Below are 72,089 nucleotides of genomic sequence, written 5' to 3'. Positions count from 1 at the left end.
GGTCAACATCTAGTATATGGCTGGAAACGCTAGAGGGCTTTTAATTTGAAACAATGCATATAGGAAGTGGTGACACTCAAGTGACACTTGGACTATAGGTGACTATAATCATCACTACTCATGGCTATTAAAATGACATGATTACCCCTCAGTCTTTCGGTCATTCACGGACTTTCACATGTATAGTGCTCTGTAGGTCCCTGCAGTACTCAAGTTCAAAGTTAATGAAAAATGTGCAATATTTAACACTAATATACAGATTCCTTTTTTAAATTAAAAAAACAAAATAAAAGTCATAATATTGCTGGAGGTGAACATTTTAATTAATAACATGAGTCATTGATTGATTCATGACAGGGTTAATTTCTTTAATTGAGGGTTAAATTGCCTCACCCTTATCGTATTTGTATTTATAAAGTTTTAAGTGTTTTTTGCATTAAAGGTCACACTGAAAGAACAATAAGGCCAGAATAAATGCCCAAACAGGCACTGGTACATTCTTGTAACCCGGTGTCATCCTCTCCCAGGATCCTTTATAAGCTAATTACGTATCAACATTGACTGACATGCTTAAATGTCATGTGAAGCATAGTCAAAGGTCATTTGTCATGAAATTGAATTTAGAAGACAAAGGACATGAAAGAGATGATGAACAGGTCAATGCAAATCATTTTTTACATGCTTGAGCATGCGTCTGTGTGTGTGTGCGCGCGTGCGTGCGTGCGTGTGTGTGTGTGTGTCTGTGTGTGTGTCTGTGTGTGTGCGTAGGTGTGGGTAGATTGGATCCACCTTTAAGCCGAAAATATTCATGACTAAGGAGAACATTTTTCTTCTTTCAATTCATTTAAATAGAAAAAGAACATAAACAGCAATTTAAATGTTCTTCAATCATTGTATTGCATGTATTCTTTTTTGAGTGTGTGTGTGTGTGTGTGTGTGTGTGTGTGTGTGTGTGTGTGTGTGTGTGTGTGTGTGTGTATGTGTGTGTGTGTGTGTGTGTGTGTGTGTGTGTGTGTGTGTGTGTGTATTTTCATTAACACGTCTGCATAGTTTGGGAGATGAGGGGCGAGGTTAAGCGGAAAACTTGTTCTGTTGCTGGTCAACTTTTCCTCGCACGTACTTGCTGTTTGTCGGTTTTCCATCTCTCAAGTGCATACACACACACACACACACACACACACACACACACACACGCTCACACGTGCAGTCACAGGCAAATAAGCCTAATGGCAGCCATTTTGTCTGTCACATGAGGCCTATGAACCGACATGGGATGCTGCTTGGTTGAACCACTGATGCCTCTTGTTTCAGCAGTATAAACGCTCGAAGTTTCTATCACATTTTTTATTAGCTTCTTTGGAATTTAATAACAACCCACAACATTTTCCAATGAATAAAAGTCTAATTTACTACGCTCCATTGACATCAGACAATAGTGATTCAACTTCTATTCAGCTGATGAAAGCTTCGATAATTGCTGCTCTTAACACCCGCAGTCTGCAGGAAAGAAGAAAAAAAAAAAGCCATGCTGATCAGGGCAGATAAAGATATAGATATTGCACCTTTATTTATGTCAATCTTCTATTCCATCTGTAGAGTAACGATCCTCTAGAATAGTTATCACATTTCTATATGTTCGTGTGAGCTGGCCAGTAGGAAGATTGTTTTACAACTTTAGTGGCTTAGAGGCTTATGGTTGGTTCCTCTGATAGTCTCTCACTGTTTCCTCATTTCCTGAGCATCTTTCATGAATTACAGAAATAGCTGGATACCTGACGAGAGGTCAGTTTATTTAAAATACTGCAAATTGCCACAGTAGTTTATGCAAGCCCTACAGCTCAACAAAGGACGTTTTCAGACCGCGTGGCAAACTCCTTATTTATGCCATTTATGCCGTTATTTAACCTCGACTAATCATAGAAACATAATGAACTTGTCCATTTGAACTAGTTTATTTAAGTTTAAAAAAGATAAATGCTTTATAATGGACTTGTCCATTTAGCTTATTTAAGGGTTTTTAAAAAGGCCTTCATTTTAAATATTTACAACCTATAGTTTATAGGATTTATAAGCTATGGTGTATTTCTTTTCATATATTATAAATAATAATATTAAATCAATAAATGTATAATTAAATTAAGTGGTAGCTTAACCACACTGAAAGGCACTAGAGTCAAAAGCTGAAATTGCAGCTAGCTGTTAAGCTTCTTAGCTTTAGCAGTATTTTAGCTGTTTTTTTCTCTACCATGACTGGATTTAGCCTCTGCCTGATTTAGTTATGTGGACTAACAAACTGAATCATTATAAAGTCAGTTGATTAAAACTGCTATTTTTCTTTCAAAGATAAATAACACCGAGGGACCAAATGTTGTTTTAGCTTGAGCAAATGCTAACCATGACTATCTCAGAAGCTAGCTTTAGCTTGATGTAGCTGTTTTTTTCTAGTCGGCTGTTTCTGCTGTTTTGGGTTTTAGTTGTAGTTACTGCGAATTTAAAACAATGTTTTTACAGAAACCATACATGTGATATAATAATTTTGTTCTTTGGTAACAGAAGTCAAAAAGTCAGATTCAGTTCTCAATTTTGACCAAATATGTTATTAGGTATTGCATTTTGCAATGCTCCTTTTTTCAGTTTCAGAGATGCATTATGCTAGGAAGGTGAACATATAGGTTTGAGTAGTGAGCAGGTGTGCCATTGGGAGAAAGTTTGTTTGGGTATTACACATTTGAAATATGATATACATGTGTGTGTGTGTGTGTGTGTGTGTGTGTGTAGTTTACTGAGCAGACATAAGCAGTTGATGTCATCAGATGTAATGTCTTAATCCTGTATGAATTAACCACTGTTTACACTGGGAGTAAAAGAGGATCCATCCGTTTGCCTTTGTCTTTTGTAGTAGGGAAAGTGGCTTTGAATGTGGTCTGCTGCAAGTCATACATGCATGAATGATTACCTTAGGAGTACATTGTTTTTTGTTGGTTTTCACTATTTTTTAATTTGTGTTTTCTTTGAGGTGTTTTGGATCAGGGAGAGACTACTTTGACTGATTGCATTACAGTTATTCAACTCATACTAGGAGCAATTAAAGGATATCTGACTGTAGTTTGAGGAATGCAGACGCATGTTTTTTGTGGATTTGGGATTAGGTGCTTTTTTTCGTGAATGATAAATTTGCCAGAGACATTACGGTAAAAGTGAGACCTTTTTTAAATGTAGCGAGACTAATTTAAATGAGGACACCCAAGTAGATATTCCTTAAGGCCCACCCAGTCACCCCTTTTTCAGAAAGGGGGTGAATGGGGGTCACAGCCCGCCTGCAAAGAAATGTTTTGGTTTAACAAGAAACAATGGAGTTTTGAGTTTTAACAGTAGATAGATTTTGTTTGCTTTGGCCCTTTCCAGGCTAGCTGTTTCGCCCTGTTTCTAGTCGTTATGCTAAGCTAAGCTAACTTGCTGCTGGCGGTAGCTACTACTGTACAAACATGACATCATCTATCATCTATCAACCTTCTCATGTAACTCAACAATAAAGGGAATAACTATCAAACTATGACTTTACCATCCAATTGTGCAAATAGCTTCAACAGCCATAGAGGCATTAAGTTTTTGGGTGGTTCGTCAACACGGTTCTCACGGGCAAGATAGCTCAAAAACACCTTAAGGGAAGTTCTTCAAATTTGGCACAAATGTTCAACTGGACTCAAGGATGAACTGATTAGATTTTGGTGATAAAAGATCAAGGTCAATGTGACTTGTTAACACATTTATTGCCATAACTCAAGAATGTATAATTTAGACAAGGTTTCACACAGATATTTTATATCCAAAAGGTCAACTTCACTGTGACATCATAAAGTTCTAAAAAAAAAAAACACTTTTCCAGCCATTATTCAATACCATGCCTCCAGAACAGAAGGAGTGATTATGACCATATTTCACATGGTCTGATACTGAATTGGTGACACTAATCTTGGGTGTCCACCTTGAAACTGTGGTGACTGTTTAGATCTTCTGTCCTGCTGGGTAGAAGATGTGTGTGAATCAGCTTTATTGGCCAAACATGTGAACATATACAAGGAAAGTACACTCGATACCTTTCATTAAAGTCCCTCAAAGTCTTCTCTACAAATATTACATGAGTCTGTACAGACAGTGGTTGGCGGAGTTCTAACCCTAACCCTAACCCTAACTGCAAGGTGCTATTTCTAGTTTTTAATGTTTGTAAAGTCACAATTCAGGAATTTTTCATCTTCTGAATACTGCTGTTAAAAATATTCCTTCTGTTGGCACCTATTGTGCGCAAACTGTATTAGCCTTTCTCTGGAATAATTATAATTTCATATTTTTCTATATTTGAAGAACATTAGCCTATATTTTTGTTTAGCTACTCATTAAATACTCTATTAGACATTGTTGTAGTAAATACAGACAGTTTGTGGAAAAAATGTATAGCCTATTACATTTGAAATATAATACATATATACATGTGTTTTGCAGGCTTGTGTTCTCTCTAGTAAATAGATTGAGACACAGTTTGTATTAAGACATGCAGTAATGTTGCTCTTACTCAGCTGTAATTAGCCTAATGTGTGCATATGTACTGTATGTCACATATACTATCTACTGTGCACACATTCCTCACATGCATGGGTGCTCTTTTGCCTTGCACACACACGCACGCACACACACACACACAGCCCCATACATTAAACATATGTAGCTTGTGTGCATTGTCATACACAGATGGAAACATAAACACACACACACACTTGAAGATAGTGATCATACACCACATCTCTGTGCTGCCTCCAAATGCCATTAGGCTGCCAGCCAGCCTCTGACCACTTTCTCGCTAATTCTCCTCTGTTCCCAGACGCAGCTGAGAAACGGCACGTAGCACGACGTTTTTCCTCCAAACTCTTACTAACTTTATCTTTATCCATCTCCCTTTCTATCTCCTTCTCTCTCACACACACACACACACACACACACGCACACACAAGCTTAACCCACCCTCCAAATGGAAGACTTTTCTTACTGGGAAAAAAAAAAAACACAGTGCAACACAGTTCAACTTTTTCATCCATACATTCAAGAATATGCAGTTTAATATGTTACACATACACATACACACACACACACACACACACACACACACACACACACACACACACACAGACACACACACACACACACACTTAGAGGCACCTGGCCTGCCTCTCAGCCAACCTCCTCCCTTAATGTTGGTGTCATTAGCCGCACTCTCAGGGAAGCTGTCAGCTCTGTGTTGCTGCTGGAATATGAAACCAATAATTACAGTAGAAATCCTCTCACTGAGGCTGCATTAACTTAACGTGCTGTTGATTGACTCCTGGGTTCATAAGCTGCGCTCCACATATTCACTGTAGGTAATTGTTGTACTGCAGGCACAGTGGTTTGGTGGCTGTAATTTGTATTACATAAGTATCGATCATTACAAAGAGGGGCTTAAAATTTGGTCTTAAGCATGGCTGTAACAACTGTAATAACAGCTGAGTTCTTCAGTTTTCAAATATGATTTTGTTTTTTAGGTATTAGTAGAATTTACTCAATAAAAAATTGCAGAAATTTGGATAATAGAGTTGTGCAGCTACAAGATAATTTCTGAATTACAGCTTTATGGGCTGTAATTATAATAGTCTTGCATATTTATAGAGTGATACTTTCATTTTATATATTTGCCACCATCCATACTAACTCCTAACAGGCTGTGATTGACGTCAGAGAGTATACTGAAACAATAGAGATCAAATTAAAAGTCAAATTTCGCTTTGCATGACTTCTTGAGAGCTGGGTGTGAAAGCTGGTTGCCTTTTTGATTATCGGGTAAAAGAATCATTTTTTCCACATATTTAGAGTCAATTAGAGCAGGCTGACTTCAATTTTTATAGAATAGAATATCTTCCATAAACCACTTCAACCATCTTCATAAATACCCATTTAAATCCCAGAGTAATAATTCCCAGGACTGTCAGTGCGGAGGAGAAAACAATTTTAGTGCCAAGAGTGTTTTCTCTTCTTTTAGTCGGTTCTTTTATCTTTCTCTCCTCCGTTGCTGGCCAGACCTTTTTTTTGCTCCAAGCTGCACCAGTCCTTTAGGCGTTCATTTTCCTTTACGGCGCAGTTAAAACCTGTTTCACACTAAAGTATCCTTCACCGACTGTGTGTAATTATTTATGATTCATTTGTTCCTGCTAAGCTGACAGGTTGCCCGAGAGACATATTCGTGTAATTTGATGCTCAATTTGCAAGCACGCTGGAAACAAAGGACATGCCAATTATATCAGTAACAACACAACTGAAACATCTCCTAACCACAAAAAAATGATTGAAATGATATTCAGTTCAGTTCAAATTAGTCTTTATTATCCCAGGTGGGCAACTTGACTTGTAGACAGGGACATGAGATGAAACAAACTGTACAAAAAGTACAAAAGCATATGTAAATGTTTTCCCCCTGTACATACAATATATAGAACACAATAATACAATAAAACAATCTCTAAAATGTTAAATTACATGTGCAGATTAAGCAGGGTTTTTGCACAGGGAGCAAAGGAGTTTTTACCGCGATACTCTGAATCTATAGCCTGAGGGAAGAGTTTCAAATTCAAAGTGAACGGGGTGGTCTGTGCAGTCTAATATACAGTACACTTGGAAGAACATGCTGGTCAAAGATAGCCACGAGGGTGGTCTATAGGACAACTGCCACCTGACCAGCCACCTTCACAATATAGCTCAGGTTGTAGAACCAAACAATCATAGAAAAGGTAAGAACAGATTTTATAAATGACTTCAATAAAACAAAGAAATCATTTGTCTATCTACATTAAAAGCATTGAAAATCCTAAGGAAGTACGGATGTTCCCTCTGAGAGACTGTACCACAATTTGCATCAAATTTAAGGTTATTATCAATGACTGTTCCAAGATATATTGAAACAGTTATATTATGTGTTATACAAATTCAATGCCGATTCATTTAATGATAGTCTTCGCATTGAATGTGTGAAACATTCTAAATATCTTGGAACAGTCATCGAGAGTAAGCTGAAATTTGAAGAAAAAAATGTGATTCAGCTCAATGTTGGTGCTATTCTTATAATATTATGTCTTATTCATACATAACATTGTGATTATGGGGCTTGTAATTGTTTGCTGCTATAAACCTATAGAGCCAAACCATGTGTCTGTAAGTATCACAATAACCTTATGATACTGTATGTGATGATATTTGTATCTCTCATATCTCCCTTATCACTATATTACTAAAGTGATGTTGTTGCAGGCACACCTGATGGAATTTCGCAGTGTTACTGCAAGCTTGTGAGGCTTTAATGTTTGACAATCACTTATTCATCTATGCAGCTCATTATTACCAAATTTTATGCTACTTTATCACATTGTCATCGCAGTTTGTGGTTGGTGTACAATAGTACATATATAATATAATAGTACAATATAATACTATCATACAACCGTATCATAATTTATGTATGTGTAGTACCATTTGAAAGTTTGGACACTCAAATGCAAATGAATGCAAATGAATCGAAAGGTGTGTCTAAACACTTGACTGGTGCTGATTGTATCCTATAGTCTTACTACCCATTACATTCATTTAGGTCGTGAGAGGTTCATACAGCTTTAATTGGACACAATAATCTGAACTCAAAGTCCACCTTTTCATGAGCTGTCCAACCACATCTCATGGATAACAACTGAGTCATCTCCATGTTAACTGAGCAAACGCCATCCGAGGATGAAGACCATAAGATGTGATTGAAGGCTGCAGAAAAAAGCAATTAAGTGGACGTTGGGTTAAGATTGTTTTGATAAATCACTGTTTTCATGGTCAGACCTTCTCATTATCCTTAAAACTTAATGTGAAACCATCTTGAAGTTGGTGTACCACATTCAGACCGATACAGTAACATGAGTCAAACCCATGTTAAGGGGTCTAGCAGTATAGGTGAAGTTAAGATGTCCCAGTCAATGGTTTGAACAAAGTCAGATGCTGCCAGACTACACTATGTTACCAGGAATGGGAATTAATGAAATGATGATGACACTTAAAATCATTTAATTTCCAAAGAGAGTCACAGATGTTTTGCCAGATGTGGTTATGCTCTATTTTTAGATTGTGAGTCTTCTAAGACTTACTCCTGGTTCACAAAGGCATTAAAGTATATAGTATATGACACTCTAACTACTTGGGATCTCCCTGCCCACGGGCTTCCATCTATTATGTCATCCATTGATTCAGTGTCAGAAGATGCCATCTGCGAAGTTATTAGCAGGATGAACTCTTCCACTTGTGCCTTACCGTGCAAACCATGCTGTTTAAATCCTGTTTCCAAAGCCTCTCCCAAGTAACAGCAAGTATAATTAACTCCTCTCTTAATTTAGGCATCTTTGCCACAGCTTTCAAGACTTCAATCGTAAAACCTCTCCTCAAGAAATTCAATCTAGATTACTCAGAGCTGAATTACAGACCCATTTCTACCTCTCCTTGGTAAACTTTGAGAGAGAATAGTTTTAATTCACTACTTGTTCATCTTACCAACAATGGCATTTTAGAAACTCTACTCAACAATCTGGTTATCGAGTAAACCGCAGCATGGAGCCAGCCCTACTGAAAGTTGTAAATTACTTCAGATTTATTGTGAATTCAAACAACGTGGCTTTACTTCTTTTCTTAGACCTCAGTGCAGTATATGATACAACCGACCACGATTGTCTGATTTTGTTTTTGCTTGGTTTCAGTCTTATTTATGGACAGTTTTTTGTCTGTCTGGATGGTGATGTATCAGAGACTCAACCCAATTTTGTTTTCATTACATTTGCTCCCACTTGGAAACATTATTAACCATCACCACATCAATTATCATTTTTATGCCGACGATACACAATTGTACATCTCTTTATTGCCAAATGACCCCAATGCACTGCATGCTGTTATTGACTTGAATGTATGAATGAGAAAAACTTCAAAATAGATTGAAGAAAAAACTGAAATACTTTTAATAGGACCCAAGCAACAAGAGAAAAACTGCAATCAGTGCTTGGTGGTCTTAGCAAGCAGATTAAAACATAAATCACCCTCTTTGGAGTGGTTTTAGACTAACATTTTAATTATCTTATTTTGATAAGATATCCTTTTTCCATCTCAGAAATATAACCAAAGACCTTTTTTTAACTCAGAGAGAGGCTGAAATGTTCATTGACGCTTTTATTAGTACCCGTTTAGACTATTGCAATTCCCTCTTTACTGGATTACCTAAAACTACACCTGGTTCAAAATGCTACAGCTAGAGTCTTAAGACTGCTTAAGACACTGCACTAGCTACCTGTATCTTTTAGAAATGATTTTATTTTTATTGTAGTGACTGATTTATTGTTTCTGGGTGTTTGTGTTCCTCTTTTTTTATTTATCTTATTTTACTTGTTTATAAAGCTTTACTCCTCCCAACATCAGAGATTTTCTTTCATTTTATGTTCCAGCCAGATCATTAAGGTCCTCCACCGCTTTTCTTTTAAATTTTCCTTATGTGTCCTATAAAAGTAGCGGTGAGGCTGCCTTCAGATTTTATGGAGCATACTGCCTCTGGATATTAGAATGGAAAGCTCCCACTTTGTATTTTTTTAAAGGAAATTAAAGACCTATGTTTTTAATCTGGCTTTTTAATTTTAATTTGGAGGAATGCTATAACTTCAGCTTTAGTTTTTAAGTTGTAATCATTGGGTTCATTATTTTTATCCCTGGTGTGTATTTTATTTTTATTTTATTGGCTTTTATTTACCTATTTTAAACATTTTATTGCTTTATTGTTGTAATTTTTAGTCTTGCAAAATTTTATATATACTGCAGTCTGTTTTGCTCTTTTGTCTGTATTGTTGTAATCCTGCTGTGAAATACTTTTGGCTCCATGTTTGTATGAAACGTGGAATATACTTTTTTTTTTTTTTTTTTTTGGGTCTTTATTAAACAAGGACCATGCACAAAAACATTATTCTCAAAATGAGAAGAGATGATTTATGCCAGATTTAGCTTTTATCTCATTTCCATCTGTGGTCCCTTGGCAGGTACACACAGACCAATCACAGAACAATATACAGACCAATCTAAAAATACACATCAACATATAAAGTTGAGTTGAATACATATCTTTTAGTGGGGAAGCATGATGTTGTGTGAATCAACTTTTAATTTGTATCTTTCTCTCTCCTTGAACTTCAGGTGAAAATTTGGTTCCAAAACAAACGATCCAAATACAAGAAGATCATGAAGAACGGACCCTGTGGACCTGAGGGAGACCACCTGGCCCCCCCACCGCCGTCCTCCTCCTCTCCGTGCTCCCTGTGGGACATCAGCATGGCTGCCAAAGGCGCGCCGGTGCACTCTGGAGGATACATGAACAATTTTGGACACTGGTACCCCGGACACCAGCAGGAGTCCATGCCGAGGACTCAGATGATGTGACAGACATGAGGACACAGCACTTCCAGGACAAATTGTGGATTTATACCACCAAGCTGACTGGAGCTGTTTGGGACATGGACGTTGTTTAGAGTCTGAGCTGCTCTGGAGGCAAAAATGATGTAACTGGCAGAATTAAACTGCAGAGGACAGAGCTAATCTGAGGAATTTCAGTTTAACAAATATACAATAAAGTACAGACAGCTACCAAGAACATGAACCAATACTGCTTTGAATTTCTACTTTTAGCATTCAGAAAATAGGTCATCGGGACTGTAACCATAGAAATGGCATAGAACTGGCTACATGTTAGCACCAATGCACCTATAACATCATAAATAACCCCTTTAATACTGCAAACTAGCTGTTAGCTGATGTTAGCTGATGCTAATTTCTAGCCTTGGAAACGATTTAATTTGCCAAGTCATTAGCTAGATATGAAAAATGCTAAATGCTTGATTTGAATTGGTCAATGGTTGCACTATGAGGACTGAATGCTCAGATCTGATTGGCTGCAGCACTGAGAACTGAGCATTTTGCGCCCCACAAAGCCTAGCTGACCTTCCTAATTCACATTGCCAGTTAGCTAGTAAAGACTTGTGAAATAGTTGACAGCTCAAGTTATTTAACTGGCAATTATTTCTGCCTCCAGAGCAGCTCTGCCTGCCAAGAAATTGTTGATAAAGCTAGAAACTCCAAGCTAATGCTAGCGCTGCATCTCTGATTCTGGACAATTCAGGGTTGTTTTTTTTTGTCTTTTCAATAGGTTACAGTGGGGCAGGTATACATGTAAAAAGAAAGGTTTCTTCACGGGTTCTTTGTAGTTTTTCTTTATGGAGCTGTAGGGCCTACTGGTTCAAAGGATGCTCTGGTTTGCTTAAGTTCAAAAACAGATCAGATGAAAGAACTAGAGAAAAGTTCTTTGAATTCTGACTATTTTGAGTATTTTATAAATTCTGACAGAATTGTGTGAAACACTAGGTTCTATGTAGCATATAGACCTATGAAGAGCCATTATAAAACAGATACAGCACTAACATGGGTTCTGATAAGGTGTAAGAACAAACAACCATTTTATGGTACTTTATAAAAACCTTTTTTAAGTATATGGGAAATAGGCACTGAATGGACATGGCTACTCTATTGTATGAGTCCAATTTTAGTAGTTTTTTTTTTAAAGCTAATTTTAATAAAAGATCTATAGTAGTTCAAACCAAAAATGAAATACCAGAAATGTATTTGAAAGACAGTAATGTGTAAAAAAAAAAAAAAAAGAAAAAAAAAAAAAAGTTACTAGGTCATTAATGACTATTGCTCTGAATTTGTCTGTTCTTAAAATTTATCGGGTTGACTAAATTAAAATAATTGGGCCTGTCACTCCAGATACTTGTTGTTTGTTTATGTCCCCAGAAATTGAATATTAATGTGTTTGGACATTTGGTGTTAAAATAATGGAGTGTTAGTTGCAGGGACTTTGCCTTGCTACATACCATTTAATTAATAGAAGTTTTACATTTCTAATTGTGACCAACATTTCCTTTTTTTTCTTTTTTATCCACCAATGGATTTTAATGATGGTCTCTGTCAGTCTTTCATCACAACACTTTGTTTTACTCTGCTTCCCTCCAAACACATTATGAACTTCAGTTTTTTGACTCCTGAAGTTTACATTTTTATATACAGTATAAGCCATGATCTGTGGACTGGATTTGTTTCAACAACCTCTTACAATACTGAATTTAATATTTTGACAATAATATATTGTCTATGGGTCAAAGAAAGGCTTTGTTATTTGAAATAAATCAAACCCAGTGATCATTGCCACCTTATTTGATGTTGTTTATTGAACTTACATCCAACAGTGGAAATCATTTGTTTTTGCATCAACAGCCTCTATAACAGATAATATCAAATTCAGGAGAAAAATAACATATTCGGTGTCAATGTACCTCACCACCCCGGAGGCATTTTCTCTAAAGTTGTAAATCATGTTCGGCGCGCACCCCTCAAACATCTGGAAAAGCAAAAGGAGTCGTCAAACATCGTCAATGATTTTATAAAATGACCACGTCAATTATAGGTAATTTAGGACACAGCTTGTTAAATAAAGCTTTCACTCTGACGCTGTAATTATCTGTAATTGTCAGTCAAGGGAATATCCTTCTGCTTCAGGCTCTTTAAAAAGAGCTAGGAAGTAGTGGATTACACCAAACTGCATTACTGAGGGCTAATCCTTCCACAAAAAATATATGAATCTTTTGGATTATGTAACATACAGAACAGGACTTTCCTGTTCATTTTCTTAATTTTGGCAAAAAGGGAAAGAAGTTAGAATACATTCCAATACTAAGTTAGAGTAATTTAATGTTCAGGTCCGATAGACTTAAAGGAACAAAAGAACATTGGCAAATTACCTTTTAATGCAGTTTAATATGAGAACAAAACACCACGATAATATAAGGTGTGTGTCAGAGACAATGTGTGCGTGTTGGTGTCTGAAAAGATGATAAAATAACTTTTGTTGCACTGTTAAAAATGATGTGTGCTTCATTCATTACCACACCCAGAGGTGCTGTAGTGTCACACTACATTACAGCAGAGCCATTGTCATATAATCATCCCGGGGTGCTGAAGGTTTAGAGCAAAAGTTTGGTTGGTAACACACATCGATGGAATCAGTGCAGCTGGCAAAATAAAGATGAAAAGATGGGCTTAATTAAAAATAATGAACTGTGTAGGTGGTCTGTGTATTAGCTATAGGCTCAAACTCTCTGTCTTGGATAAACATGTTAGTCAAAATCAGTAACATCTCCGTGCAGCCTCCTCAAGATCCGAAACACATTTGTACCTGAAGTGACTGAAGTGGCTTAATTGTCGTGAACGCACATGGAAAAATGTCTTCCTCTTTCTCTTCAATCTTGTGAAGACAGTCGACTGCTGTCTTTTTAAAAGGGAAACACATGTTGGGGAACCTGAACATTTTGCTACAAAATCAGGGCACTTCAGTAATGTAAATGACATTACTTTATTCACATTTGTTTGTTGTAGAGATTTGTATAAAATGTATGCAAGCAACCCATCAGCAAAAATGTATTTCTCACTTTTCTAAGTCATTTTAATGGTGATGTATTATTCGTAATTACTAAGGCTGCTCAACAGCAAGTATGTTTTATTTTGGAACCCTGCTGCTAACTCAGCGGGTGTCCAATCAGGTGAAACACAATGTTAAAGGAAAGAATCGCAATTTTTACAACAATATTCAGGTGCCCAAATTAATATTTACAGATATTTTTCTTCTTGTAATCATTCCTCATGTTAATATCGACCATTACAGAATCCATTATAATGTAAGTGGTAGGGGAAAGAATCCACAAGCATCTTCCACGTGTACAGTACACGTGGAAGATTCAGATACCCTTTTATTTATTTATTTATTTATTTATTTATTTTCTCAAAAAAAAGGACTGTGCATTTCATCCCCCATCACTTACACAGCACATTCTGAAAGGATCTTCTATTAGTCAGGATGAACAGTTATGACGTGTGCGGTTTTATACAAGATGCGAGCACCTTTTATACATTTTATTGACTAAATAGTAAAATATCAATCAGAAAATACAATGCTAAGTCTGATCAGGTGCAACTGGAGAAATGACAATCAATAAGTATTTATTGGAATAATGTATATGTATTAGCATGTATATATGAATGTATAAAAAAATACATATAATTAGGATTACAATTAATTACAGAATGAATTTTCTATAAATCTCATTAACCTACATGTGGTTCTTAAATATGATTATAACAATGTTGCATTATTGGTTTATTAAATGAACTGGCGTGATTGTCGGGAAAAGATTTGCGTGTAACAGTCAGCCTCGTGAGAAACTTTCTTCCTCTTAAACCTGGTGTTGACAGCTGACTGCTGTCTTCTTTAAAGGGAAACACATGTTGGGGAACCTGAGCATTATACCATGAAATCCACGCACCTTTGATATTAAACGATGTAATTTATTTTAGCCTTCATTTACTGGGGAATCACAGTGCAGGTTGGGAAAAATTATAATTCACGGACTCATCATATTTTTCTTTTTGGATTCTTTGTTTTATAAGTTACAAGTTCTTCTGTCTCTCACAGCCCTCATAATCTTTTTTTTTATTTTTTTTAACTTGTTTTCTTTTCTTCCGAGGATCAAACATCCCTTTCATAAAGGCCACGCACTGGAATTTTTTAGAAGGCCCCGACTTATTTAATCGGCTACTGTGAGCAGCATCCTGTTGCCTCTGGCGGAGTTCACACCATAGAGTTTTATGGAAGAGTTTGCTTCACAGACTTCAGACACGTCGTACTGTCCTAATGAAGTGATGGAAGCCTGTCGGGAGCTGAGGGAACATGGCAACACACAGCAATCTGCTGAAAACAGGGAAGAGAACCCGGGGGAAAAAAGAGAAAGATAAAGCAGAGGGCCACCCACCCACCTACCCACACACACCAAGCAGCATATCACATTTACTTACATTTACTACACGTTTTTGTACAAAGTGAGGACTGTAGATTTCCACTCTTTCTTATATTGTTGTGGCGCTAAGAGGACATCTCTTTACAGTCAGCATGAAGAGGAGGAACGGTTACGGTGTCCAGTAAATCTTTCAGTCTGTAATCCAAAAGTAAATAAAAGAGTATCTCAAAAACACAAAACACAAGACTGAACCCTTCATTAAGTTGACTGACAGACCTTTGCATACAGGGTCTGATACGGAAGTCGAGAGCGGCCAAGATTGTATTTTATTCCATTAAACTCTATTAAGAAAATAAAGATTGTTCTTTCAACACAAATAGATACTGTTGATCATGAGTGCGTTTGAATGTGAAGTAAAATGTGAAGTAAAATAGTGCTCATATTGTTAATTAAAACAAACAATTAGAGATCTGCAGATTATCTTGATCAGGGTCATGATACTTGTGCAGAAATGTGAAGCGGATGTGGCAGCAAGTTTTTGTAGCCACTGCATATATACACACACACACACGGATACAGTGTGGGATTGGGGGGAAAACTGATAATTTTGTATATTATCAATGGGTGTGACAATCAACCATGTTTATCGCAGCTGTTACTGGCACTTAAAGCGTAATCAGGCCAACGGAAACAATCTCAAATTAGCTTTATGCACACCAGATTCACTGTGGTTACCTTGATTCTGTCTCGCGCAATCACTGCCAGGCTCCTGCAAAATAACATGAGTTATCTCGGCCAACAGCTGCTCCATCATCTCCTTTTTTCTAAATTGTGTGGCCTTCTTATTAGTTAGTCTACCTGGTAGATCTCTGGCTACATATCCAATTGACAAAATCATGAGACAATGGCACATTTACCTTGTTATCTAAAGAAGAACTAAAGAACTGTTCACGTTCTTGATGTTCATAAATATTGTTTGTTATAAGCAGCAGTGTATCTTCAATCATCCAAGCTTTCTAATATAGAAACTTACAGATCAAGTTGAGAGGAGACGTCAGAAATACAACGTTTCACTGTAGACTGCTGATAATATTACTGTTGTTGTCAAAAAAGCAACACTAAGCAAGTGGAAGACACATAAGAAACAAAATTCCGGAGCTTGCGTGAGGACAAAAATGTAAAAACTATAAAACTGAAGACTTCACAACTTGCTACTGGGCAGATGACAGCATGTAACCCCCCCAGAGAGTAGAAAGCAGCCGGAGAGGGAGATTTGTAGAATGAGACATATTCTGAAAGAAGACAGAGACACGGGGAAAAAAACACATTAATTAAAACAAGTCTTAAACAGCAGGGGTCACTTTATATTTGCTTGTTAAACTTGACCCATGTGGTGCAGAAAGACATACACTCTTGGTTTTAAGTGCAACTGACATACTGCAGACGTTGGCCTGCGTGTGTGTGTGTGTGTGTGTGTGTGTGTGTGTATATATGTGTGTTTGCGTGTGTGCATGCACATGTGGGGGTTTGTGTAATGCACTATGCATCAGTTCGACCGATATATTCGGCTGATATCAGTCATGTTGTTAATATTTGTATGCATGAAAAGTGAACCTGTGAGAATGGCTTGGTTGCTGATTTATATGCTGAAAATTCATTCAATATTTGAAATAATAATTAATAAAACAAAGAAAGTTTTGAATCTGGATCAAAGGACCCGACAGTTGCGGGGTGTTGGGCACTACTCCAGTCCAGGGTCTGGATCAAAGGACCTGACGGTTGTGTGGCATTGGGTACTACTCCAGTCCAGAAGGTGGTGGTAATGCACCTTGAATCTGTTTGGTAACTGCCAAAAACACAACAAGAAGAAGAATTTATGCACTATAGCTAGATGGCCAACAACCATTCATAAACTAAGCTGCTAAATTGTTATAACTAATACAAACACATTGTCAGATAAACAGGAAAGACACTGGACAACAGAACAGGCCATGGCATTCAGATGAAGCGGCCTATCCAGCCATGTGGTCCAGCCACTCTCTATCTGCTCTGTTCTTGGGTAAGGGTAGAATTCAAGGTTGCAGTGGGTCAGAGAATGCTGTGGAAACATATCTGATACAACTCGTTGCAACTGGTAAGACTAGTGGAGCTAGATAAGCAGGGACCATGAGCAGATCATGACATTCAGATTAAACATGCTATCAAGGCAGTGGGGCCCACCAATAAATACAGATACAATGTTGATTTAAGGCTTGGTCAAGGCTATCTCTGTTTGCTTAGGTGAGACAACAATTCAGGCAGTTTTATGGTATGTTAGGTCAATGCTAGAGAATGGTATTATATGGTATGATACCCACTGTTGGACATAATGATCATAACATCATTTCTTTGTATTTGTTCCTTCATCGTTGTTGTTCCTTTTCTTTATGTTGTTCTTGGTCTACACTTGTTCTGTGTTATTATCAGCTTGTCAATCAAGTGTAAAGCACATTGAACTACATCAACCTGTATGAAAGGTGCTATATAAATAAAGTTTTATTGAGTTTTGATTGATACTATTATGCTGGGCTTCCATAGGCATGTTTCTCACTTTTTCAACTTGTGTATTGATAATTATGAATGAAATAAAATATTTATTGTTTACACAGGCTCTCATTGATTTCATCCATGGTGTGTCCTCTGTATGGTTTTATGTGTTTTATCTCTGGATCTGCTTTATTGACACTGATAGATTCACTTATTTCAGTGGCATAGTTACACTTGGGAGAGGTAAACATTACATATGCATATATACCCTTTCCACATCTGGCTAGAATGCATCTCAATCCAATTCCAGAGGTACATTTCCACCATGGAAATCATGCAGTATTAGCTACCAACAATTCCAGTTTGCAATTTAACAATGAATGTATAATTCTTTTATACTGAAAATACAAAAGGTTTTAGCTAAATGGAAAATGTGCTTACTGTAAAAATAAATCTAAACAGGTATCAGCTTTAGTATCGGCTTCCAAGAACACGTATCAGTCCAACCCTGGTGTGCAGATCATGGCCCGAGGCAGGGAAAGGAAAGTCACGTCAGCTCCATATCTTTCAGGACACTGTTATAAACTTTCCTTCCGCTGCTGAGTTTTCCTCTCCGCTCAAGCTCGGCGGCAGCTGATGTCATCACCTCGTCTCACCCTCTCCAGCCTTTTCCCGCCCGTGAATACCAAAGAACAGAGATGTAAGAGTGTCACCGCAGCTCACCTTTCAAACGTTTCATCCAGCTTCTCGTTGTGATATAAATAATCAGTTTATTTACTCCACATGCATGAGTACAAAGAGCGGAAACACTTTGGACAGTCCACTAGTCTACTGCAGACCCAACATAGATTCACTGAAATCTTAACCATGAGCACAAAATCTAAACCTGGCATGTCACGTAGCTGTAATCTTCAGATATATAAGATAGTGGTTGTTGGTTAAAACCATAATCTGGTAGCCAGAACCCTCAGTGGCTGAGGGTTGGTGAAAACCGTTTTTCTATGGTGCACCAGTCACAGGTCGCTACAAGCCCCTGTTGGCCCTCTCTGTCTGTCTCCTTGTAGTGTTCAGACACATTCTTCTCTGACACCTGGAAGCTGAAGGCTCAGCACAGGAAGGTAAGAGCCTAAACAAACACGGAAGCTGTCCTGCAAGATCTGTGGTTCGGGTCCACACCCTGCACGTTTGTGGGTTCAGTTAAACATGATATGATAATGTGGATGTCCCTTACCTACTATAAGTCATATACTTTACTCACTAGACTAGTATGGTGGTCGTGAACTGTCAATGCACTGTAACTTAAGAAAACACATGCAACATATTTTTCTAAACTGAGAAAACACAAATTAATACAAAAACACTTGATATCATAATGTGCTTCAGCTTTTATTTAATATGGTTAATACAAGATTATATTGTATTATGCATTGCTTAAAGGCGGGGCCCCAGACAAACCTATATTTCGTAACACAGTTCTATTGGTTTGTGAAAATTTTTAATGTTTTCTCACTATGATTTTTCCCCTTAATGTTGTCAAATTGATGAAGATTTTGTTAATTTATATGTTTTCTGTGTTTTTGGATGTGTATACTCAAATGGGCTTGTTGGATAGCTTTGGGAATCCCCTCCCCAAACACCTTTCTGACGTTGGATCAGGGGAGGTGTGTACAATATGACATTCACACCTACTTAACACAGTGATTGGCCAGCTGTGTGTAGGTGAGAAAGTATCTTTCTGGCCACCATTTGATATTCCTGACATAAACATTTCTGCTATTTTTAATGTTAAAAGCTGCGTAAGGCACCATGGATGCCTATCAGACCAGAGTGTCTAAAAATATACATATTTAAACTGGCTTCCAACATGGTGGACAACACATCGTTTAAACCAGTTCTGTTAAGTTGAAGTATGTTGAGCTTTCAAGGCCACCGTAGGAAAGGGAAACGTGTGCGTTTGTATGAACAAATACAGTATATCTAAAAAACAAAACATAAAAACATCAAGGTTTTATAGGAGTTATGTGCCAGACTATTTCTTGGTTGGGCCCAGTAACTTCCTGGAGTGTGCTGGTTTTCTGGCAACCTTTCTGGAACTAGAAGACTCCAGGAAGTTGCTGAACCAGACCAAGAAACAGTCTGGCACATATTGTAACCACAGCCATTTACTCTTTGGTTTTTGTACAGATTAAAGGGTAACTACCGTACATCATACACACCCGGGGCTTTATTCCGTGTATTAGCTGTTGCTTAGCTAAAGTATAAAGACCTGAACACTGGCTAACTGTAGCCTCAGCTTGTGCTATAGCAGAATTTCAGTGTGTAGTTACCCTTTAAACAAACAAGATAAAACATGTTAGTTAGCGATTATGATTGCTACATTTGGACAGAGTCAGGCTAGCTTTTTCTCAGATGGATGTATGAAGAAAACTGGATACCGCATTGGAGGCGGGGCCCTGTTTATTCCTATAAACGTTGCTCAGTGGCCCATCAAGCCAACAAAGCCACTTCCTGCTGTAAAGAAGTAACCAGGATGAAAACATACTAGCTGTGACGATGTTGCCCTCCAGCTAACCTGAATGGGGATAAATCCAATTAAATCTCTAGATTTCGGAGAGTGCGGAGGTTGTGATCCTCAACAAAGTGTATTTACAGACGTCTTTTTCTCAAGTCCATGGGAAAAAGTCGTTTTAGGTCAGTGTGCATGAATTGACATTGTAATTACATGGTTTGGCCACTATGTCAAATTTGCCTCAAAGCCCCGACGCCGTTCCTGTACCCAGCTCTCCTTCCATGGTGTCCCCCCCTCTTTCCAGTCTTTGTGCCAAGCTAAGCTAAGCTAACTGGCGTCTGTCTCTAGCTTCATAATTACTGTACAAACATGACGGCAGTATCAATCCTCTCATCTAGCTCATGACAAGACAGCGAATAAGCATATTTCCCGAAATGTCAAAGTATTCCTTTGACGTATAGACATGAGATTGATATCAATCTTCTCTCGGAAAGAAAGCAACAGAGGGTATTTCCCAAACTGCTGAACAATTTCATTTTAATGACCAAACATCTGACATGAGATTGCAAAGAAAACATTCTAAGTATATTCATATTTTATGGTCCTAGTTTGGCACTGGAACATTGTTTGAACGTTTTCTCTGTGTCTTCTTCCTCATCACGCCCTCTTTTTGTTGGCTAACCTGTGGGTTTGGTTAGTTGAGAGCCTGGAGAGCAGCTTGTTTGTCATACACACGCACACACACACACACACACACGCACGCACACGCACACACACACACACACACACATACATGCACACACACTCCTCCCCTCTGACTGTGTGCCACATGAAAGCAGCGTACAACCGTCTCTCTCTGTGTCAGTGGTGTGTTATTAGTATCCAGAGACTCCAGAGTGTCTGCTGCACTGTCACCTCCCACAACCTCCTTTACACGCACTCTGTCTGTCTGTGTGTATGTGTGTGTGTGTGTGTGTGTGTGTGTGTGTGTGTGTGTTTCTATAATATATAGATGGGTGCAACCTGTATCTGTTCTCTGACTCACTCTCACAGGCGCACCAGGAAAGCACTGTCAGCACTTCCAACACCTTTTTGTGTGTGTGTGTGTGTGTGTGTGTGTGTGTGTGTGTGTGTGTGTGTGTGTGTGTGTGTGTGTGTGTGTCTGTGTCTGTGTCTGTGTGCTGTTTACTATACTGCGTTCACACGTAAATACATAAAATAATACACTCGTAGATGATTAAAATATAGAAACTTTATTTAAAATGCTCCTAATGCACAGATTGATGTGCCTCTTTTGCTCTACAGTTGACACTATAAATAAAAGACCTGAGTGCGGCACGTGTTCATAAAATATATACAAACTTCTTTTTCAAATGTTTCAGCACCAACTTTTTTCACTTTTGCACTTGATAGTTATTTTTTGCATACTAGAACTTTGCACTGTTTATGTGCAGCAATTAAAGGGCTACGATTTTACAGGGTGAGCTTCGTAAAGTTTGAGAAAATAACCCCTGAAGATGTCATAGTACAGACCCCAAATTCATAAAAGAGAGAAAGATGTAGGCATTAACCAGGCAAGGAGGATCTAATGAAAGACACGGCTGAGTCCGACTTATTCTGTGGAGACTAAAAGTCAGGATATTTTAGCCTCTGCTGATAAGATATTGGTCATTCCTTTTTTTGTGCGTCTCTAACATGTCCTTCAATTTTTTGGAAGTGAGACACTAATATCTGGAATAATAGAGTTTTTAACCAAAATTATCTTCCAAAAATCAGTTGGCTCTTTTGTTTTCTTTCCACTGTGTTGTTGTTCTCCGTGCCAAAACTGGCTTAACCAAACTGCTGCTGATGCCGGCGTTATGATGATATTTTGACATGCAGCCATGGCAACACTGACAAATTATGCAGTCTTCAAATACACATCAGCAACACATCGCTTATGTGGCATGCAATGCTCCCTGTGGTCTAGAAAAATTTGGCTTCATGAGTCTTTAGTGACTGGAGAAGATCAGCTCAGGGTCAGGTGGGAGGGGCATTTTTTGCAGGTCAACCAAAAAAGCTGCTCTCACATCTGAAATTGAGTTTGATTCCATTTCACAGCTCTAATAATGATCTTGATTAGCATGTAACAGGAATTGCTGTCATTTTTTTAAAGCAAAAATGCCAAACATTCTTCTCAAATGCAAAGATTTGCTGGTTTTCTGTCTTTTAGCTAAAAATAGAATATTTTCAGGTTTTAGACTGTTAAACAAGATCTAACATTGTGTGTACTAAGCAGTCATGAAAATAATTGCTAGTTTAATTAATAATATTTTAAAAATCACGAGTCTTAGCCAAATCTCAACAACGTGAAATTAAAAGCCCAACTCAAAATTTGCAGTGACGTTCTTGTCCACTATTGTGTGTAAACCTTTAATCCCAGCCTCACCTCCACACCACGAACACCAGCACCAGCCTGAGCTCCTTACCGGCAGCCCCAGTTAAATAAAAGCCTCTAGACAAAACATAATATATGGATGCAAGCATGCTTTGGACAGCACTTTATGAACGGCAGGTGAGATGCAGTACAGCCACGGAAACAAAGAGTCCATTGAATGCCCATGATGTTCTCACAACATATTCCAAGTGAAACATGTTTAAATTCAGTGATTAAAGGGTTGTATTTTTTCATTTGTGCTATTTAAAGAAATAGATGCTATTGGAAACACCCTCTAATGGTTGATTTCAGTGTCTCTCCAGGGTTGGTCTCCTCTGCTGATATCGATGTATTATAACAGGTCATCAAGCATTTTGCTGTTGTCCACTTTGAACACGGCATCTGACCACAGTTACACCAAACAGTCACTTAAAGTTTGCCGTGCTGGTGTGGTGGGCTCTGATTTGCCTAAAAGCTAAAGGAGATATTCAGTAGTACTCAGTTTTAGTGTTTTACTGCTGCGTCAGAGACCTTTCCAACCGTGACAAGAATCGCGAGGGAAAGATTGAATCCATGGAAGTTTTTTTGGCATAAATACGTCTTGTTTAAAATATTAAATATTACAAAAAAAAATATTATCAGTTATCAGTGATGTCAAACAAAAATGTCAGTATTGGCCTTGGCCTTGGAAAACTCACATCAGTGGCTCTATTCTCCACTATAACTTCTATGTTAGAAGTTCATAAACTTCATAGTTGTGGAGAACAGGGTAGCTGAGGACAGCACTTGTTTTCAATCCACATTTACTGTAGAACAGCCTGCTTTACAGCATGTGTGTCAGGTTTTATAGTCATGACTTGTGTCTGATGATCACCGTCAGGTGTTTCTGGTCACAATAGTGCTCCGAACAATCCCTGCGGTGTTTTTAAGTGCAGGGCTCCAGTCAAACTGTGCTGCAGTGTTTCAGAGTCAGTAAACGGCTCCCATGCTCTGTGTGGCTGGCGGCGCTGCTGATGGTGTGTGGTGCGTCGGGCCCGACTGTGCCAGACCTAAATGCGCACCCTGCTGCTGGTACCAGTTCTGGTGCGTGTACTCCCCCATGTAGACGGGCGAGGAATCAACTGGAGGCGGATATGGATCCTGCCCCCTGCTGGTAGGATCCAGCATTGCATTATTCTTGATGCTGCTGCTGCTGCTGTTTGCATTAGTGCTGTTGCTGCTGTTGTTGTTGGTGGTGGTGGTGTTACTGTTGCTGTTGTTGTTGTTGTTTTCCCACACAGCTGGGGATGAAGGAGAGTTGCAAGCCATAGAATCGCTGGCATCTGGGCTGTGCTCGAGAGGAATTTCCCCCAGTGGAAACTCTCCATTTTTGTAGAGCTTCTTAAACTTGGAGCGACGGTTCTGGAACCAAATTTTGACCTGAAAGGAAGGGCATTAAATGTTGAGGCAACTTAAAGAAATGAAATAATCGGAAAATATATAAATTGATCTTTTTTGGTCATTTAGGAGCTGTGTTCACTTAACACACTTAACTGATGTCACATTAAGTTGTTATGATGAACGTGAACATCCAGTAGTTCAGTTATATGGAATCATGTTTCTGTCCACATAAAATATGTTGTACAATAGTCACTCGTTTTAGCTCTGGTTTGGTCTTCATCTACTCAGTCGGGGAAATATCTGGCTCTTTAGCAGCTAAATCCTCCATTATGACACTAAAATAGTGATGTTGCATTCCATAAAACCAAAACAAGGAGCTGAAAGACCCTAACAGAGCTGAGGGGAACTGCAGTGTTCTCCTTTTTAGCAGCTTTAGCTTGTATTTAGCCGCTTTTAGATAATTGTCTTAGTTTCTTTTGCATACATTCTACTCATATAAATCTTGTTTTAGCTAATGAACCCACTGTACACCACCTTCTCAGCACCAAACAGCAGATACACAAAGTTAGCGACTACTTGGTGAACACAGTGTAGCATTTAGCGGCTACTCTCAGTAGATAACGGAGACCAAAGCAGAGCTAAAAGGGAAGTAAATATTGAACTGACATTAATCATGGCACCAGACACACGATTCCAAATGTATGGTAACGTTGTTCTGGGTCTGCTTGATATGTAAATAAGCAACTGTTTAATAACACATCTGCCATATCAGTTTTATGAGGTCGTAGTATTTAATGTTTCTTTTTACGAGGTGTTGATATTTCGTGTTGTGTTCTGCCAACAAATCTGTTGATGTATTCATAGTCTGTTGGTTTGCTTTGGTGACTTGGTACCTTTGATAACTAGGAGGTACAATATTTATCCATTTTACCTTCAGTTCTGTTATTCCTCAAATGCAACCACTTGCTACTACTTTCTAACATTTGTCTCCAAAAAATAATAATTCTGTCAAAATATATGTAGTAAAGAAAGCAAGACATTTTACTAATGATATATGAGGCAGCTATATGTAATATTTAACTGCCATATAGCACAAGACAGCCAACTACGTAAGAGCTGTCAGGGGCCACGTGGAAGTCTTTTACTTGTAATATTGTATTATGTGAGCTAACAATGCAGTTATTTGTAGAAACAACATCTATGAGGGCATCAAACCAAATGACATGACAGTCACCTTTCAAGTGGGGCTGAGCTTGCGCCTCTGTTTTCTTAGAGCTCGTGTATGTAACACAAGCATAATACTGAACAATGATTTACAGCAGCGCTGACAACACAACCCGCACCACAAGTTTTGCCTTTTATCACTCGAGCGAAGATAATTCATGTGTTAGTAAATCATTAGGGCAGAGAATGACTGCGTAAACCAGACCTGACACCACAGTAACAACTCTGAGCAACTGCCTCTGATTACTGTCTGAGATTCTGGCAAATGTATTATTATTTAGCACATTTCTATTCTACTGTATGTGTCTACTGTTGTGTTCTATTCTTTAGGCTAGCCTAGTACAGTATTGCAATGTACCTTACAAAGTATATTCTACTATTCTGTTATCCTCATAGATCATTGAGATTATATTTTATTGATACTGTGTTTCTCATAATGTCCAAACTTTGAACATTTGTAGACCTTTTCAGCTCTTCTTCAACCTCTTCATACGTATTCATATTTTCACCAAGAAGCTTCAGTTCTTTGTCAGTGATACTACTGTAGTTGAAGTATCATGCTCTTTCCACTTTTTTTGGATTTGTGTGTCTTGCGTGGAATGTTTAAACCTACAGTGACATATCGTAAATAGGTCCACTACGTTTGATTACTTTTGGCTTTACAAACTCAACGGGAATGTCTGCTCTTACCTTCTACACATTTTTACTTTTTTAACTGACATCTCAAAAACTTTAACTGATATTTGAACTACTTTCAATCCCTACGTTTCAATGTATCAGCTCAAATTTCAACTGTTTACAATCTACAAACTTTAACTACTTTTGGCTCTACAAACGCTCCTTATCCTCTACACATCAACTGATACATCTACTCATTTTTTCTTTTTTTAACTGACTTCTACTGAACCACTTTCAACCCTTACATATCAGCTCACACTTCCAACAATTTACACCTAAACTACCTCAGTTGCTTTCAACATTTACGGTTAATTTGCTATCATGCTTTAACTCTTTAAATGACAGTTCAACTGTTTTCATTCTTCACATTTCAACTACTTTGTGTCTACATACAAACTGACATTTTGAGACACTTCAAACCCTTTCAGCGCTTCAACTTTAACTGACACTGCAACTACTTTCAATGTCTACATACAAACTGATATTTCAACTGCCTACATGGCTTCAAAAGACACTTCCAACCCCTTTAGTGCTTCAACTTTAACCGACACTTCAACTGCTTTCAGCGTTTCAACTTAAACTGTAACTCCCATTCAATACCTCACTTACATTTTTTTCAGAAAACTTCTACATTATCTTTTATTTACTGCACTAACTGATGTTTCTGGTAGCCTTACCTGTGTCTGTGTGAGCCCCAGCTGTGCAGCCAGCTCGGCCCGCTCTGGCAGAGCCAGGTACTGGGCCGACTGGAATCTCCTCTGCAGGACTGCCAGCTGGTAGCTGGAGTAAATGGTCCGCGGTTTGCGGATCTTCTTGGGCTTCCCGTTGACCATCCGCACCTCCACGTCTGGTTCCTCTTTCACTACAGGAGAAAACAGTACAAATGTAATATTCCTGCAATATCCTATAGAGACCTTTTGGGTGTTTACAGTCACATCTTGGCATGTGGTGGTAATGTCACCTTCTTCTTCTCTGATCTCATAAAATGCAACACACACACACACACACACACACACACACACACACACACACATATACACACACGTCTTTTTCACCCTAGCACATCTATTTTCTCCAAACAATGGAACAAACTTGTATTAGGTCTGCGCAAGGCAGACTGTGCAGCAGAGGTTGTAGCAAAAATAGCCACGGCCGCTACAACCCCGAAATTTCAAAGAAATTCCGCCAGCACTCCGAGCTTATAATTTTGGTCTGAGTGTCTCCCACAGCCGGGGAGGGAGACAGAGATTTATAGGTGCTTTTCATGTAGCCTGGAGGCCTGCTTGTATACATCGCTCCCTGTTAGTGATGTTATTCTTGTATCCAATTTCTTTTTTTGTCTTTGTTATATATACAACCAACCTCACTAAAATACAGTATACTTGTTTACACTTGATCAACACATACTCTATATTATTTAGTACCTTAAAGTGGGAAATAACACATTATAAAAAAACTATTCACCATACGGTTTATGTGTAGTAAATAGAATACAGTGAATTACAATATTAAATATATGTTTACATTTACACTTAATTACAAATTGTATGTAATATGTTTTAATTTGAACACATTTAACTTAAGATATTTTAATGAATCATAATCTATGATAAGGATTTTAAAATGGTTAAATATATTGTCAATAATTATTATATCTATTACAAACTAACATATACTAATTCATATATTGACAGAGACTCAGGTTATGTAATGTTAAGTTATAATTATGACTTTGTATTACCATTGCGGACACTTCCATGATTCTATGTTTGCTATTTTTCTCGGAATTTGGTTTTTTTTTCACCGTGGTGGGGGGTTAGCATTCTACAATTAAGAATATACACATGGTGAGTATTTTAAAAGACACATTCTACTATTTTTAGACTCAGTATGTTCAAATTGGACGACTTTTTTTTTTACCAAAAGAAAAACAGAAATTAAGGATTTAGTCTCCAGGCTTTTAATGTGGGGGTAAGTTTTAAACATAATTTAGACCTTTAGACATTTAAAAATATATATAGATACATGTTTTCTGTATTTAAAAACATCTACATTTCTACATCTTTATACAAATATACAAAAAGTTATTTTTAAAAAAGTATAAATACCTTCTGGTTAGTGTCAGGTTCAGATTTTTTTTAATGATAAGATATTCCTTTATTAGTCCGACAGTGGGGAAATTTATATTAGGGGGGTGGGGATACTCAGTATTTGTACAATCCTGGTTACGGCCCTGTTTCTGTACCTCAATATTTATGATTTAATTTGTTTATTCACATTCACATTAAGTGTCTTCCTTGGCACAAACATTGGTCTTATCATGTGGTTCATGTTTATCACCAATTATTCATCTATATGTATTCATGAAAGAAATGATTCACGTATTGATACGTTTGTTTATTTCGTTTATTTGTCGGGGTGGGGCTTTGCGTGATAAGGACGATTCAAAGGCCAAGGTTGATTGACATGTCGTGACACCTGATTGTGCGTGGCTGTGGGCCAAAGTCCCCCGGGGCCATTTCCAAGAGTCAACTCCCAACTGGAATGTCAAAAACAGTACACCAGTCTGTCGGGTTTGTTTTCCCTCTGTAGTTCGCACCTTCCAAGCTCAGAAGACAGAAGCAGGGAGAAAAAAGCTGTGGAACGCAGTGACGTTCAAAAGCCTGAAAGTGGACATGAAGAGCTATAATTATGTTTATGTTGTTGAAGTTGTTGTGATATTACTGTGAGGTCTGTGTATTGAGTTTATGACCTTATGGCATCAAGTTTCCTATGACAGTCCTGAGGGAAGTCTTTATCTATTATTTATATCATGTATACAAATAAATGATTGTACAACTTGTTTATCTAGTTCATCTGGAAACAGACTGGTTAGGTTAACCATTCAGTGTACCGAAATGTATTGTCTGTTAATTGAATCAGTTCCTTATTCCTGATATCGGTGAAGTTGTGAAGTTGAAATGGCAATGACTGGAACGGGGCCATGGCTACCCTCCATTTTCCTATCAAAATAGATTCTCAAAGAAGTTCAAAGACAGAGGATGAGAGGATGACCAGGCGAGCCCACAGGTCACCCCCACCCACCACCCCCCACTACTGCTCTGCTCTAAAACTGAAGGTCACTAGATTATTATTTCTTCTGGCGACTTGTAACACAGCACTGATGAACAAGTTGATGAACATGGATGAACATGGAACACTGTTAAGGAGGAGAGTGCAAATCTAACCTCTCTGTAAGAGCCTCATCAGCCTAGAATTTCAAATTTCTTTAAGGCTTTACAGTTGGGAATTTAACAGGTTATTAACCCCGAATGCTGCTATTCCTGAACAAATATAGTGTTTCACCTTAAGTATTGAAAATATAGATGTCAGCCCTCTAACATGACAACATTATTATTTGATCATAATTGATGGAGATTTAGAATAATGGAGCATCGGTTAAATGTTTCAAACATATGTGGCTATGAGATGTAGTTTTTAAAGTTTAGGTGGTAGTTTAGTGGAGTTTAAGAGGCAGTGGAAAACTTTGACCACGTCCAACAAAGAAAAAGAACTCGTGCGTGCATAAAACTGCAATTACTGGCTTTATATGGCTAGACGTGAGCACTTGCCATACATCAGCTTCAGGTGGTTACTGTGGCTTTTCTCATTGTTGAAGAAGATGGTGATGATGTGTTGGGTTGAAGTTGTATTTTGATCTCAAAATTGTTTCCACTCTAAATTGATATAAAATTAACGTAAGAAATAAGATGTTATTTGCAAAGTGTTGGAACTTTTTTGGGTACTTACCACTGTCTTGCAGCGTTGCCTGCATCTCCCTGCTGAATGCACCGTGCTCTCTGTAAGTTGCATGTGGGTACGGGTATTCTGCTTTGCCGACCGGGTAGGCACCGCCGGGACCCATCCCGTTCAGGTTGTAGTGGTGGTACGCGTACGGGTTCATGTGCTGAGCTGAGTACTGCTGCTGCGCCGCGTAGAAATCCTGCGAGCCGTGGAGCGCGCTCTGGCCGCTGTAGAAACCCATGTCTGTGGATGAGGACTCGGGAAGGGTCGGGGAATCCTTGGTGGCCGAGATGGAGCTCCCAACCACGGGGAGGGAAGGTTTCTTCTCCTCGAAGACAGGTGATGGTTGCCCGTTCATGTTGAGGCGTCTTTGATGTTTGCTCTGAAGTCTAAACCGGGAGTGTTCAGAGACACTCACAGTCTGGAGCTGGCGTTCCCAAACTCCCTTGACGCAGCAGCCAGGCTGTCCACCGTGGCGGCGCCCAACCCAACTAGAGCTCCTAATTACAGGGCGCGCCGAGCTGAGCCGAGCCGGGCAGGACAGAGGGAGTGGATGTCTCCTTCTCATTGGCTCGCATGCTCGCTCCCTGCCTCTGCCCCGAGGCCAAGAAAGCACTGACTGTCGCCTGTCTGGCTCCCTTCTTCTCCCCACAGAAACCTCCAGTAAGCCTCTCCTCACAGGCTTGCACCAGAACGCATAAACAGTTGGCAAAGCCTGTAAAGTCCTCTGACTTTTAACTCACATTCACCTCGATGTGTGTCGAAGACTAAACGACAAACACGAGTGATTGTCAGCAGAGAAGATAAAGATTTACCCATCAAACTGCGCGTAATGGAGTTGTGATAAGGAGTGTTTATGTATTAGCTTTAAGGATCTGCTTTTATTCATATGCAGATCCAGAGCCAAGCACACATGCTGGGAGCTATCTACAGTTAATCAAGGCTTATTTTAGAAAAGGCTTTTACCTCTTTACATGTGTTGACATGGGCCCCGGGCTTCTCCCATGCCTCAGGGGAGAGAAACAACCTGCAATAAACATTTAAGCACATGTGTACCACTAAACCCTCACTTTGAAAACAATAAAAAGAAAAAAAATGAGAGAAAACTTGTCACAAACCGAACTACTAATATAAACTGATATTTAAAAAACAATTTAGTGCTTGAAAAACTTCCCTGATATGCTGGTGTTGAATTCAGGTCAGTACCACACTCTCGCCACCGGGTGTCACTGTTGACCCGCTCGAATGCCTTAAATGAAAATGGAGATATTGAGGAAATAGTGGCAACATCAGGAGCTTTTGACTCGTTTATATCAAACCAACAGGTGCATTAAACACACTCATTTAAACCTAATTGTAAAAACACATCTGAATCAAATAAGAAAGGGTTGTTTTGATCAGGGCAGCCACAAACTAAACTTGAGGAGAAAAAAAAAGTTTATGGGTAAAATACATTTTAAATAAAACGTAGCCGTTTCCCATACTTCTCTAATTTTAAGTGGACATGGTCAACATCATTTCAGCCATAGGTGTTCTTAATCAGGTACAGTGAAGTTTAAGAGGTGAACACACCTGTATTCAGTTTGGGATTAAATGTCTCCTGATTAGAATATTTAAATCTCTTGAGTGTGATCATAACACTTCCATGTGAGTATTACACCCAATTGTATGCTAAAAGTGTGTCAAAAAATACTTGAATATAAAAGTAGAAACTTGATACAGTGTCCCAATATTTTGAGATAATTTAGCAGATCTATAGATAGTCTCATCAGTCTCAGTTCCCATTATTAACATACAAATCCAGTTCTCTCTGGTCACATGAAGACATGATGGGTCATCCTGTTGGCTCATAGAAGTGGTTGAATCAGATAAACCTGCATTGGAACAGACCAGCCTCTTCAAATTAATGAGATCTACTTAGATGTACAAAAATAAAGCAAATCAACTCATAAAAAATGTAGCTCCCATAATACATATTAAGTGTATAACCTCATAGCTCATATAATAAAGCAAAATCTGTAAATATATATTTTAAAGGGAATGATAATAGCATGACTGTTAAAACAATCATATCCAAATGAGAATGAGGTCAATAGTATAACTGACATTTTAAAGAAAACAGCTAATATCCTATCAATTAGATCACTTCTATAGGCTACAGCAGATAAGTATGTGACGTTTTAACACTAATTGCCTCAATACAGCTATCTTTAGCTGAGGAAAAACATCTGTCAGTCATGTGAGCATGCAATAAAATACAGTACAACTCAGATATTTACATGAGGAGAGAAAATAGTACTAGTATAAGTAGTTTGAATACATGATGTACTGTATGTATACAGTGTTAAAAGGCAGATTTGCTGCTGTCTGCCAGTGTGAGCATAGTGTTTCATGTACTGACTGCAGATCTGTGTTCACAGCTGGAATTCACTACAGTCTGAGCTGCAGGATGTTAGAAAGAGAAGAGGGAAACAAACAGACAATCTCACACTGCAGTTTCAACCTGATAGGAGATAACACACCACAGCAGGCCTGTAGTCTGCACAACATAAATGCACCAAATAAAGAGGAACTGTATGAAAATGATCAGGGTAGGATGGAGGGGACTGAATCTTATGTTTCAAAAGAACTGGTCCACATTTTAAAGATGTGAAAACTAACACCACTACAAAAGATGGTGATGACAAAAGGAGGACGATTAGTGTCTGAAATCTTGATTTGAAATATTAAGTGTCTATAATGTAGGAAGTAATGAATGATTTCGGACACAGCGAAAGGGATGAGAAAAAGAAAAGTGAAAAGACCATTGCCCCATTTTCTCCTTGGACATTTCCGACAGTAATTTTCCGGCAGTCCCTTAATGAAAGTCAGGAGTGTATACAAATGCAACTATATAGCTATACATGTATATTTTTCCTCAAAACAAATCATTAAAACTAGGGCTGGATATGGTATAAAAATGATGGTACTACTACCAATCCAAGGATCCATAAAGTGATAATGATACCAATTGAGTACTTCATTTGATACCCATTACACATTTTGTGCACTTGCTTTTATCCAGTGTAACAGGCGTGTAGTGTAGCCACTCTTTATTGCGTTTAGGTAGCATTTTGGCTGCTGAACTGGTAAGCTCGCTAACTCAAATTCAGACTTCACCACCAGATAGGTTGTAGCTGTTGTGGCAGTGGGCCAATCGCATTTTGCATTAAACCGAAGAATGCTTGCATTGCATTTTCTAGCTTTGGGTGCAAAAAGGATCGATTGCAGGTATTATTTGATGGATGATGTTTCGATACTACTTGGTGTTCATTGATTTCGGTTGATATCTTAAAAGGTGTCAAGTACCGATACCCAGTCCTAGTTAAAACTAATTAAACAAGTAGAATTTTCTCCTTAGTATCTGTAACATAGTAAATATAACTGGTTACTGCTCTCCTCAGGTGTCACTCACTTTAAATAGATGTTCAGAGCTTTTTTAAGCCTTTAAAGCAAACTGCTACTAGATTCACTAAAGTAATGAAAGCTTAAATGGGGCACAAATAAAAGCAGAAAGGAAAAATCATCTGAACACATTTTCCATATCAGGGATCCTAAAATCAAACAAACTTGCAGGTTTCATTTTTTTTATTAGCATTTGTCTTTCTATATGTCACATATGGTAAACCCTCAAAGTCCTTGCAAAATTAAGTTCCCAGAAATATACAGCTTGATTTTCTCCATCAAACCCCCCCCACCCCCGCACAACCGCCAATCACATCTCAGAATGCAGAGTTCTCTCTCTTCTCTCTCTCTCTGGTCGTGTTCAGACAAGAGCATCAAAAGCACTTTGTGTGTGACTGACCAAGCTCTCTGTTCTTATGTATTATAAAAAAAGGAGGGATGGGGGGAGGTGGAGGTGGGACAGTGTAATTACATCAGGCCTTGGAATGAACAGAGGGCGCTTGGCAAATGTTATATACAAACAGGAAGTGGGAGTGCGAGGTGGGAAGGGGAGGGTGGGAAGGTGTAGGAGACGTCGGACACGATGTCGTCTCCTCCATCTTTCTTCTTCTTCTTGTGGCGTGGTCCCGCGTGGACAGAAGAGCAAAATTCCCTGTAATGGTCCACAAATCCCAGAATGCCTTGAGTGAATGAATGAATGTGAAAGAGAAGGAAAAAAAAGACAGGGGGCTTTTTTTCCCCTCCTAAACCATTCTTCCGGCAGCTAACCGAGCCTCTGTTCTTTCTTCACAACCGCAGAAAAACGAGGGAAATTCAAACATTTTTTTTTTTTAAGTGTCAGGGCTAGTTGGCAAATTTGAACAGAACAGGTAGAATCCGTCTTTCACCCCTTGGTTACCCTCTTTTTCTTTCTTCTTTTTTTTAATAATACATGTATGTATAAGTACTGTATATGTTTTCTTTATTGTTATTTTACAAGATTCCCTGATGGCCAGCGCAGAGAGAAACAGAGGAAGGGGAGGAGAAGAAAAAAAAAAAGAGGAGGGGAAGGAAAAGGGAAGGCTTGTCCCAATTTTACATACAGTAGAAACCAGTGGTGGATAGAAGAGAAGAGAGGAAGAAGGGGGGGGGGACGCAGTGCCTGGATTTGTCCATAGGGAGGAGCACTTTGTGTCAGATCCACCCCAAGTCAGATTGGAAGGAGGAGATAGTGACAGGAGGGGAGGGAGAGCAGAAGGATGGAGGGAGAGGACTGAGGAGAAGGAGAGCGGTGGTTTTGTTGGTTCGTTTGTCCGTCCCCGTCAGTCGTAGTTGTTCCGTGTTGTGGGGTCGTCTTCTGCAGGTTGGTCGGCTGGTTTATTTCGCTGGGTTGTTAAGGTGTTGTCTTTTTGTATGCGTGTGATCTCCTCGTCCTCTCCTCCCCCCCTCTTCCCTCCCGAGGTTGAAAGTGAGCGATAGTTGGAGGTCTGACTGGCCCTCCGTCGCTCCAGAACAGGAGGACCGACGCTCTCGCTCTTTCTGGAGACGAAAAGCAGAGTGAAAAGAATTAACCCTCAGACCGGGCAACTTTTGTCCTCCTGGGTCAAAACTGACCCGGTTGGATTTGAGAGATGTAAAAACTCCACATAGACATTTCTTTTATCTGGACTTTTCCCAATGTGACACACAGTATACAAAATCTATAAAATGCTCAAAGAAACAGTGAAAAAATCTGCGGGTTTATATTTTTGTTCTTTATTTTATTTGGGTATTCTGATTTTTTTTTTTTTTTTACTATGTAAAGTATTATGCATAAAAAGTGCTATACGAAAATAAGTCTGAGTGATTGATTGAAATACATTAAATCAATAGCATGGATTATCCTAATTGTTACCGATCAATGTCTTTACAATTGATTGATAATCTGTAAATGGTTTCAGCTCTGAGATTAACGTCAGTGGTTGTGTTGATGTAATAAAGGAAGAGAATAACAGTTTAATTGTTGCAGCTGTAAACAGAAACAAAAGGTAATTGTGTGTAATAATCCTGTCATAAACTCCACCCTGTCATTTATTGATTTACCACACACACACACACCTTATGTGAGCTTCTTGGCTTTGTTGTAGAGCGAGTCCACCACTTTGCTCATGTTCTGAATGGTTTCCAGGGCCGCCTCGTACGTCTTGTCCACCACCGGCTCTTCGAAGACGATCAGCACGCCTTCACCTTGGTCCAAAATACCTGTCGGTTAGGGGAGTGGGGGAGGGAGGGAAGTAGGGAAGATAAGAGGAGAGGAAGCAGAGAGGGAGAGAAAGAGAGAGAGACACATTTAACAAAACATCTGTTGACTTCCGAGAAAATTAGAAAACTCAATACAGTGTAAATCTGATTTTAACTGCAGGAAACAACAAAACACAGTGTGGTTATAAGCTGAAACTCATTTTTATCTCTTTTTATCTGGTGTGTGCAGACAAACCGCAGACACATACCATGAAACTTCTCGTCCAGAATCATCTGTGATAATTTCCTCTCTACGTCTCCCTGCAAGACAAACACAAGCACATTATGAGGACTTCAGTCTAAACAGCTGAGGACAGGTTGTTATTTTTTTTTTTTTTTTTTTTTTTTAAATTGGCATCTTTTGTGTAATGAAACCAACATAAATGTACAAAATCTTACCTTAGAGAGTTTGATGAGGGAGGAAATGTGTGCCATCTGTTAGAGAAAAGAGACAAGCATGATTAGACACATTTTAAGAACTATTCTTACTATTCTTGGTCTACTTAATATTTATAAGTATATTGTAGAATTTATGTTTAATACAATGCCAGATTATTGATTTTGTTGAAACATGCTTTTTTCTACTAAAGCAGGTACCATTTCCTAAATGAAATACAGGCTAAATGAACATAACTATATTTTAAAGCAGGGATTCCCAAAGTGTAGTGTGCACACCCCTTCTTAATCTAAAAATTAAAAAATGTACATTTTAATAAATAAATAAATAAATAAATGAATAAATGACTGATGCGATCTATTTGCACAAAGGCACAGAGTTAACTCAAGTTATTTTTATCTAGCTTAATTTGATTTTGATTGATGAGTCTGTTTTTTTTTGTTTTTAAAAAAAAAATCTTTTTAAATTTTTATATGTTGTGTGCATCTTTTCATGTGTTTGTTGAGTGTATGTGTTTTTTGTGTGTAAGGGAGAGCAACAAAGTAAGACTTTCATTCCATTGTCTGAACCTCAATGTTTTTACTCTGCATGTGACAACTCAAACGTCTTGAATCAAAACTCTTCAGCTCCTGTCTTTATGTAACTAGCTGGTCTAATCTGCATGTTGAGGACTTTCTGCAGCAGCTCGTCTTTTCTGTTGTGAATGAAGTGAACTGAAGTCTGCAGGGAGTCAGAGCTGCTTTGTTCAACACACAAGATGAGATAGAAGCTCTGATAAAGTGTTTCCCTACGCTTCACATGTTCTTGGAGGCAAACAGTGCGGTTTGGTTAACATGTGAAAAGTCTACATCCCACCTATGGTCACATCTCAGACATGGATTCTCTTCCCTCCCCATCCTACAGCTGAACTGAAGCCACATGTGGATTTTTAGACTGAGGCATTGACAGCGTACACAGTCCTGGAACAGCGGGCCTGGAGGATTTTGATGCATTTTGCAACAACTTATCAGCGTGAGGCAGGTGTCTCTGCTGTGGCACCAGTGAAGAATAAATATCAGCAAAGACTAAATCCTGCTGACAGGGAATTGAGACGTTACCTGTTTTCATCTGCACCAAACATCAGAGCTTTGTGCAAAGATGCAGATCTACCTGTTGCATTAATATATGCGTTACGTATGTATATGGTCATTAGTATTATTATTATTGCAACTAGAATAAATCTCTTTCTCTCTCTGTGTGTGTCTAAAGTCTCAATTAGCCACCGCACACTGAACTGACTTAATTGTGACTTTATTAGGAGCGAACCACACGTTGCTATTTTTGTTGTTTCCTTTGTGAAACGCTCACTTTAATTGTGATGGTCGGTCATGTGACCTGTGTGTATTTATCACACCCGTTGGATGCTCGTGCAGTTTTGATTTGGACTTTTCACTTAAAATAAATAGTGGCTGTGCATGTGGAGTTCTCTTTACTGATATAAATAGGCTGTGTTGCACTTTTTATGAAGGTGGATTGGTCAGGAGTAGTAGTAGTAGTGAAGGGTGCATCACCTAAAAAGTTTGGGAATCGCTGCCTTAAAGCAAAAGTAAACTACACTTTGGTTGCTTTCATGCATGAGTTAGATTTATCTGTCTGAATCCAATCAAACCAGTTAGGTGTGAGTGCCTCCAAAGAGTCTGAATTGTATTGATTTTGATAGAATTTGGTCAGTGTTCAAAGCTTACTGTTCTTTATTAACACTGTATGAAGTCTCCATACTGAAGATGAGGATCTATTTGTGATTGACATCGACGGGATTACCTGAACCCTGGAGAAAGGCTCAATGACTCTGATGAGGTTCTGCTCCAGCAGGTTGTCGTACAGACTGGTCAGATGGGTGCTGATGATGGGGTCATCCCTCAGCTCTGCTTTGTACTCTGTTAGTGCCTTAGGAGGAGGGGCGGAGAAGACCATATTTTATTCTCCGATCACGGCTGTTTCATTCAGAATGTTGTAACATGATCAAGTTTGTCCACGGCATCAAACTGCGCACACAAACCTTTTCAAAGTCTGCGAGCGACCGGTTCTTGCTGGCTAGTGCCACACATTTCAGAGAGTCTGTCTGTAAAGAAAGAAATAAGAAAAAGAAGATGAGTAAAAGGTTAGAATTGATACAGAGGACGAAAATCTTCTACGGAGAGACAGAAGAATGCTGTATAGAAAAACAATCAATAAATACATGCAGGCGATCCAGTATAGACCATTCAAATAATATAATATAATATCCTCTTGCCATTGTCGCTAAATGCTTGCTCATGTGGGAATGTTGGGTCTCTTTAAAATTAAAACTTGAAGAGTACGGTTTAGAACCTGCTCTATGTGTAAAGTGCCTTGAGATAACTTTGTTGTGATTTGGCGCTATACAAATAAAGATTGATTGATTGATTGATGATTGATATAATCAAATGTAAATGGACTGTTTGCTAAATCCGCCCTCCTTAGTTACTGTTACCATGCATGTCATGTGTAATGTAGAGCTAGTTTGTCGTAGTTAATTTTACTCTGACATAAACCTGTTTAATGTTTTATTGTGATCATTTTTTTATTTATTTGATTATTTGTATATTTATACGGAGCCCGTAAAGGGAGATGGTGAAAATAAAATAAAACTTTGGTTTCCCGTGAGCACGAGATGGTTTCCCGTGAGCACGAGATACTTTCTGGTGAGCACGAGATACTTTTTTGTCATGAGCACGAGAAAAGTATCTTGTGCTCACCAGAAAGTATTGCATACACGCATGATGTCTGAAAGAGGAGACATTATGCATTCGTGCAGACATTTAAAACTAATTTTGAAGTCTTGTAGTCTGTTTCGGCGCAAGGGATACACCTCCTTGGATCGCGTAGTTAATTTCATTCATGAACCGTTACAAACATCTGGCCAGCTCTGTGGATATAGGTGGATGTACATAAAATGCAAGGAGAATTAGGACATTAGGCTATTGCTTACTTATGTGACTAAAGTTAACATTTATCTTCACCTTATCATCTTTTAGTTTGTTGATGACACTTTCAGGTATATTTAGCATTTGGAGGAAAGAGAATAAATCCACTTCTGCTGCCATTCTTTGAGCAGCCTGGAGGCTTATGCACAGGAGGCACAACTATCCTTAATTAGGCTACCTTCGGTTTCTCGTGAGCACGAGAAAAGTATCTCGAGCTCACCAGAAATGTTTCTGGTGCTCACGGGAAAACAAAGTTTTATTATATTTTCACCATGTCCCTTTACGGGCTCCGTATATTTATATATATGATAAGGATAAAGTGGGAATTTTTCTTTTTTTCCCTGTTGTTTATTTTGTTATGTATGCTGCCTTGGGTCATGATGTCAGGGGTTAGAAGGTGGAGGGTGGGGGGCTGGGTGGTACAAAAATGGTTTCTCGAGTTGAAATCAGACATAAAATTAAAATTGTAGGAAAAAAGAGTTGTACCTGTCTCCCTGCGTACCGCAGAGCGAGCTTGCCACTGGTGAGGGCCTGAACATCCTCTGGTCTGAAACACAAACAATAGAAAATCATCATCAGACCCAGCAGCAACATTCTGAGTCCTCCCCCACAGAAAAACTCTTTATAATCTAAATTACTAATAATCCTATAGATTACTAGTAATCTATATTAGCAGTGCAGATCAAACTCAAGCATATGTAGCCTAATTCAGCCTGATTGAGAACAACAGCAGGTGCCATTACTGCGTTTTGGCAACTTTTACACTGTTTACACTAAACAACTTCAACAACTAGCAAAAAGCATTATTCTCTGACTCATGGCTGTGGAAGTAAAATAATTCATTATAATAATAGGGCGTTAAAGAAGTGTGCAGAGGTCTGTGTGTGCAGTGGTTGAGTGCTGAGCGGGCGTTTTTTTGCTGACGTTCGTGTTTCTGAGTAGAACGGCACTCACGCTTTGAGCATGATTTTGCAGAGCAGCATGTATTTGAGCACCGTGATGGCTCGGGGGCTGTCGATGGAGTCGTAGCCCTCGAAGGCCTCGTAGAAGTAGGAGTACGCCGTCTTCCAGTCTTTCTCCTCTGCTGCGTGAATGATCCCTGGAAACACACACATACGTTAAAACTGCATTGTGGACAGAAAATAGCCCCTACAGTTTTTTTTCTATGTGACTCATGTATAGTTCTGGATAAAATATTGACGTCTGCCTCTGCAAGAGTTCATTCTGTCTGCTTTGTGTGTGCATGTTGGTCCGGCTTTGTACCTGACTGCATGTCTAAAGCTGCTTGTAGTTTGGGCGGGCAGTAGATGGCGTTGGCGGTTGTCCTGGCGGAGGTGAGGGCAGCGCGGGCCTTGGGCAGGTTGCTGAGCGCGTGGTACGTCTTACTCTCCAGCAGTTGAACCTCCACCAGCAGAGCCTTGTCATCCATCTTCTTCAGCTCCTGCAGCAACTGGGATTCTGGAGGAAAGAATTTAATGAAATCATATCTTAATAATAATAACTTTATTTATATAGCACCTTTCATACATAAAACAAAGCTCCACGTGTTTTACATTTGAAGCAATAAAATAAGAGCAAGTTAAATTCAACATAGGTTAAAAAGAAAAAAAACATTAAATCAAATAAGAGATAAAAGCTAAAAATTTTAATTTAAATTAAAAAATGAAACTAAATAAAAAGTCTAAAATGAAAAAGAAAAAAAACAGATCAACTAAAAGCTTTGCGGTAAAAGTATGTTTTCTTTTTTTTAAGTAGCACGAAAAATTAATTTTAAAAAATGTATTGTAAAAATTCAGCGTAAATAATTTTGCATTAAAAAGTTAGCATGACAAATTTAGTGTTAAGACTTTAGCGTGCGAAATTTATGGTTGAGAAATTTAGCGTTAAAATGTTGCATTTAAAAATTTGGCATACAAAGTTTTGCATTAAAACTATAGCATAAGAAAATGTAGTATACAAAATGTAGTGAAAACCGGCGATGTGCCGCCGCCCGCCCGGAAATTAGACGTATTCTCCCGGAATCTGGAGTGAACGAGCAAGAGCGCGCACTACAGTGACAGCGCGTGTGTGTTTGTGTGACTATAAATGCAGCGCTTGCGAGAACAAAGCTGCAGCTGGAAACACAACAGCTGAGAGGACCGAGTGAGAGGACGTTCCTATAAAGGTCCCGCCTCCAGAAACGGGGCTCATGTCTGTGGTTTGGACCAAGTGTGTCCTACGGATAGTAAATTTGCAATTTGCAATGACTGCAAAGCAGCATAATAAATATGGCAGTGCCATATTGGCACTTTTTTCCATAACTTAAGTTGAAGTTATGCTCTTATTTTGCACAGACAGTATTTACATTTGGAAAGCCATGTTGCATTTATGCATGCATCCAGTGGGGCATCACAATAAAATGAGGCATAATGTGTTAATTCAACAATAGGAGATATGTTATGTTGTTACCTAATAGTTTTGGTGTAAAAAGCCTGCATATATCGGTATCGTGTGATATCGGTATCGGAAATTAAGAATTGGACAATATCGGAATATCGGATATCGGCAGAAAAGTCAATATCGAGCATCCCTAGATTTACTTATTCTAAAATCTTCCAGCAGCTGTCAGTGTCTCAGCTAACAAAATCAATGGCCATTGGCTGGATGAAGTGCAACTGCATCTCTGCTACGGGAGAATGCAAAGCTTGATGGGTGTAGCAAAACTGCTTTGCAAATGTTCAACTGTTAAGCCGCTCAAAAAGAGCGACTGAACACTCACCAAGTTGCAGTGCCTCCTGGAAGCACTTTGTGTCGAAATACAGTGAGATGAGACGAGCCTGAGGACGGAGGACAAAAACAAGCAGGTCAGGGTCAAAAAGTCTACTAGTTATTTTTTAGCAGTCTGCCCATAAACAACAAATGTACATCAATTAGTCTGCCTGGTAAGTCACACTGATCTGCTTATTTAACAACAGCACATTCTGCAGGTTAGATGACATTTTGAAGCAGCAGCATGATATTCATACACAAACTAATGGTGCAGAGTTTGTTATGCATATAGTTAGAATTGGAAGATTTTGACGCTCACATGTTGACATCTAAGTCTCACCTCTAGTGCCTGTCTGAGGAAGGTCCTCTTCTCCGCCTTGGCCCACTCTATGCACTCCAGGCAGAGCTCCACCTCCTGACCCGTGGCGGCCTCCATGTCCAGGAACAAGTCCAGCAGGGAGCGGACCAGCCGGGCTGCTTTCGCCTTGGAGATGGAGTTGAGGAAGGGCCGCACATATTTCAGCAGACCCCCAAGCTCTGAGAGGAGAGTGGGAGGAAGAGAACAAAGCGGCGCAGGAGTATAAATGGAAAGCGGCTGGGAGTTTTTGGTAGCGGCTTAGAAAAATCTGCCAGAGTGGCTGATGGATGCAAAAATGTTCTCTTTTTATTAAACACAGGCTGAAAAGAACACACTGACATTTCTACAGTTTTTACTAAATAAAAACATCTTTAAATCAATACATCACTTTCATATTTCAGTGTGGAACATTACAGGTGGATATCTGGTGATTCAGCAGAAGGTAGGAAGGCCTGCAGCTCAGCAGGCAGCCTTCACTCATTCACTCTCATCTATGTGACAGAAACTCAACAGTTTACTCTACAGTGAGCTTTAATCTGAGATTCTGGACAATTCTGAATCATCATCATTTAGCCTCATTCATCACTGACAGCTGCACTGCTGTAATATTTACATATATAAAATGCTTGTTAAGCAAAAAGTGGTGTACTTTTTTCTGCTTTACTGTGTAAAATTTTTGATATCAATATACAGAGCATATATTTCACACTCAGAGTTTGGACAATAGTGCACTATAAAGCAAATCGGGATTGATTTCCACACAGCTCAGGCCTGTATCACACCAGTTAATTATACACAGGTCATTCTTTCTTCTTTTTCTACTGTTTTATACAACTACAGCATTTTTGATAAAATGACGTCAGTGCACCAAAACAGTAAAACCTCACTGGGAATTTAATCATTATAAATAACTAACTAAATAAATAACAAAAACAAATATAACCAAAAAAAACATGTATGTATATATTTAGAGCCCGACCGATATATCAGTCAGCCGATATTGGCCTATCACAGATATATTGGTATTAATCAATATGCTGTCTGATATGTGTCGATGTTTTTATTTGAAAAAAGTATATTGGCAGTATTTTATGTATATTTAATCATTTTTCTTAATTCAAGTTTAATATATGTATGTTGTGGTTATCTGTGTTTTTTTTAATTCATAGTTAATTATAATGATTAAATTCCCAGCTGTGTTTTTACTGTTTCAGTGCACTGATGTCATTTTATACTGTAAAATAGCATTCCTCAATAACATCTTTATCACAAGTGTTTGATAACCACAGTTGAGGGAACATTACATTACCGATACTGATACATCTGTGATACGTCAATATCAGCTGACCAATATATCGGTCGGGTTATAGTCGGATCAATGCCTGCAACTCACAAATGTGACTGTTTGCAGGAAAAAAGTCTTTTAAACACAACATTCCAGTCTTAACTTGCTGGTTTCAGTAACATTACTACAAGGCATTTTTATTAATAATTCATTTTAGAGCATTTTGCGCAAATACAGCATGCATATGGGTACATTTAAGAAATTATTTAAAACCAAAACATTAGAAAGTTATGTAAGAAGTGAATATGGGGATTTGTGAATTGTTGAAATCAGGTATCTGATATTTATGCTTTTAGTTTGTTATGAAAACCTTTGAAAAAATAAAATAAATAAATTGTTAATTTATTTTACTTTGTCATGTTTAAAAGTCAATGCTACTTACGTAAGTTTTGTTTGAAGAAACTGAATTCATGTTTTTAAAAAGAGTTGACAAAATAAGCTTAGGCTTCAGTCTACACCTTTTTTTCGGTCAAAGAAAATGAAAGAGAATAAAAGAGAAAGAATAAATAATTTGTAAGAGAAACAGATAGGGATGAAGAAAGAATGATGACATATTAATTGTTTTGTTTATATATCCTATCTATATCTATTTCTCTTCTTTTTGTTTTGTTTGCATGAACATCTGTATAAGAAATTATTCATGGAAATTCTTGTGAATTTATTTTGTAAATGATCGGAAAAATAAAAACTTACCTAACCTTCACTATTTCTACTCTCATGTGCATGTGTCAAACCAACAAGATGTTAAAGCCATCATGTTATCAAGTCAAGCAGAACTCCCTCTCTAATGAGGCTCAGCAGGGAAAACGAGTGGATTCCTTTATCCACTTGTTTGACTGACACATTGAGCTTAAGTGAAATGTGTTGCGTGCAAACAGTGGCAGTCTGAGCCATTTGGGCAGGAAGGGAGGCTGAGTTTAACAGTAAATATTTAGATGTGTCAGACACCGAGAGATGCTTAAAGTTGCTGAGTACGCACAGTTAAAACAGCCTGACTGGATCAAGTGACCTCAAAAATGAAAGAGATGCTTCGTTGAACTTATTTCATAAATAAACTCTTACTAGCGAAACCCAACTCCATTCTTAGATGTGAGTAAGTGAATGAACAGTTCCAAAAAAATGGACCCTGAGTCAGAAGTTTCACCCACATGACTTGACTGAAACTTGTGCTCCCTGTTGAATCATTCAATCTTTCTTATGTGAATGCAAACTCAAAAAAAAAAGAGAAGTGTTTAGAGACATCATTGCTCAGTTACCTGCAGCTTGTCCCGTCTTGGCCAGGAGCCCACCCAGCTCCAGGATGCTCTGCTCTTTAACACGCACCGCCTCCTCATCACTCTCCTGGATGTCCCGCTTCACTACAACACACACACACACATATATATATATATATATATATATATATATATATAACGATGATGTAATCTGACCCGTATTGACATGAATCACCGCGATATACAAAACAAGTGAAAACGCTGTGTCTCATGAGGTCAAGGTGTATCACGGACAAGCTGATATGATGGCAAGTGAGCAAGCGGCTAGCCAGGCTGTGACATGTTGGAGCTGTCAAATTAAACAATAAAAAAGGATGACAGCTAGAGAGCTAATGTTTAATAGTCTACAGGCAGCTTCACACGGTGCATAAGCATTAGCAAGGCGCTGTGACAAAGTATGTGAGTTTCACGTTTATGTCACTGCCGGCCTGTCATTATCTGACAAGGCGAGGAATAGTTGCTAACAACGCTCGCTGTCTTTGCTAACGTTAACCGGCCGCCTGTCACACAAGTTGCTGTCAAAATGAATGAGCCGGAGTAGCCTAATGTTAGCTTCTCTGATAAGCGAGCCGGTATGCTCTGCTAGCCAGGCTAGCCCAGTGCTGCTGACTCACTGTGCAAGCACGGAGAAAAAAGACACGGCCACTGCTGGGTTAGCTAACTTAGCTTAGCTGCTAACTTAGCTTAGCAGCTAACGGGCTAACTCAACCGCTCCACGTTTGACTGGGGTGCTGCAGCGTCTGAGCGCAACGTTAGTGTCTTTTATAGTGTTCGCACAGTGTCCACTCTACTTACCTATTGAATGTAAAATATCGATAGAGGCATTCCGGTCTGTCCCAAGAAGAGACTGTGCTCTCTGAAACTCAGCCACTGCCGCGGCTGCCATCTTTCCTCTGCCTGCCTCGCTCCACTCCGTTCCGCCGGCTCCGCCTGCTTGTTTTCCGGTCAGGTCGTTCACAGCGTCGGGACTTTGCTGCCCCCAACAGGCGGTGCTGAGTACTGCAAGAAGTTCTAAAACTGAAACATTTTTATTATTTAAAGGGAAGTTACTAATCACAACGACTAAATCTTCACTGCCTGGTTCAATAACAATGTTACATGGTATGTTTGTTTATTCTATTAGAAGCCAGAAGCAATGTTTCATTGATATAATTAGTGTAAAACTTGCAAGGCAGTATTTTTACAGATGAGCTTTCCTTATCAATGTGTTCTTCAGCATTGTGTTGATCCTATTATGCTGTACTTTATAATCAGGTTTGTGTATGGTGATATATGAATGCCACGAGTATGAAATGAAGCAAAAGTACCTCTAAATATGTGCTGGTGACACAATTTTATCCCACAGACAAACTTAAGTTGTGTGAAGTTGAAGTGCATCCCTTATTTCACCCAAGGTGCATGAAACATGTATGGCATTCATTCATATCAAGCCATATTGATTGAATATGTACATCAAGGCGGTTACTATGATTAGGATATACTTTGGAAAAGGTGGACAGAGGTGAAACTCCAATCTGCAGCTTCAGATCCTCACACATTAGCCCTAAAGCAGTCGCAAGTGTCAACTAATGTTGAGTTTCAGCTGTTTCTGTTATGAAAGCAAGGCCTGCTCAGAAAAGAGGGAAGGAGGAATGAAATACACATAAGTGAAAGAATTTAGTATGTGCAATGATTTGCATTTAGCACCTGTATTTTTGCTTTTATTGTGCATGTTTTATTCTTTTATTTTATTGCATTTCAAAGCTCCTTTACTTATTTCTTACTGTCAATGACTCATTTGGGAAGACTTCAAGAAAAAAAGCCATCAAGTTCCATTTAAGTAACTTGATCTTTGATGTGTGTGTCTATATGATGGAATTTAAGGAGCAGGCAACAAACTGTACAAGAAAAACACAACATTTACACATTAAATATATAAAAATATCTTTATTGATAGAACATATGAACAACACATAAAAGAAACTTAAAATCCAAGCTCGAGTCAGGTCTGTCATAGCATCTGTGTCATAGGATGACGGACAGGTAGTCACAAACCTGAAAGCAGAGTAAACAACAACAAACAAGAAGAGATGCGTCAAGACTAATAACACATATTAGACAACAGCTGAACTTTGCAGATGTCACAACTGATGCTATTATTACTGTGCAGCATACAGATTCATTTTACGCTGAAAACAAATCCTCTGTGACAGGAACTTCTGCATTTCAGGTTTCCAACACCTGAAACACATTTTTTTTCTTTAAAATACTTTACAGTGACCCGTCTGTACCTGGCAGCTTATCATCAGGTTGGGAGAGCTGTCTGTGTTGGCAGCTACAGAGAAAACGGGGTTGTGGAGACAGTCCTCCATGTGCTCCGACACCCTGGACTCTAGAAGATGCCGCAGGACGTCGGGTGTGATGTTCTGATTCTAAAACACAAGTCATATGTATTACACCATTTCTGCCAAAACCCTCACTCAGTTAAACCCTAAACTTTCACGCTTGGTCTTCTCTTCCTTTACTTAAAGGCTTTTGATAGAATAATGACATGTCTTAACCTGGCATGCCATACTTTGTTTAAAAAAAATCCATACATTTTCATAATAGTTGGACAAAACATGTTCCAGGACAATTTTCATGAAAACATTTTAAATTGTATGAATTTATGGAGAAGAGTGTCAGTGTTTCAGAGATATAAGAATATAAAAAGCATGTTTGTCTTACTCCTGTTTGGGTGATAATCCTGCTCCAAGTTTTGGAACATTATAACACTAAGTCGAATAAGCTATTCTGGACTCATTATGCTCAGACAACTATCACTAGATCACTTTGATAATGAAGAAACTGAAGAAGAAAACACAACCTTCTCATAACTTTGGCTGAGGTTTATATGATGCCTATGATTTTTAAATAAAAGCTCTCATTTTAACTAACAAACCTTAGTGTTAATGTACAGTCCACAGGGGCAGGAGATGAAATAGCTGTTGATATTCAAATTGTTCCTGCAAGAGACACAAGAAGAATTTCATATATTGGCCTCTACAACTTGAGGAACATAAGGAAATGACTGAAACTGGTTTTAAAACATGTTACCAGTAAGTAGATATCAATGTCATATGTTCTAACAGTCATTTGTTGACTCACATGTGACATATGGGGCAAATGATATGCATCTCTTCCATCCCTTCCACAACAGACGATATGTACTGCTGCTCAAACAGCAGGTTTTTCTCGTACTCTTCAATTATAGACATTTCTGAAGGGAAAAAAAAACATACACATATGAGCAGGTATGTCTTTCTGAAACTACCACTCTATGTCATATATGGAAGTGTGATATAATAGGCATTTCTATTTATTTCAGTAGACATTTGTTTTAAATATGCAATCTCAGAGATATGTGTTACCTTGAGACATTAGCTCTTGTTGGATTTCCTCGAGCACGGCCAGCTCATCATACTCCTTCATGACACTGAACATCTGTTTAAACGAAAGCAGACCTCCACTTTATCACTCAACACACTCAAATGTTCATTGTTGTAGGTCTTCTAAAAAAAAAAAAAAACCAGACAGTTAAGCTCTTTAAAAGGCAGCTCAACATTACAGTGTAGATCTTTTTGCTGGTTTCACATGCAAAGATATTTATTTTGAGTATTTATAAGTTTTTCTTATATGTATAATACAATTTGAAGGTAAAGGTGGCTCTATCAGGGACCAGACACCTGACTTCCTGGGTGACAGTAACACATGAAGAGAGGCAGAGAAAGACAGAAAGAGACTGAGAGGAGGAAGTAAGGAGAGCAAGGAAGAGAAGAAAAAGATATGGAGAGTTTGGGAGCGAGAGCCACGGACAGACGGGAAGAGAGGCCGACCTCTGCCATGCCTTCTGGCCCCCACAGTGAAGGCAGTGACCGGTGTTCTGACTGCAGCGCGGTCCATTCCTCCTCCATCACCTCCTGGACTATAATGGAGGCCCCGGAGCCGCAGCGCTGCGTGCTCTCTCCCATCTCTCGGTACCTCTCCAGCAGCTTGGATCGGCTGTTTTTCAGCCTGCTGACGCATCGCTGTGGAAGACAGGAGAGAAACAAGAACAGTGACATTAAAACCACAATAAAAAGCAATGAGCGGCGTCCTGACATGCTAAGTAGCTAACTGATGAGTTAACGTTTCATTTGGCACCTTTCGGTATTTTTCTTTCCATGGTGGAGTCGTCCCTTTATAAAGTGAACGGTGTCTGTGCAGAGCGTCCATTAGTAGTGCTAATGCTACTAGCAAGTATAAAGATACATAATATATACACACTCAGAGACTTGTTGAATGAAACCAGCTCAAGTTGGAGAAGACCGCAAAAACATAACAATTCAGCTTGCTTTTAACCCTGTTCCCCGGAAGTTCATGTGCGCTGGCGCGGATTGCATGATGGGTATTGTAGTTCAACGCTGCAAAAATGGATAAGCAGAGGAATTCAGAAAATGAGTCTAAGTCCCACCAATATCTAAATTCTCTAAAAACGTATTCATTTTTATCAACATTTTATTTTACTAGATGAAGCTTTGAAAGCAGTTTCAACGCCAGAAAGAAAATTGCTTTAGAAATTCTGAATATGTTTTTGTTAATTTAAAAAAGTATAATTATTTTTTGTTCTTTTTGGTTTGTCACTGTTGCTACGAGAGATGAGGAAAACAAGGGCATACAATGTTTACTTTATTTATACATTTAATGATTAGAGATTATAGTAAATCTTAGGACGTCAAGGTTAGTTAAATGACACATAATGCCTCAAGGCTTTTACCTTTTCACTTAACATTTTGCCTAGATGGTGCATCTTCCCAGATAACTGCATTCTAATTATGAAGCAAGAAATCTCTTTCTGTCTGTCTGTATGTTTGTTCTTCACATGGGGACGATTTAGGCGACAGGCACTGTTCTCTCTAGGAATTGAGAAATTAGCTCATTCTGACCAGGCAAGTTTTGAGGAAAAGACCAGAACCTGCAGGTTGAGATAGTGGCTACAGGTTACTTGCAGAAGCTTTACTTAGTGGGAGAGTTTCACTCTGCCACTGTCTCTTTACTGGCTAGGTGGCTGCATGAAGGCTGTAGGTGGAGATAGAGGTGTGGATCACTGAAATCTGCCATAACCTGCATGTTTAGGTGGCAGCTACAAGTTGCTGGCAGAGGCTGTAGATGGAGGCAGAGGTTCGAGTCAGAGCCATCTACCAGAACCTGCAGGTAGAGCTGCAGGTTACTGTCAGGTTTGGGTTACAGCTGTCTACTAGAACATGCCAGTTGCTGACAGAGGCTGTATGTGGAGGTGGAGTTTCAGCCCTCAGGTGTCACCCAGAAAATGCAGTTGGAGGTGGCTGCAAGTTGCTGGAAGTGACTGGATGTGGAGACCTGAACCTGCAGGTGGGGGCGGCAGCTAAAGGTTATTTTCAGAGGCTTCAGATGAAGGCAGGGTTTGATGCTGCAGCTGTCTGCCATAAACTTCAGGTTTGGAAGCAACCACTGCAGGTTACTGTCAGAGACTGTAGATGGATGCAGAGGTTCGGCTCTATAATTAGTGAGCAGCTATGAACAATTATCTCAACACTTTTTTGGTGGTTTCCAGAACCAACGATTTCTTTGTTACTTCTGTGTAACTGCTCCGAAGTGTTCTGTAATCTGGTTGTAAAGGAGAAATGTACTCATTGTAGAATCATTGCACACATTTTAAGAAATAACCTCATGTAATAAGATCTAATTTTTGGGTTGCAATGGCAGAATTTTGAATGGCGTTTTGAACAGACACTGTGGTTCTTGTCTGTCTGTCTGTCTGTCTGTCTGTCTGTCTGTCTGTCTGTCTGTCTGTCTGTCTGTCTGTCTGTCTGTATGTATGTATGTATGTATGTATGTATGTATGTATGTATGTATGTATGTATGTATGTATGTCCTTCGGATATCCCAAAATTCATTCATCTGAAGGACTTCACACTTGACAGGTGCATTGCTGGGGACCAAAGGGCTTGCAGTGTCAAATATGGTGCATTTGGACATGTGGCACGTTTCATATGAATAAACAAGTGAATAGTCTTGCTCAGCTCTGTGTCCCAGTGTAGTGGTTGATGTTTGATATAAACACATGCACATCGCAGCAGGGCGGGTATTTTGGGCTCTGACTTGCTGAGTAAAACTAAGGCACGCTCCCCACTCAGTTAAGCTACCCACGAAAGAAGCAAAAGCGCACACAGGAGAAAAGAGCAGAGGCGGAGGCAGTAAAAAAATCCAATAGTAGCGCAGATACATTTGATTGGCAGCACAACAGCCGTAAACTGCTTCTACATTTCAAACTCAGTTAAGTCTCACAGGTGAAGTTTTCTGTCTGGTACAAAACCATTTAATTTATTGATATCTTAGTGTTTGAATTTATGCGTGTGTCAATTGATACATAGGCTTATGTATGTGGCTCTTGAGAAAGTTGGCCCATTCTGTTTTGAACAGGTACTGCACAAGGTAATCAAATAAATCAAATTCCCACTCATAAAGCCAAGGGCAGGGACTCAGTTGTCTGCTTTGCCAATCCAGTCTGTGTCACACAACATGGAACTATATTCCAGTAATACAGTAATCAGCCCATAAACAATCTCCGCTCAGTCTCAAACAGACCAGATGTCTTTTCAGCAAGCAAAACAAAATTATTATTATTATAAGCTCAAACATGATGTCCAACCTCTTACAATTAAGTGTGAAAATTCTGCAGTACAAATGCACCCACATCTTGGTTCTCTTTGTTAAAGATTTTAAACAGAGATCAGAGGTGTTATATGCCTTTTCTGTGCTGTGCAGTTTCATTTTGCTCTTTGTTTCGTTGGATGCATCACTGGAAAAAATTGAAAATCAATAAACATACAGCATACAGCCAACAAGCAGGTGACTGACTGTGATAAATCATGCAGATCTCAGAGCTATTATTCCTCTTTTCCACATTCAGATGCGGCATCCTCTTTAAGAGGCTTTACAAATCCCTGCAGTCCTCCAACTCAGTGCCCTCCTTTTACCGTGGGTAGAGCTCTATTTGGGAAGAAAGCCATTCAGATAAATTCACCTTCTGGCTCTAGCAGCCTACATAGTGATTTTATGGAGTCGTGCTTATGGGGTTAGTGCCATTAGATAGCAGGTGGTCCTCTGGAGGCTGGATGACACACTGGGTAGTACAATGAGTTTCATCTGGAGAGACAATGTAGAGAGACTCACAGAGTTTTATGTCTGTGAATATTCTCATTCATCCAGGTCATAGGTATCTCTGGGAAAATGAATCGAGAGCAACTGGACTAGTAGTATAACTACTTGCCGTCCAACGACTCTAACGACTGTCACTCAGGAGTGGCCTCACATGACTCCAACGACCGTCGTAGGGAGCATCACCTAAGCCACACCTTGGGGCACTAACGACCACTCAAGTGGCTTTTGTGAACACCTCCACAGAGGTTAAATACCTGGGTTACTCCACCAGTTCTAGACCAGACTAGCCCAGACTAGTCTGACGTGCATGTACTGATTGAGAGAGACACAGAGTTTTATGTGTCTGTGGTTAATTATAAGGAAGATTGAAATACCTGCTGTTAACTAATATCACCATTCAAGCACCATTTGAATGTATGAGTTGCATGTCTACCAAATGAACACTGTCTCCACTTGAATGGTATTTTTATAGTAGCAACATGCCTCAGAACTGTCCACATGCCCACCAGGGGAAGTAGTACTTATATGAACATTCCTGGCAGCTACAAAGCCGTTCCTTACACCCATATTGATCTATCAGACCATATTTCCCTGTATCTCCTCCCTACTTACTTTTAGCTGATAAAAAAGGGTCAAACTATCAGTGAAAACTTTTAAATTGTGGACAGATGAAGCTACAGCAGCTCTGCAGGAGTGTGCACAGACTGGCACATGTTCAGAGATGCTGCCACCTAGGAGAACAACATCTATCTAGAGGAATATACACGAACATTGACTTCATACACGCAAATATGCAGATGATGTGATGTGATCATCCCCCAGTCAGGTGATGAAGAACAACAGGACTGAAAGCTGGCATCAAGGAGGCGAAGCAGCAGAGACTGAAGAGACTTCAACACCAACAACACTAAAGATATGTGGCAGGCAATCCATCACAGGGTACAAAAGCAGGAGTACTCCCATAATGTGTGAGGCCACAGTGCCAGATGTGTTGCCAGATGAGCTTAACTCCCCAACAAAGAATCAGCTGTAAAGTCTACTCTGCCTCCAGGGGACCTGTATCTACAGCGGATGTGAGAATAATCTTGCAGAGAGTGAATATGAGTAAAGCTGCTGGGCCTGATAACACCCCTTGTTTGTGTATTAAAATCCTGTTCCAATTCATGTTAATACTGACATTTTTAACATATTACTGTCACTGAAGAGTGTTCCCCCCTGCTTCAAGACAGCTACCATCATTCCTGTACTTAAAAAGTCTGTAAAGTGTAAATTATTACTGCACTGTGGCACTCACCCCACTCTGATGAAGTGCTTTGAAAAACTGGTTCTCCCTCACATCAAAGACAACATTCCAGCCAGTCTGGATAGAGCCACAGAGGATGCCATCTCCACTGTCCTCGTCTTCACACATTTTGAATATCCACCAGACTACAGAGCAGCTGTGAGAATCCTCAATTCATCATCCACATTCCAACATAACGATAGTTTTATTTTTATGACTTATGAGTTATGAATCCATTCATATAATTTCTGTTTTTGTGAGTAGCATAAACAGACTACAAACTGCATTTTGTTATACAGCCTTGTGTTGTAAAATGATAATCATAAATATGTCTTGAATCTTGAATCTTGACAATCTTAACAGAACCAAATACCCCGTAATTATAGGGCCATCTGTCTTCTTTGTGCAGCCTACAGTAAAACATGTATTCTGAAACACTAAACAACAGGCTATTTAGGAAGTTTGAATATAGAAATGATATAATATATTGTTCATGAACATTTTACATCAACTATTCTGTGATGACAAAGGCAAATCACTATTGCATCTTTGGCTGACATTCAAAGGGCCTTTGATTGGATTAGTAGATATCTGATTGCCTTTAAACCCCAAAGCATAGATGGATTGTAAGTTTTCTAAAGCAATCCAGACTTTGTACATTTGCCCAGTTAAGATTAATGTCTATAAATTTATTGACTGGTGAAATTATGTTACTTTATGTTCTCCGATTCTTCCCCAACCCCCCCAATATTTATGATTGGTTCATCTCTACAGATTTAGAGAGTTATTTAGACAAGACACCAAATTGGGTAGAACATGTTAAATTTGATTAGCTTGTGGTGTTAAAAATGACCCTAACCCAGCAATCAACCAAGCAACAAAATACAAATAATGCATTTCAGAAAGAGAGAAATAACTATTTTTTAGTCTGTTGAATAAGTTAATGCATATAAATATTCCTCTTGATGCACTTATGACTTACGAGATTGCAATTGGGTCCTTCGACTACAAACTGAAAATATGTAGTAACCTTGTAACCTTGGTTATTCTTCACTTTGTACACAGATCATGAATGACAATATGGTAAAACACAGCTGTAACAATAGGACAGCAGCTCAACACATTTTGTCTGCAGACGGATTTAACACCCACAGGGGTTTGGCCTACTCAGACTGATTCACAAAATCCTCTGTGCTGGTTTTCAGCAGCCAGCTTCCTCCTCCTCCTCCTCCTCCTCCTCCTCCTCCTCCTCCTCCACAGCAGCAGCAGCTTTGACACATCTGGTCGGCTTGTTCAGCACCTCGGACAGCGAACTCTGTCTCCGATAGGCTGGAGTCTGTCGGCGGCCAATGGTTTCAGCGGCGCGGATGCGACAGCGACGGCCGGCAGCAGCAGCAGCATCCCGACAGCAGCCAATCAGAAGGCGTCCTTTCGCTCCCACATCCAACCCGAATAACTGCAGATGCCCGCATCAAAGCAACGGGTCTCCCTCTCTCTCTCTCTCTCTCTCTCTCTCTCTCTCTCTCTCTCTCTCTCTCTCTCTCTCTCTCTCTCTCTCTCTCTCTCGCAGGTTTGCATAGGGACTAAGCTGCTCTCTATTTTTGGAACTCATAGTGGCCATTTTTTCCTCTCTCTATCTCTCTCTTTTGGAATTTTCCTCCTTTGTGTTGAATTCGGTATCTTTTTTCTTTTAACCGATATGTTTCATTTATGTTAGAGGCAGGTTTGTCCAAGCTGTGAGCATCATAGCGGGACATTAATAACCGTGACCGTATAGATTTTCGGTTCTCAATGGGAGACACCTTCCATCAACTCGCAGTGAGCCAAGGAGTGAAACACATCTCGCACCTGCTTTCCCATCGAAGAGCGAGGGACTTTTTATAAATGATTTGAGATATTTTTTTTAAAGGCAGAAGTCCATCGGGACGAGTCAAACCTGTCGGCCTGTAACGCTGGGGGTTTACATCGGCAGCCGTTTTTCACTCCCTGGAACCCGGGCAGCTTGCGTTGGCGGCCGCGGTGTGTGGAAACCGAGCAAAAAAGGGGTGGGAAGCAGTCACATTTTGACCACATTTGCCCAGCAGCAAAGGAGGGTCAAGGTGTGATACATGGATTTCTCAAGAAGAGCCGAGTAATTCAAAGGTAGGACTTGTTTTTTTGTTTTATGTGTCAACAGCTTTGCAAATGATGAAATGAAAACAGCATAGAGAGCAGGCCCAAATCGCCTAATCCTACTGTACATGCTCAACAGTCAACAATAAACACACATCAACAGTTAATGTACAGGTGTGTGTGTGTGAGAGAGAGTGAAGCTCTTGTTTTCCATATTTAGATGGTCTATGTTGCGCAAAAATGGCTCAAACAACCATTAAAGATAGGATCATATTTATTATATTATGGTTGTGTATGTATGAGAGCATCAGTTGTTGTTTCTGAAGATGCCTTGTGTTGGAGGGGTGGTGGTGGTGGGGGGCTGTTTTCAAGGCTTCCATTTTGAAGCTAAGATGGATGCTTGCGCACATTTCTTTCTCATGCCTCTGTGGCCTTATCTTGCTCCTTATATAATACTGATGAACGCTGGAGCGGCCAGGCCTGCGGTATGATGAGAGAAGATGCATCATGTATGCTATGCTTTATGTCGAGAGAAGTACAGACATGATTTAATTACAAAAATTAGGACTAAAACCGAATGGAAATTTGGTTCATGGTTGCTGGGGTTCCTTTATATCCAGGGACACTCATTTTCTGTGACAGGAAAATAAACCAGGAGACTCTTTTATGTGTCCAATGGACCCACATTACTACACACATTATTAGCCTACTGTGAAGGAATGCCATCAAATTATGTACGTATAGAATTTCTGGTTAAGTTCCCAGCTAGAAAAATGTTCTGTCAATTAATATTTAATCAGAGGTAAATGTAAATGTAAATTATATCAATCAGTTACCTTAGGAAATCTTGAGGTTATTCTTGACCCTGACTAAAAAAAACACACAAAGAAAATCTTAAATGGAGGTCTACTTTCTAGTTTTTCTGGACCTTTCAGCCACATCTCATGGTATTCATTGAGGAAAAGGAGTTTGCTTAGTTGTCAAGGAACCTGGAGGACAGTGACGGTAATGTGGAAGTAGTTATTGTGGCATATATCTCCATGACAACTGAGCAAACTCCATCTGTTCAGGTAGACTATGAGATGAACTTGAAAGCTGAGAAAAAGCTAGTAAGTGGACTTTGATAAGTTTTCTCCTTGTTCATTATTTACAAAAACAAGAAAAAAAACAGTTTAACAGTTAATTTTTGACCTTGACAACTGTAACTCATCAACAATTGTTGTTCAAGGTCCGCTTTTCCTAAGGGAATGGGGGTTTTATACAGTTGTCATGGCAACAGTAAAAACATTGGAATGGGCTAGGCCATTAAATCCACACTGTATTTGGATGTAAATAATGTGTTTGTTATTATTTAGTTAATTCTGCATTGTTTACAACATATAATGGAGAATATTGCTACTCCTTCTTGTTCTTTGCTCACAGGTTCAACGTCATCCAGAAGTGACACACTTTGGTCCTCTCAAAGCTCTTTGTCTTGACCAATCAAAGAGCCTTTCCCACACTGCTCCCCACTCCACCCTTCCTGTGTCCCTCTGCTAACCTCTCCAGGCACCATGGGTACTGTGCTGTCACTGTCCCCTAGTTACCGTAAGGCAGCGCTATTTGAGGATGGCCCAGCCACAGTAGGCCACTACACAGCAGTCCAGAACAGCAAGAACGCCAAGGATGCTTCCGCCGCCACTGCAAAATCCCTCAAACGCCCCTCTATCATCAGTGTGCTGCCATGGAAGCGCATTGTGGCTGCATCTGCGAAAAGGAAGGGCTCCAAGAAGCTGCAGTCGGACAGTGGGGATGGTGGGAAAGGGAGCTCGCCGGATGGCCATGCCGTTGCCACCACCAATTCAGCCTCCAACAGCCTAAAGCTGAAGAAGTCTCAGTCCTGTGCAAACCTTTCATCTTACTCATCCAACCAGGACCCTTCGGCCACCACCACCACTACCTCCTCCCACCTGCCCATCTCCAAGACCCTGGTTAACGTAGCTACTGTTGCTGCCAAAAAGAATTCCCTCACAGGCTCCGGTATCCAGCCATCTATTGCAGCTGGCACGCCAAAACGTGTCATTGTCCAGGTAACCCCTCACGTTTTCTTATTGGATAGAGAGATAAATTGTCATTAAATTCTGCATTCTGTCATCTCTAGCTGGTCATTTTCATTGCTTCGTCTCTTCCCCGATCCTCTTTCTTACCTTCTCTTTTATCTCTTTCTTTCTCCCTCTTCTTTGTTGACCCCTTCATGCCCTTTCCTCAACCCAGGCCTCCACCAGCGAACTGATGCGCAGCCTGGGCGAGTTCCTGTGCCGTCGGTGTTACAGACTGAAGCGTCTATCCCCAACGGATCCGGTGCTGTGGCTCCGCAGCGTAGACCGCTCTCTCCTCCTACAGGGCTGGCAGGATCAGGGCTTTATCACTCCGGCCAACGTGGTCTTCCTCTACATGCTGTGCCGCGACGTGGTCTCCTCTGAGGTGGCCTCTGAGCGTGAGCTGCAGGCCTCGCTGCTCACCTGCCTCTACCTCTCCTACTCCTACATGGGCAATGAGATCTCCTACCCGCTGAAGCCCTTCCTGGTCGAGGCGGAGAAGGAAGCCTTCTGGGACCGCTGCCTGGAGATCATCAACCGCATGAGCGGCAAGATGCTCCAGATCAACACCGACCCGCACTACTTCACCCAGGTGTTTGCTGACCTGAAGAATGAGAGCAAGAAAGAGGAGGAGAAGACCAAACTCTTTATAGGTCTCGATCGATAAGAGGGACCTGGGAGGGGGGAAGGAAGGATAGATGGGTGGGAAGATTGATGGGTTTAATCGGCTGAGGACAGGTGGACTAATGTTGAGAATGATAGCGCTACCTTGGAGCAGTGCTGTTGTCTGGCGTCTCTACTGGTCTATGATTAACCAAATTTCCTGTTTGTAACCCAGAACAAAGAGCTTCAGAGATGGCATTTATACCATTTGAGTTGGGTAATGAGGCACCTAAATGCTTGCAGGCTTTCAGACAGAAGGATTAATTGGTCTGGAGTGTCTCGTCTGAACGCAGCAATTGGCCAACAGGGCAGTTTTACCACCACAAAGCAGATAAAATCACGGTTGCTGTGGTGCTGGCTGCACTATCCGATACATTGTTTGACCCAATTGGATCTGATTAGATTCTCAGGACTGATAGGCTACTTGTTGGTATCCAACGTCCCAGTTGCTTGGCTCAGAATGTGACAATAACAAGCTTTAAGGCAAAGATATGATCATTCGTTTTTCAAGAACAATGTTACTGACAACAGAGACAAGCAAAGCGGTTTTATCAAATGCCAGCAGGGTTACTGATTTGACATTAACAGGCTGTGAGGAAGACATATGTATCATTTTTATCTTTTGCCTCAGGCTAAGAGACACGCATCGGTCTGACCTCTACCTTGTTTCAGTGAGATAAGAAATGAAATCTGATATTCCTGGTGAAGTAGCAAGTGTTTTTCTGTCTTTTGAAAAGATTGATAGAGGTTAGAAACGCCAGACAACACAGAGTAACATAATTAGGGGTGAATATTATAAATATAAAGCTACAGGATATTGATACAAAGGAGATATTGTGTGATAGTATCTGGGCATTTTCGCTATAGAGAAATGTCAGAGTATTGAAAAACTAGAACCACGTTGCATGAGGTCACTTCATATGTCCTTGCACATGACCACCTGCTTATTGCCAACTCCACTTTACCTTATTCCTATTGTCCTGCCCGAGCTTATTGCACTCTCCAACTCTGGCTGTGAGGCCCACTGTTGAAACTCTGAATATGATCAAATCACTGTATGGATGAGATCGACTCAACCACAACACAACTAGTCTGACTGACAAATTTACATCCCTATTTGATGTAATTGTGCTGTGGTGGGTTAATTCATCCATCACATAAAGTACTGTATTTTAAAGGGAACATTTGGGTTTATCGAGTCAAATCTGTGATCAATTTTAAGAGTATGAAATACTAATCCAGTGGGCGCAGATTAATAATCGTTAAACAAGCCCTACTGTAAGCTGTTTACATTTACAAAACCATGGGAAAATGCAATACTGACCCCTCCAGGGCATATTTTACATGGGAATTTATATCATTCCTTCCTGTTCCCTTGCACTTTCTCCTGCAGTCCATATTGGTGCTGTCCTGAATGACCGCAGGAAAATGTTTTATTGAAAGAAAGAAAGAAAGAAAGAAAGAAAGAAAGAAAGAAAGAAAGAAAGAAAGAAAGAAAGAAAGAAAGAAAGAAAGAAAAGTATGCATGAAAGAAAAAGACGATAGAGAGTTTTCTGTTTTCAAATACTGCACTCATGTTGTGTGCATCATACTGTGTGAATGATTGATGGAGCTAGGTTGTGGTGGACAGATCATGTGATCGTTCCCAACCAATGGTTACACCACACGACAGAATGAAAGAAAATGTGATGATATCCCAGGTGTGCGCGGGCGGGAGCAGGATCAGACGCTACAAGTGTTCAAAAGTTGACGTGACTTTCCTTCCAAAACTGAACGCTTTGATGCCGCCGTCGCCAACAAGGCTCGACGGACTACACTGTTTGAAGTGTGCGCCCCCTCCCTACCCCCCTCCTCCTCCTCCTCCCCTCCCCCCCCTTCAGCCTGTTCATCACTCTCCGCAGCAACCCGAACAAACTAAAACAACAAAGATTTTCTCTCTCTCTCTCTGTTCCCTCCAGTCTGATTTGAACCGGTCCTGTTCTGTCTGGTGTGGTCAAGTCCAGTCGTCCCCATATTTAGAGACTCTATGGTCGCTGACCTGATGGCTTACTTATTCACTGAGTTGTTTGACATGCATGTGTGCTTCTATAGGTTTCCTAGCATGCTGCTTTGTGTTGGGCACACCGCACCACACGTTACAGAAGAGACTGAGCGGTCGCCACGCCGATCTGCTGAAAGCTAGACTTCTTGATGTGACATCATGGAGACTTGGCACAAGGGTTCTCCAAGGACGGACATGTGTGAAAGGGTAGTTATGTCCCTGCCTATGCTGCATATACATCAATACAGGCATTGCTCCTTCATTTGTTTTAGGGGATTTCCACTGTTCTTGGTTCCATGGTGCTGAGGTGGCCCAAAAGACCCCTCCCAGAATAAACAATTTCCCATTTAGAAAGTAGTTATGTCAGAGATGGAGCTAATAAAAGTCTTCATAAAATTATTGTTTTATTAAGACTTCCTTCAAGGCAACATTAAACATTAAACAACTGTCCTCACAAGTAGTACTCCTCGTGGCCAGTAAACTAAACGTAAAATTGGTGGAGTGCCCCTTTAAGTACTGTTGTAAGGAGTAACCTGTGCCAGAATGACACTTTTTCTGATGAAAGGAGATACAGATGCTCCCCGTGTTCCCCCTCTGGAGAGATTCCTTGCCTTGTTGATGTCACATCACTAAGTCTAACCGTAGCCAATAAACTGTCCTCGACTTTGGAAAAGCTCTGCTCTCTCAAACAGGGCAGATATCTTGTGCCATATCATTCTAAAGACTCATTATTTCATACAACAAAAACACAGAACATGAGCCAATTGAAAGTCTGGGACTGCTGAACAAGACAGACTATAAAGGAATTTCATGAATATGCTTTTTCACAATGTCTCTGCATCATGTATCAAAGATGTAAAGCAGAAAAGAAGGAGTTTGTTGATATAAAGCAAGGATGTGGTGTCAAAATGGAAACGCTTGTGATTTTAATACAGTTTTATGTGTCACTTTGCAAGATGTAAGCCAAAATTGGGCTCAACCAAAGCTGGGAGCATTCAGCATTCTGTTAGTGACTTTATCATTTCTGGGGGAAAAAATTTGACCTGTTCTCTGATATGATTAAAAACACAAAAATGATGTTCCCTTTTCACATAAAAACCATTTAAAACCTTATTAACATAAAAGAATGCTACGTCTGTTTCCAGACCGGGTGTCTCCACGATGCAGGTGATGTTTTAACTGTAATTGTGTTTTTGTGTTCAGATGATAACTGACTGGGCTGCAGTAGGTACCATGCTGTATAACAAAAAAAAATGTAGCCTTGATCCAGAGCCAGACCTCATGAGACAAATATGCACATGAAGAATGAATCCATGGAAAACCAGCTTGTTTACATGTCCTTCCTCCTAGCTGTTTCTGATGGGTTGAACGGCTGACAAGTAGCATTTCTCTGAATGGTGATTCCAAGACAACTGTTGATTTTTTTCTCTTAATTTGTTGACCTCGATTATCCAAATTGTAAGGAGTAGGTTTGGTGGACAAGTTCAAACTGAGAAGATAAGCTAGGTGAGGTGAAAGGTTACAGTCATCTACAATACAGTACACATTTCCTACAAAGCTAAGAATTGAATACCACACACATTTAGAGGAATAGTAATGATTAAGGTTTAATTGACCATTTGCTAAAAAAGTGGGTCCTTGATCTCTGTCAAAAAAAGAGGCTTTTAGGATGAGGTCTAACTATAGTGTTTGGCAAACTCAATGCTGGTCTTGCTGGAGTGTCAACCTCCCCGAATCCAATTTAGAGTGCTAATGTTAGCTTAAACTCTGTTTTTTAGGCCTTAGGCTGCCTTCCACTGAAGACATACTTCACAGTGGATGTGTGAGTCAGGAATGGTCCTTTTTGTCTTTACGGAACTTGTAACACCACAAACTGATCAATGAGCTCCTTGAGTTATTACTGTTGGTAGTAAACTAGTTAGATGGACATGCTAACATTTGCAGTTTATGTTAGAGTAGGTAAACACACAGGTTAACCCTCCTGTTGTCCTCAGGTCGATTTTTTGAGGGAGAACAGGTGTTAACTAAAAATGAGGTATAGTTTTATTTAAATGAGGCCTATTGACCATATTCTCCAAAAAAGTGTAACGTGGTACTAAATTTGAATGAAGTTGGTTAAAAAAGTCTAATTGGGTGATCATTTTTACCTTACGCTTTATAATCAGTTCAACCGAAGTTATCAGACAAGCTGTTCGGGGGGAGGGTTTAGCGAATGGTCAATTCTATCTTTTCTATTGAATTTAAATTTGACACACTATCCTGCGTGGAGAATACACACACACTCCCCTACACACTCAGTATTGAGTATGACATTTTGATGAGTCAGTACCATGTGGATGTCAGGTGACAGACAAGATGAGTGATGATGTATTTATTCACAATTTTTGCTTCCACCTGCTCCGGTCCCACTAAGCTGTTCAGGGACAATAAAATATCGGAAACGAAGAGAAGCGAGAGAAGGAAAGGAAACTCGCCCTGTGAATGAACCTTTTTCTCAAATTAGAGAGAAATGTATGAGTTGATGCCCCTCCCACTTCTCCCATACATGCTCTCATTATTGATCAACTCATAACTATGTGCCATATTTTATCTTGCGACACGTACAAGACAAAAACTATTGTGTAACATATGAAGCTTATGATAATGATGACGACGTTATTACGGTTTTCCTTCCTTTTCATTTGTGAATCATATTGTGTATACAAGAATCTTTGTTGAACAAACGTCAAGGCTACTAGTGTTACTAGAGTACTGATGCTGCAGTCTGTTACTATGTGGATGTATGAATATGTATGTGAGAAATAAGAATCATTTGATCAACTGTTACAGGTACTTTATATAAAAATCTTTACAAGCATGGGTGTCTTTGCTTATTTTTGGGTCATGTCATTTTACAGATGGATAGATGGATGGATGGATGGATGGATGGATGGATGGATGGATGGGTGGTTGGGTAGATAGATAGATAGATAGATAGATAGATAGATAGATAGATAGATAGATAGATAGATAGATAGATAGATAGATAGATAGATAGATAGATAGATAGATAGATAGATAGATTGATGATAGAGAGGGAGATAGATAGATAGATAGATAGATAGATAGATAGATAGATAGATAGATAGATAGATAGATAGATAGATAGATAGATTGATTGATTGATTGATGATAGATAGATAGATAGATAGATAGATAGATAGATAGATAGATAGATAGATAGATAGATAGATTGATAGATTGATAGATTGATGATAGATAGATAGATACTACAATGTGCTGCCAAAGTAAAAATCTGCAAACTCTGAGCGTTTTATGTGTAGACTGTCCCAGATTTATCACCTTTCTCAAGTTACGACCCTTTAGAGACAGTTCTATGCCTGACTACAGCCAGGCAGCAGTGAGTAGTTAAAGTGATCTACAGTTGCTGCAGGTGAGGCTGCTGTAGAATGGATTTGTTTTTGAGGACCAAGTGGTATTTGGGGAATTTTGAGAGCTCCTATCCAGAAGGAAGCACCATAATTGGCCATGCAATTATTGCTTGCGTGACTCTCTAGGACCCAAGTGGGTGTAGTCTTGATACTGTTGTTGTGACGCACAAAGACAGTAGTCGAGGGTGGATATAATACATGCTGGGTGCTAAAATTTTAATACTATGTGCAGCAGGGAGACGACATGATTGTATGTTGGTTTGTTTTCTCTTTTGCCTTCCAAGGTGCTGAAAGAGCATTGCAGTCTCTGTCTGTGGTGTTCTTCATGGTGCTAAAGGTACAACTTGTCAGGGCCAAGATAGTCCAACTATGGACCTCAGGTATAGCAATCCAGGTCTATAAGCCAATGGGAAGAGCGAAGGGTCCCTGGCATGAGGGGCTTCTCCTTAATTTAGATGCTCGTCACTTCCTTTTCTGCCACTAAATTATAAAAACAAACAGGCCTACTATAACAGTGCTGTAGTTTCTATTTCAAAAATATGTTGAATAAAAATACAAGAAAACCACACAAAGAGTAAAATGTTTAAGTATTACTGTTCAAGTAATACTGTTCAACTTTATCATTTGTATTTTATAAAGCTGTTTGTAGCTACTGTTAGCATTTTAACATTAGCAGGGTGTGAAATGAATCCAACTTAATGCTAATGTAAAGCATTAGTCAGCTAATTTGCTGTTAAAGATTAATTATGAAGGGATTCTGCTCAGTTCAGCATACTAATGATATGATTTACAAGTAGTTTGATGTTCTCTGTGGTGTTTCACTAGATGATTGTAGTAAAAACACTGATTACTGGTTGTAAAAGTATTAAATAAGTAAAGAGCACGTAGTAAAATTTTGCTGAATCACAGAGAAGCTAAAACTGTCCGTAGTCTGAATAGACTATAATGACCAAATTGAATGGATGTTTTAAGTCATACTAGACGAGCAATGAATTTGTGTTGCTAATGTATTAAAAATTATCAGTTTGTTGCACTGGCTTTTTCTCAATGAGAGAATGAGCTGTTTCTGGCTAAATTACCTGAAGACAGTGATGTCTATTATCACAGATCATTAACACAACACGCTTGTGTACAGATGATCAAGGTTTATGGTTTTATTTTAGTTGTTTTGTCATTTTTGTCTCTTCTTTTCTTTCAGTTCTTTGGATTCAGACACTCCAACAGCGCCTGTGAATGCCCCCTACAGAGCAGCTGGTCAGTGACACCCAGCAGCAGATTGGTGCAACTGCAGCTGCATTTATTGAATAAAAACAACTATCAGAGTAAAACCAAAATTAATTTTGCTTTTATTTCACACTTGCTTTAGCAATGTAAACATGTGTTTCTGGTGCAAATAAAGGCAATACTTGACATGACAGATGTCTGTTTATTTTAACATAGTAGCTACTTTTGATTTTGACAATAGATTATGCAATTAAAAGCCTAGGGTTCCCTGTCTCTCATCAGTAGATCACAGGGTCTTCCAGTTAGGCATATTCTATTTACACTGTTTTGAAGACTTATTGAATAAACTTAAGTGATGTGGGCCAATATCCACAGTTTGTCCACACAGTTATTTAAAAGTAAATGTGAAGCTTATATGAGGCTTATATGAATTAGTCATATCAAGTGGATACCTGACACATTTACAGTCTTTTTAGCATCAAATTCCCTCTTTGTGTTTCCCTGTTGAGCCGTGGTGGAAGTAAGTATAGTAACAAAAAGAGGGACTTTGGCACTAAAAACACTGTAATGTTGAAACATAGAATACTTGATTAGACACAGTTGGACGACTGAAGATTCATATTAGCTGAAGCTTCTTATTATTCAGATTAACTTCTAAATACATTTTTTCACAGAAGGAGGAAACACAAAATGTATTCTTATTAAATGCTCATAACTTATAAGCAAAATGTGATTTATTAACATTAATAGAGCCTATATAGTTATATAGGGTATGCTACACTGTAAAAAAAAAAAAAAAAAAAAAAACTCTTTCAAAAGTTAAAACTTTAAAAAGCAGTAATATTCTGGCAGCTGGGGCACTACTAAACCACTGCAAAATAATGGAAATTGTAATTGCTATTTTCTCTCTCGTTTCTCTCTCATATATAGTTTGTATTGTTAAGCTGCTGACACAGCAACCATTAGGATATGGACTGATCCCAAAACCTAATAAGTGTATCCAATCATTAAAATTGGCTCAAAAAGAAGTGAAGTGTCTGAAAGACTGAATGTATAGTGAATATACTGTGTCATACTGACTCATAAATGGGATGTTCTCCAAGGCTACATTAGCTTCAAGGTCAGCCCGGGTGGGTGGTGCTGCAACTGAATATTATTTTATATATATTTTGGTTTTTGGTTTTATTTTCTTTGTTTTTTTTATTTGACATGTTTGATGTTTTATATTCCATTTGGGTTATTATGGCTTGCTGTTCTTCTTGTCTCATCTGGACTGTAATGACTGTAATACTGCAGTGGGACACAGTGTTTACAATGGGGGCGCTGTCCATGGTGCTGAACAACGTCGAGGCTGCTTCCACTTTATTTACCAAAATAAAAGATGATGTTTTATTGAGCCATAGGGCGGAAATGACACGGCTGCAGTCAGTACAGGTGAATATGATAAGTGGATCCATCATTTTAATCAATTCATCCAGCTCTGACGTATCGACATAAACCTGAATCCCTACAGTCTCAATGGACTTTACACAAAAATGAATCAATCGATGTAAAACAACACTGCAACAATGACACATGTCTAATGTACGTTTTCCGTTTTTATCAATCCGCCACGTGAGTCTCGCAAGACGTAGTGATGACACCTTTTCTCGGCACGCTTCCGTTAAAACCAGCCAATCAGAGAGAGGAGCTCTGCGGCTTATAAACCCATCTGCTGCCGAGCCTTTCCGCTTACTGTCCCCGCTGTCCTATGAATCATTGACCCGAGCTTGCGTCGCTGATCTACCCGCAACCGTGAAGATGACGACCCGGGTAAGATATCCGTTTATTTATTTATTCTTAAAATAATCAAACATTACCCTCTGTGGCAAAATAAAAGGGAAATAAATGCTCTAAAAAATGCGCAAAAACGGTCGGGGACGCACTTCAATTTCTAAGCAGTCTTGACACCGTTATCGTCTGAATGTCACCGCGGCTGCAGTATTTGGTGGTTATTTCAAATGATGTGGCAGTGCTGTAACCCTGTTATGTGCCCTGGAAGAAACATTTCCGCCAGCATTGCATAATCTCTCCAGTAGCAGACCCCCCCACTCAGTTTGACAGTGTCTCTGGTTTAATCCTGGGCGCTGCTGCTTGCCCTTGAGCCGAGCGCCTATGCGTATAATAGAAAGCCGCCACTGAAAAGCTTTCACGAGCTATAGGAATCATGTTTTGCGTGGAAAGCAGCACAGTGGCGTGCAAGAAGCAGCAGCCCTTGCATCAAGCACAACAGCATGCATTTGGCGATTATTGGTTCAAAACAACCAGTCTTCAATCTGCAGTGTTTTTTTTTTTTGCGTCAGGTAGCGCTGTTTGAGGTGTGGAGCGGCAGAGCTGTGGTGGCTGACTGGTGGATTGTGTACATATGCAGTTATTTATTTATATATATATATGACTGGTGTGTGCAGAGAGGATGATGTCAGGTAACCAGTTTCAACCTGCCCTGTATGTGGCTACTATTCTCACCACAAGCCCTATATACTAGAGGGACTTAGGAGAGGCAACAGGATATAGAGTTAAGGGCCACTGCTGAGTCTCACGGCCTTTAAATTAACGTGCTATACAGCTAGAATGATTTCCCTCAACACTGCATCCTTTATTATGCAGTGTTGCCCTCAATAGAAGCTACTACCCCCCCCCCCCCCCAAAATCTGTATATGTGGTTATCGTTGCACCATCTTGAAAGTGATGAAAGTGCACCCTCTGATTTAAAATAGAGCACAAAACAAATGTCATGGATCAAGGTAGGGCAGCCCAGCCATTGTCTTTGCCTTTGCTGCAGCATGTGCCTTTATACTAATGGTGGATGGTGGAGGCAGGTTTGCAGTAAATTTAGCACCTTTTTCACCACGTTCATAGCATCTCAAAAGGATCCTAACTTTATTTTGAAATGCTGCTGATTTGAAATTGGCTGCTTGTTCTTGTGAGACATTATTCTGGACCACCACAATTATATTTCTCTATATTGACCCAATAGTGTAGTTGTTGCAACCCCTTGTCACACGTTACATATTTCAGATACTTACATTTGAGGTCTTTTACAAGAAAATAAAAAGGTAGATCATTTTGTGTAGTGGAACCATTATTTTGTTAATTACTCATCCTGTAAATCATCTCATGTATCTCAAAGGAGCCCCAACATTGGTGAAATCTAGCTGTCACTAACTTCACTAACACTTGCTGTACCTTTTAAAATCAGCTTACATGTATTGGTTATTGAGGGCTTTTTAAAAAAATGAATAAGAAGGTGACATAAAATGAGCGCAGTCATGATGCAAGGTGCTAACAGCTGTAGCGTGGCACAGCATGTTTGTTTCATTGAATTGTAAGTGAACATAATAAAATAAATCATTCATAAAGTATTCATTCATGAGAGAGTACCTTATTCATAACCTCAGAGCATGCATGCAAATCTGATCACAGATCAAATCAACATTGATTCACTAGTTTGTGCCTGAATATGCAGAACAACAGCAGTGACTCTCTCAGGGGTTAATACACCATTAGTTGGATGCTTTTATCCAAAGAGCCTTGACTAAAAAAAGCAAAAATGTAGAAATCTTGAAGCATCGACTTTCTTTTCACTGCAGTATCAGGCAGACAGGCACAGTCGAAAAGCTGCCTCTGACCACTGGCTGATTTGTGGGTGAGGCAGAACCCCCACCACCACCACGAGGCTAGGAGAGGTAGCTCAGCCAATGCTGCTTTGAATGACTGTGCATTTTCATTTGTCACCTTTTTCTTAATTGAGGAATGCATGCATTAATTCTCTAGGGAAGAAAATATCAATGCTGCTGCTCTCATATAAAAAGAAAAGTTACAGGGCTGTGACAAGGTGGTGACAGATCATTTCTATCAGTGTGAGATGTATAATGAAATATATAAGTGGATGTTACATTGAATGTGACTACAGTATTTAACTTCTGAGTTGGTACAGTACATATCAATTCCATAAAAACACTATTATAACCATAAAATAATGTTCTTTGATATTTGACACCAGTAGGCCTGTTGGATGATATATTGTCTTAGAAATAATCGTGATAAACAATATTATTGTCATTTGAAGATCATTTTATTACCACTGATGTAATGCTTTGAGTCAGTTTATAGTAATTTTTTCCTTCAGATATTATAATTTAAAATGTATAAATGCACTTCTGTCATTTTATAAAGCAGAGCAAGTACGTGATTAATAAAGACAATAAACTGCAAATGAATCAATCATGAAAATCAAGTCATTAGTTGCAGCCGTAAATGTAATAATCCCATTGGAGACATGTTGCAATGACTTTCACATCCTCTTTTTCTGTCATATTGAAAACATGTCAATCCCCAGCCTTAGATAGAGCAGCCTGTAAGGAGAACGTTCCGTGAAATCATTACATTTACAATATATCAATCAAGCTTTGTGTTTTCATTACTAATGGTAGTAAAACAAATGGAAATGCAATGTAAATGTCAGTATTATTAATTGGACTAAAACCACTAACCTTTTCTTTGGTTAGTGGCCAAGTCAAGCATCTTTAATGAGAATATCAATTAAAGCATTTGGTTTATGATATTATGTAATATTGGTAAGTAAGAAAGCTGGCAGAAGTAGTGTCTGTAGGAAGGACAAACATGAGTATTGCAGGGATTCAATTGTATATACGTTAAATTTGACACATGACTGTTCAGTCTTCTCTCTTTCATTAGATAGTGAGAGCTATTTGCATGTTCGCAGTGGCTTTAAATTAAACTGACAACTGCAGGATTGGTTTCACAGTGTTCCTCTTCGCCATCCTTATTTATTGGTCATGCATGGTAGCAATGGGAGAAATTATTAATCTGTTTTACATGTACTGTTAATATAAAAGAATATGAAAACGCAACCTGTCTGCCATATTGGTATAAGCTCAAACTAGATTCTGCATTATTTTTAGCATGTATCCCCAAGTGAGAATACAGCTTTGTGTGTGTGTGTGTGTGTGTGTGTGTGTGTGTGTGTGTGTGTGTGTGTGTGTGTGTGTGTGTGTGTTTGTGGAAAGATGAGATGCGATTGTACATTCCCCTCTTGGTCATCCAGCATGAGTCAAAACTGTCCCCTGGTGTTTTTTTTTACCCTCCCCCGCTGCTGACACTCACACATACATAAACACACAAACACACACACACACACACACACACACACACACACACACACACACACACACACACACAAACACACACACACACACACACACACGTACAGACAGTCATACACCCTCACCCTGTCTTGCCCAGCAGACCATGTACTGTTGCTGGGCACACTGCAACCTCCATCCTCCTCTCCACTTCCCCCCTATATCAATACTTCATTAACACACACAACAAATAACTGTTGTTCTAGTCACCAACATCAGTACCAACATCAAGACTGGATCATTTGTCAATTAGCTCTTAACTGTCAAGATGATGATGCTCGTTGTTATTATTGTTATCTTTTATCCTTATCATTATCATTATTACAGAAATACTTGGAAGAACACACACACACACACACACACACTTCCACAAAACATATGTATACCATGATAAATCTGAGCCAAAATTATGCTTTTTTGTTTGTTTGTTTGTTTGTTTGTGTTGTTATTGCTGTTGTTTTGTTTTTTTATCTTTAGTTTCGATTTGTTTTAGTTTAGTTGTTCCTCTTCTGTTTTGCTGTGTATTTCAGTATAAATAATGAAAGAAAGGACAGCAGAAACATTTCCACAGACTGACACAATGACAGCCTTAACATCACTTTGAAAATAAAGAGTCTTGTCATAAAAGGTCAAATGAGGCAGTTACGACAATGTTATTATGATGACGGTAGAGGGTTGGTAGGGTTGTGTAGGAGGAGTAGACTAGCCTGAAACTCATGTCTGCAAGCAGAGTGGAGTTGGAGATTTTTTTTCAGACACGTGTTGAGTAGACAGTTGGTCTGGAGGCGGTAAGCTAGCGCGTTAACTCTCTACGTTTCCTGTCGTTCCTTATGTCAGAGAAAAAGACTAAACATTTGACATTTTATTTATTAACTCATTTGTTGTCTTTAGCAGGTATAATGTACCATGGTCACTGTGCTGCATGTTTGGTGTCAGCATGCTAACATTTGCTAATTAGTACTAAGTGCAGCTGCGGGTGATGGGCATGCCATTGGTTTTGGATTTATTTGGCCATAAACAAGGATTGTCCAAACTATTCCATAAAGGTTTATGTGGTTGCAGGTTTTCATTCCAACCAAGCAGGATCACACCAGACTTGACTCATTTAATCGACTAATCTCAGTCTTATTACAGTTGATTGGTCGAATCGTGTGCTCTTGATTGGTTGGAACAAAACCTCTAGGCACACAGCCCTTTATGGAATAGTTTGGACATGGCTGTCCATAAACGAATGGATGATGGCACTCTTACAATTCATCTTTGGGCCATGAATGTGTGATCCAAATGTCACAGTTTAGTTTATTTTGGCAACAGCGATTTACAGAATTGTGTAAATTCTGTTGAGAAACCATCATTTTTTAAAATCTTTGAATTAAACAGAATAAACAGATTGCACACAGGAGGTTCCAATTTCATCTTATTAATTGCATCAAACCAATGTTTCCAGCACCACTGCACTTCATCAGACTAAGTTTTTACCTTTAAAATAACTGGGTGGTGATGATGTCATTGTCCATCACAGCCTATGCCTACCCTTTAAGAAGGTAGGCAAATCTTGCTTCCAATGCAGGTGATTTCATTCAGGCATTTCAACAGTCTGCCTCATTGTTGAATGTCTTCATGAATAGTTCATGGCCCTTTGTAATTATACTATCAAAAGTAGGTGTATACGCAACTTAGTCTGTATGTTGGCAAACCACTGGTACATACTTCCTGTAACTGATCCTATATGTGCTCATTTGCCTGTAGAGGGGGAAGGTAGAACAAGATGTTATCACTGATACCAAAATAAGATGCTGTTTCCAGGCTGGGCTGTTTTTTTGCTTTGTTCTTGCAGCTGTAATTGATGTTCCACCAGAGTGGGAAGATACAGATACAGTGTATACAGCTGCTAGCCTGTCATTGTGCATCCGATCAAACATAGTGTTTATAATTACGGTTTTGATGATGAATTTCATCAGTTGCTTTAGTCATTTCTGATCAAATATTGTCTACAGCCTCTGAAATTCTACAATGTTATTCCACTTAATAATAGAGAATACATTACTAAACACGTGTTGCTACGCGTGTGAAGTTCCCATGACACAAATTCAGTTTGCAGTTTTAACAGTAGCATATTTATCATTATATTCTTAGCAATTTTTCAAACCATGGGTCCTTGATTTTAGACACAGGTCGTCAAAAGCAGGCTCCTTCTTTCTAGCTGACGATTGTCGAGCTTTATGAATTTACTGTTATGGCTAACTTATTGCAGCCAGTATTATAGCTTTGTTGTTTTTCATGATGTGAGAGCTAAAGATTCATATTCCTATTAGTTTTATCTTTATTACTGTTTGGCTGTTTGCATTTTCAAACAGCAAGTTGTACCTTAAGAGAAAAGGCTTTACCAATGTGAATGTAAGATAGCTTCTACCAAGTGGGGAGGGATTTCTTGTTATGAATGGTGCTTTTTTGATTTCAACATTTATTTGAATAACTTTAACATGTAACCCCACAAAATAATTAAATGCTCCTTAGCCTAGGAAGTAATGTTTATGTTAGTAAT

The 72,089-nt window shown here is 39.2% G+C and overlaps 5 protein-coding genes across 5 annotated transcripts in view; 2 read left to right on the top strand and 3 right to left on the bottom strand.

Moving 5' to 3' along the window:
• LOC134000111 (homeobox protein Dlx4a-like) overlaps nt 1-10,524 on the top strand; it is a 15,124-nt gene extending 4,600 nt beyond the window's left edge. Inside the window, exon 3 of the mRNA XM_062439425.1 lies at nt 10,282-10,524. Within this exon, the coding sequence (XP_062295409.1) occupies nt 10,282-10,524 (243 nt within the window). The remainder of the gene's footprint in view (nt 1-10,281) is intronic.
• Nucleotides 10,525-23,404: 12,880 nt separating this feature from the next.
• On the bottom strand, nt 23,405-29,858 carry LOC134000108 (homeobox protein Dlx3b-like). Its single transcript, XM_062439421.1, has 3 exons — nt 29,507-29,858; nt 26,395-26,579; nt 23,405-23,854 (listed from the first exon to the last, which is right to left on the bottom strand). Exons 1-3 carry the CDS (start codon nt 29,856-29,858, stop codon nt 23,405-23,407), a joined length of 987 nt encoding a protein of 328 aa, XP_062295405.1.
• A 3,251-nt stretch (nt 29,859-33,109) lies between these two features.
• LOC134000101 (26S proteasome non-ATPase regulatory subunit 11A) lies at nt 33,110-45,205 on the bottom strand. The gene is made up of 13 exons (XM_062439414.1): nt 45,105-45,205; nt 44,292-44,393; nt 41,673-41,869; nt 41,343-41,400; nt 39,848-40,042; nt 39,539-39,683; nt 39,071-39,131; nt 37,639-37,701; nt 37,401-37,526; nt 35,603-35,638; nt 35,413-35,464; nt 35,019-35,164; nt 33,110-34,462 (listed from the first exon to the last, which is right to left on the bottom strand). The coding sequence occupies exons 1-12, from the start codon at nt 45,193-45,195 to the stop codon at nt 35,022-35,024; spliced, it is 1,269 nt and encodes a 422-aa protein (XP_062295398.1). The 5' UTR covers nt 45,196-45,205; the 3' UTR covers nt 33,110-34,462; nt 35,019-35,021.
• Nucleotides 45,206-46,220: 1,015 nt separating this feature from the next.
• rpain (RPA interacting protein) lies at nt 46,221-48,669 on the bottom strand. The gene is made up of 7 exons (XM_062439430.1): nt 48,471-48,669; nt 48,164-48,355; nt 47,699-47,771; nt 47,436-47,547; nt 47,230-47,293; nt 46,580-46,720; nt 46,221-46,343 (listed from the first exon to the last, which is right to left on the bottom strand). Exons 1-7 carry the CDS (start codon nt 48,540-48,542, stop codon nt 46,314-46,316), a joined length of 684 nt encoding a protein of 227 aa, XP_062295414.1. The 5' UTR covers nt 48,543-48,669; the 3' UTR covers nt 46,221-46,313.
• Nucleotides 48,670-56,456: 7,787 nt separating this feature from the next.
• On the top strand, nt 56,457-57,648 carry LOC134000106 (cyclin-dependent kinase 5 activator 1-like). Its single transcript, XM_062439418.1, has 2 exons — nt 56,457-56,972; nt 57,157-57,648. The coding sequence occupies exons 1-2, from the start codon at nt 56,457-56,459 to the stop codon at nt 57,646-57,648; spliced, it is 1,008 nt and encodes a 335-aa protein (XP_062295402.1).
• The last annotated feature ends 14,441 nt before the right edge of the window (nt 57,649-72,089 follow it).

Source organism: Scomber scombrus, chromosome 18 (assembly GCF_963691925.1).
Source record: "Scomber scombrus chromosome 18, fScoSco1.1, whole genome shotgun sequence".
Classification (NCBI taxonomy): domain Eukaryota; kingdom Metazoa; phylum Chordata; class Actinopteri; order Scombriformes; family Scombridae; genus Scomber; species Scomber scombrus.
Note: the sequence above shows the minus strand (reverse complement) of the source record. Positions and strands in the feature narration are given on the sequence as shown.

Excerpts from the sequence above, each read along its gene's own strand:
- LOC134000108 (XM_062439421.1), bottom strand. The coding sequence starts at position 29,858 with ATGAACGGGCAACCATCACCTGTCTTCGAGGAGAAGAAACCTTCCCTC. Across the intron at positions 26,580-29,506 it reads GGCAACGCTGCAAGACAGTG|TGAAAGAGGAACCAGACGTG; the intron begins GTAAGTACCCAA and ends TTTCTCCTGTAG. Across the intron at positions 23,855-26,394 it reads TGGGGCTCACACAGACACAG|GTCAAAATTTGGTTCCAGAA; the intron begins GTAAGGCTACCA and ends CCTTCCTTTCAG.
- LOC134000101 (XM_062439414.1), bottom strand. The coding sequence starts at position 45,195 with ATGGCAGCCGCGGCAGTGGCTGAGTTTCAGAGAGCACAGTCTCTTCTT. Across the intron at positions 40,043-41,342 it reads CCAGGAGGCACTGCAACTTG|AATCCCAGTTGCTGCAGGAG; the intron begins GTGAGTGTTCAG and ends TCTTTCCTCCAG. Across the intron at positions 39,684-39,847 it reads AGCTTTAGACATGCAGTCAG|GGATCATTCACGCAGCAGAG; the intron begins GTACAAAGCCGG and ends GTGTGTTTCCAG.
- rpain (XM_062439430.1), bottom strand. The coding sequence starts at position 48,542 with ATGGACGCTCTGCACAGACACCGTTCACTTTATAAAGGGACGACTCCA. Across the intron at positions 48,356-48,470 it reads GGAAAGAAAAATACCGAAAG|CGATGCGTCAGCAGGCTGAA; the intron begins GTGCCAAATGAA and ends TGTCTTCCACAG. Across the intron at positions 47,548-47,698 it reads ACAAGAGCTAATGTCTCAAG|AAATGTCTATAATTGAAGAG; the intron begins GTAACACATATC and ends TTTTCCCTTCAG.
- LOC134000106 (XM_062439418.1), top strand. The coding sequence starts at position 56,457 with ATGGGTACTGTGCTGTCACTGTCCCCTAGTTACCGTAAGGCAGCGCTA. Across the intron at positions 56,973-57,156 it reads CAAAACGTGTCATTGTCCAG|GCCTCCACCAGCGAACTGAT; the intron begins GTAACCCCTCAC and ends TCCTCAACCCAG.